Genomic DNA, 58,638 nt, shown 5'->3' with positions numbered 1-58,638 from the left:
GCCCACTCCAATCCAAACCAATCTCTGGTTTGTGGCTGGACTTGAGACACATATTCTTTCTTAAAAGAAAATTGAGATTATTACCCTGTGACAGGGGCTGGTCAGGGAACACCACAGATCTGACTGCTTGTGGGCCCCCAGTTTCACAGCTGCCATTTTGCCGGGGGGCCGGAGTCAGGACTTAGCTTCAACTGACCTTCAGTCCCTCAATGTGCAATGCTGTGGCCCCGCCCCCTGCACCTGTCCATCAGAGCAGAGCCAGATGCCCATTGGTCCCGGCTCCTCCTGGGCTGTTATGGCAGGAAAGGGCGTTGAATCCCTCAATTGATGACTTCTATTTAAGATCAGGGAGAGGCGGCGCCTGGGTGGCTTAGTCGGTTAAGCGCCCGACTTTCGCTTAGGCCATGACCTTGCGGTTCGCGGGTTCGAGCCCCGCGTCGGGCTCTGTGCTGACTGCCAGCTCCGAGCCTGGAGCCTGTTTCAGAGTCTGTATCTCCCTCTCTCTCTGACCCTCCCCTGCTCACGCTGTCTCTCTCTCTCTCTCCTAGAAATAAATAAAAATATAAAAAAAAATTAAGATCAGGGAGAGGAGCGGCCATCTAATCACTCTTAAACCAGGCTTCTCTAAGCAGACAAGGTTGGCAATAGTTTAGAAAACAGGGCATTGGGGCACCTGGGTGGCTCAGCCAGTTAAGTGGCCGACTTCGGCTCAGGTCATGATCTCACGGTTTGTGGGTTCGAGCCCCACTTCAGGCTCTGTGCTGACAGCCAGCTCAGAGCCTGGAGCCTGTTTCAGATCCTGTGTCGTCTCCCTCTCTCTTTGACCCTCCTCTGCTCACACTGTCTCTCTCTCTCTCTCAGAAATAAATAAAACATTAAAAAAAAAAACAATAGAGCATTATCCTCACCAAATCTTGGGGCACCATTCCGAAGTTATCTCAAATTTAATCACACGTTTAAAAGCTAAAAGAGGGGCGCCTGGGTGGCTTAGTCGGTTAAGTGTCCGACTTTCGCTCAGGTCATGATCTCATGGTTCGTGGGTTCGAGCCTCGCGTCGGGCTCTGTGCTGACTGCCAGCTCAGAGCCTGGAGCCTGTTTCAGTCTGTGACTCCCTCTCTCTCTGACCCTCCCCTGCTCATGCTGTCTCTCTCTCTCTCCTAGAAATAAATTAAAAAAAAAAAAAAAATTTTAAAAGCTAAAAGATAGTTCTCACACATAAAAGTCTTTTAAATTATCTTTTATTTCTTTTTGCAAAGGAAGAAAACTATAATGGTTGATGAGAGAGTATGGGGCAGGCTGAGCACAAGCTAGTAACCCCCTCACACACCCCCACCGCCGTCCCAGCCGGCCCATGTGGGATCTATGTGATATTCCTCAAACATTCTCAGCTACCCAAGAACAAAGGAAAGGGGTTTAAGTACTCGCTGTGGTGATGTGGGAAATTAAGGCAAATGAAAAATTAAATTCCCTTACTGCCTACAGTCCACTGAGAACTCCTTGCGACAGGCAGAGTGACCTCCCTCTAGGAGCTCAGCTGTCTTCAAGGATGACATTTTGCTAGAAGCAAAAAAGGACCTTAGTTTAACAGTATCCCAAGCTCGAAGATCCTGTAAGTCAAGTTCCTTTATCTCAACTGCCCCAAGATTTACGTTGGCAATCATACTCCAAGCTTATGGCCCCCTGATATACATCTGAGGGTCTCATGACTGAGGTTTTATTAAATGGTAATAAATGGTGTTTTCCTAGCAACAGCTCGCGCCTTAAGGTTTGAAAACTTGCTTCCAAAATTCCTTAGAGACTTACTCTATCCCTGATCCCCTCTCAAACGAGGGTATATAAATGAGTTACCCGTTAGGACCCCAGTGCAGCTCTTTCTGCCCAGGGGTTCTATCCCGCTGCTTTCATAAAATCACCTTTTTGCACCAAAGACATCTTTAAGAATTCTTTCTTGGGGCGCCTGGGTGGCTCAGTCTGTTGAGCATCCGACTTTGGCTCAGGTCATGATCTCACAGTCGTAGGTTCGAGCCCCACGTCGGGCTCTGTGCTGACAGCTAGCTCAGAGGCTGGAGCCTGTTTTGGATTCTGTGTCTCCCTCTCTCTCTGACCCTCCCCTGCTCACGCTGTCTCTCTCTCTCACAGAAATAAATGAAAAAACATTAAAAATTAAAAAAATAATTTTCTTGGCGGTCAGCTCTGGACTCCATGAATCCCCATCGCCCCAAAACTTCATCAATAGTCTAGACCAGCGCTGTCCAATCGCACAGCCATCAAACACTGGAAATGAGCCTTGAGTGTAAAAGCATCACACGTTTGTTTTCAAGGATTTAGTACAAAAAAGAAAAGGTCTCAAAGCCAAAAACTGAAAGGTCTCAAAATCCCAAACCAAAAACATCTCAGTAATTTTAAAGCATCGCCTACATGCTGAAGTGATACTATTTTAGGTATCTATGTTAAATAAAACACATTATTAAAATTAATTTAGTCTGTCTCTTTTTACCTTTTTAACGCGGCTGCTAGAAACTTTTAAATTGAAGATGTGGTTTACATTACATTTCTACCAGAAGGCGCTCCTCTAAACTTAAAGAGAAAATTCCCTGTACACTTCGTCTCATTCTTATCTCCAGTCTTCCAGGTCACAGACAAAGAGGGCTTTAAGACATCTAGACAGAGAGCCACCACATGAATGCATGAATATGGATATTTCTCTAGGGTGAGCACATGTCGGGCATGGCAATGAGCAAGCCTGGCCAATACGTGAGGAGATGTGTCACAGTATCTGGGGGTGTGTGTGAGTGCGGGTAGGTGAGCAGATGTGTGGATGAGAGTGTTTCCAGTTATTCTCTGTCTGGAGACTCAAGAAGAGGGGACACCACGTCCGGAGTTAGGTCAAGGCGTGGGTCTGGCCTCAGTCCCAGATTTGGGTGGGGCTCCAGTAATGGGTCTTCTTGCCTCACATCTGTTCCTTTCCTCCAGGGAGCCTTGAAGAAGTAGAATTCTTGGTGTGGAGCTGAAGGCTGGGCCTGGGGCAGAGGGGAGGAAGATGTGGGAGCCCCAGAAATCTTGTTTCCAAGCCCGGCTGCCCCAAACCTAAAAGGTGGGAATCCCAGGTGCCCCAGGTTTTCTCCCGAGAAGGGCAGGGGACAAAGTTCATTCAGGTACACACACACACACACACACACACACACACACACACAGCTTCCTGTAAAGTTCCGGATCATCCTTTAAAAGTTTTAAACTTTATTTATAGTGAGTGTAATTGACATATAACATTGTGTAAGTTTGAGGTGTTACAGGTGTGGATTTGATACATTTGTATGTTGCAATATGATGACCTCCATGGATTCCTGACCATTCTATTGTGTCTCTGGGTCTGTGGGCTTCTCTGCTGGGCCCTCCATGAGACCTCTGGACTCCTCAGACCCTCTTGATCTGGGACGGGAGGGGAGGATGCCCCCAGGTCAGAGGATCCCGGATCATTGAAAAGAGGAGGCTGACTGTCTCCTCCCCCCATCCCCAACCCGGAGATTTCCTCATCGGCCTCGACACCTTCCGGTGGGTGGGGTGTATGTGAGCAAATTGGCAGACTGGGAACCATGGGGTCTGAGGAAATCTACATGAACAGGAGGTCAAGATGCAGGCGGCAGCCTTCAAAGAGAAGAAACAGAAGGCCCCAGCCGATAAGGAAGGTTAGGTCCCTCAGGGTGGGGAGGGGAGAGGTCAGGAGGGAGAGATTGGGATGGGAGACGCAAGGGGCTGAAAGGTGGGTCGCAGGGCTCCCTTCCCCAACTCCAAGAGTTATGTGTGCACGCGTATCCCCCAAACGCTCACACATGCCCTCTCCACCTAACCAAGAGGCAGATCTTATTTCCCCATTCCTTCTGTTTTGTCCCCAGAGATTTGTTGTCTGCAGGGGGTTGGTTGAGCCAAGATCTCTGAGCTCCCCTCCAACCCTCACCCCTGCCCCAGAGCTCCTGGCAGGTTTCCATTCTCACCCACCCGCCCACAGGTGCAAACCCTGAGTATGAGAATATCACCTTGGCCTTCAGAAACCAGGACCAACCAAGAGGCAGCCATTCACCACCCAAGAATCGGGCCAAGCAGCCGCCTGCCAGCCCACACCGCACAGCCTCGGGAGGGGCCCAAGGTAGGATGTCACTGGAACATAGGGCGCCGGGTGGGGGTCTGGGGCACTGGTGGGGGGCGTGGCGGCCTCAAGGCTGGCGTGTTACAGTGGTGGGGGTAGCTTTGCAGGCGGCGATGATGATGCGAGTGGTGCTGGTGTTGGTGGAATTGAAGTGTTGGTGCCGGTTTGGGTGCTGTTGATGGCGAGGAGGTGACCACGCAGTGGGTCAGGAAGGAACCGCCTAGACAGGAGCTGATGAGCCGTGTTGGTGGGGACAGTCACTTGTGCTGGTAGCGACAGGCACTGAGCTGGATGGGGGTCAGTGACAGCTACTGCTGACGTTGTGAGTGCTGGTAAAGGGGATGGTAAGGAGGGGACCTGATGATGACAGCATTAGGGACAGTTCCCGGTGGCTGTGGCCAGAGTGCACGCTGGTGGTCGCAGTGGCTACAGTATTGGCAAGAGTGGCAGCAGGTGACAGAGCTCTGACGGTGTGAGAGTCGGTACCGATGGTCTGAGTGGCGGTGCTGGGCCCTGGAAGGTCACCTGTCTTGCCTCTGCCCCAGTCCCTGCCTGGTCTCGGCCGTCCCCGGACTCTGCCCAGGTCCCCCGTTGGCTGCACAGAGCCATTCTGAGCCTGTACGTTCTCTTTGCCCTGTCCTGCATCATTCTCATCGCCTTGGTCCTGGTGAAGAGTGAGTAGGATTTTTGGTTTCCCTTTCTTTTCTTTTTTTTTTTTTTTTTTTTGTTGTGATTTGGAGGATGGGAGGGGGCTGGGGTAAAGGGGGTCCTCAGGGGGTGGAGCAGGCCCAGTGTTTCCACCCTCCCCCGCCCCTCCTTCTCAACAGATTCCGAGGTGTCCCGCGAGCTGCTGGTCTTGAAAGGGGAGCTCCAGAATGGTAAGGGTGGGGCCTTGGGGAGGCCCAGGGGGGCTGGGGAGGGGAAGGAGGGCAGCGCTGCTGCAGACACGTCTGCTTCTTGCCTCAGTCTCCATCTCGGAGCAGGAGTGTCAGGAGCAACAGAAACGGGCGTGGGGCAGCGTCCAGCGGCTCATCAAGGAGGTCAAGCAGGAGATTGAGACGGTCAAGAGAAATGTCAACACTGGGAATGAGATAGTGATGACCTCCTTACCAGGTGCCCTTGCAGACCTTTACTGGGTGGAATTTGTCTCAGTCTGGGTGCTGAGGAGTTGGGGAGGGGTCAGCAGGGGTCTCGCCTTCCCGGCACGCAAGGTTTGGGGGGGGTGATGGACGTCACCCTCTGGGTGGGGATATTTCAATGCGTCTGGGACCGCCAAATACACGAGCTCTGCAGCAGCCCAGGCTGGGGGTGGGGGCGCGCAAGGAAGAGGCTTCCAATAAGGGTGAGGGCCTTGTCTGAGGCCCCATACCAATTTCCTCCTGTCTCCCTGTCCCCAGACATAAGCCAGATTAAGAGTAAATTACAGGAAATCTCCAAGGTACTGGAGAAGTTGTCACTCCCAAGTAAGTTCGGCCGGGGAGGGGGATGAGGAGGGAGTCACCGATCCGGCCCTGGTTCTCTCCCCGGGGGATGGGATCTCCCTGACCTTGGGTCTCCATCCTGCCCAGAGCCCACACCTCAATAAAGGAGAAGACATTGGCACCCTGGCTGCAGCTTGGAGGACGGGGCTGCTCCTCCCAGTAAAGATGGCCGCATGTGTGTATCACGGTGTGACACGAGCGACAACGCATGGCACAGTGGGCGGCTGTGTCAGCAAGTACCGCAGACGTGTGTCAGTGGGAGCTCGGCTGTTGGTGACACGTGCTGCCCTGTGAGCATGTGTGAGTGTCCTGTGGTGCGTCGTGTCTGAATGTGTCATGGAGCTGTGTGTCTGTGTGTGTGTGTGTGGCACCCCTTACCTCACTGTGATTGTGGGGGCTGCAGCGTGTGCCCTGTCACTACCTGTGTTGGTGTGTGAACAGGTGTGTGTCAGTGTGTGATGATCGTGTCACCAAGGGTGTTCGGAGCAGGTACACATGTGTGTCTACTGGTTTCCACACTCAACGTTTTGTCATTTGTGAAGATAAAGGCCAATGGAAAAGAATGTGGCTTTCAGATCTGTTACTGGGAGCATCTTGGGGGGCGTCGGGGACCTGGTGGGGGAGGGTCTGCAAACGTTGAGGGATGAAGAAAGTCACATAGTGAGCACGTGGCCATGATAACCTTGGGGAAATGAGAGTGTATAAGCATGAATGTCCTGAATGGGTCCTTTTGTGTTCATGAACTTGAACCCAGGCAGTAATAGTCTCTGTGCCCCCAATAGGGCTTGTGGCTCGAAATATACAATGTTTCCCTATGTGGGGAGCCTGGGGGGCTCAGTCGGCTAAGTGTTTGACTTCAGCTCAGGTTGTGGTCTCCCGGTTCGTGGGTTCGAGCCCCGCGTCGGGCTCTGTGCTGACAGCTCAGAGCCTGGAGCCTGCTTCAGATTCTGTGTCTCCCTCTCTCTCTGTCCCTCCCCCACTCACGCTCTATCTCTCTCAAAAATAAACATTAAAAAAATTTAACAATGTCTCCCTAAGTGTAGGTGAGCCCGGAAATATATCTGAACCCTTAAGCATGTCCCCACCAGTGTAACTACTCGCGAGTGTATATGCCCGCGTTCATGAGAGCGCATGGCCCCAAGTGCACTGTGCCCTGGCTCACGGACGTATGTCCCCTAAGAGAACATGTGTCCACAGGCAAACGTTTGTCCCTAAGACACGTGGACATGTGCACACGGGCAGACGTGTGTGTCCCTAACATGTGCCCAAGGATATACACGTGTCCCTAAGACCAGAGAATGTGTCCCCAAGGCACAGGCCAATAGACGTATCCCCAAGGGCATACATGTGTCCCTGAGACAGAGACGGGCCCATCGTCAAATGAGCAGCCGGCAGTTTGCCTGAGCGCTGGCCAACGCAAGCCAACCAGGCCCATGGCCTCAGGGCCACACCCCTCAGTCGGGAGCCCGGGACACGCGCGCCCCCTGGCGGCCGCTCTCTGGCATCTCCGTGAGCACGCGCGCTCCGCCCACGAGCCCCTTCGCCGCAGCGCCTGCGCACTTAAGGCCTTTTACGGCGCCGTAAAGCAGCTCGGCCGAAGCGAAGGCCGCAGTACCCTGGTGAGACCCCGCCCGCCCGCGACCCCTACCCGCGTCGGACCCCTTCCCTGGCCGCCCCGCCCCCCGTGGGCCTGGGGATCTTGGGCTAAGGTCTGGGCGCCCGCGATCCCCTGTCCGTCCGCTTCGGCCCACGCAAGGGGGTCCTTGAGGAGGGTGGGCTCCCTCCTCGGCCCTCTGCCCGGTTCACGCCGGCGTGGGGGGCTTGGGGTCCCCGCCTTTTCGCGGCTTAGCCTACTAGCCCCCATCACGCCCGGAGGAGGGGTCTCAACACTCGTCCCGTCTCACGCTCTCGGCCCTCGTGTAGTCAGCTGCGCACCTGGGGGGGGGGCGTCTTGGACCCCCTGGACTCCCTTCCCCCCTAGCCCTCCCATCCCCCACGCAGACTTTGTTGGGGCAGGCCCACCATCCCCAGACCCGGCCGGCCTCTGGCTCCTTCCCTGGTAGTAGGAAGGGGGTTCCCCGCTCCTTCTCTCGACCCCACTCTTGGCAGAGGCTTCACGCTTGAGTGGGCGAGGGTGGAGGGGAAGGGAGGGTGTCTCAGCGCCCTTGGGATCCTCCCCATCCGCTCCTGCTCCCCATACTCCCACCCTAGATCTGCTCCGCGGAGACCTTAGCGCCCCCTCGGTTTTCTCCAGCAGCCTTTTCCGGGGCTCTTCCCCCACTGCCCTTTGGCTAGGTGAGCTAGGATGGGAGGATCACAGCGCCCCCTCCTGGCTCCCCCAAACTTCGGGTCTCACAGTCGGCCTCTACCTTGTTTCCCACTGCCCAGCTGCCTTTCTGGAGGGCACGGAGATGGAGGGGTTCCCAACGCCTTCTGTGCGCCCCCCCTCCCCCGCCTCCGGTCTTTCTTAGAAACGCAGGCCCATCCACGTCTCAAGGAGGCGTGCTTCGTGCAGGACACATGGGCCCTGCCAGAGCCGTTTCCTCCTAGCTGGCCCCTTGCATACCCTCTGTTCGTCCCCCAAGCCGCAAACCCCCCGGGGCCATCGGTCTTGACGCACCCTACTGGCCTCTCCCGTTTCCCTGGCTTTCTGCAGGGAAAGATCCTCTCTAGAGGATCTGCAGAAGTCAGCGCTGTTTATGCTGGGGCGCTTGCGCGGACGGTACCCAAGTTTTCTCACGCCCCCCCCCCCGTCCCCTTCCTGCCCTATTCTGACGACCCCTCCCCCATGCCCTAGTTCTCTAGTTGCTCCCACACGTGGCAGAGGGGGCACAGAGGTCCTTTTCACGTAGGAGGTTTCCAGCGGCCCCTTCTGATTCCCCTCTTGTGCCCTCCCACCCCCCCCTTCCCCCAAGGGTGTAAACCTGCCTCCTTCCCCGCTCTCCTTCCCTGGCCAGGCTTCACGGCAGGGGGGGGGTGCTTTATGTGCAGGTGGATGCCCCCCTTTCCTTCCCCTCTTCTTTTCCTACGTGGGAGATCAGCAGTGGAGCACACAAAAAGGGTAGCGCGTTGTCCGCCACCCCCACCCCACCCACGTTTCCTTGTGTCCCTGCAGGGCGGCGGCAGCATGGAGGCGCGCTTCACGCGCGGGAAGTCGGCGCTGCTGGAGCGCGCCCTGGTGCGGCCGCGCACCGAGGTGAGCCTGAGCGCCTTCGCGCTGCTCTTCTCTGAGCTGGTGCAGCACTGCCAGAGCCGCGTGTTCTCGGTGGCCGAGCTGCAGGCGCGCCTGGCCGCGCTGGGCCGCCAGGTGGGCGCCCGCGTCCTGGATGCCCTGGTGGCTCGCGAAAAGGGTGCCCGGCGCGAGACCAAGGTGCTGGGGGCTCTGCTCTTCGTCAAGGGCGCCGTGTGGAAGGCGCTCTTCGGCAAGGAGGCCGACAAGCTGGAGCAGGCCAACGATGACGCGCGAACCTTCTACATCATAGAGCGGGAGCCGCTCATCAACACCTACATCTCGGTGCCCAAGGAGAACAGCACGCTCAACTGCGCCAGCTTCACGGCGGGCATCGTGGAGGCAGTGCTCACGCACAGCGGTTTTCCGGCCAAGGTCACTGCTCACTGGCACAAGGGCACCACTCTCATGATCAAGTTTGAGGAGGCGGTCATAGCCCGGGACCGGGCGCTGGAGGGCCGCTGACCCCGCGGGAGATAAAGAGTGCAGAGAGCCCCCTTCCCAAATGTGTCCTGTGTCATGTGTGGGGGCCTCAGAGAGCCACTCAGCACCTGGACCCAGGTCCCTGCCTCAGGCCTGCCCCGGAGGCCAGACCCAAGCCTGTTTGGGGTCCAGCAGGGCTGTGGTGGAGGGGGGCTTCCACATGGGGGTCGGGGAAGGCCTGGGGTGGTGTGGAGAGAAGCCTGCAGAAGTTGGTACTGGTGTGGCTGGAGGCGGGAGGGTGCTGATCCTCTCTGGGATCGCAGTTCGAGGCCGGCTGGAGAGTCGGGGGTGGAGGGACAGGGCGAAGACTGTTAGACCAGAGGCCGGCACACTTCCGTAAAGGGCAAGATAGTAGTTTATGCCTACCAGTCTCTGGCCAGCTACCCTGCTCTGCGGTGTAGACAGCCATAGGTCAAGGATTGGCTGTGGCTGTGTGTCTAGAAAACAGAGGGGGACTGTTGGCTGACCCCCGCTTTAGACCCTCGCTTCTCAAAGTGTGGTCTGCGACTGGCAGCTCCAGTACCTCCTGGGAGGTGGTGGGAACGCAGACGCGCAGGCCTACTAAGCGAGCGCGTGCATTTTGGCAAGTCCCCCGGGGGATCCCTGGGTGCCCTATTTTGAGAAGCAGTGCGCTAGAGCACAGAATCTGTACCAACTGGGGTGCCCGGGCCCCACCCCCACAGCTTCCGATTCTGCAGATCTGAGTGGGCTGAGGATTTGCATTTCTACAAGTTCCCAGGAACTGGTGGGTTAGCTCCAGGGGCCGCATTTTAAGAACGATGCCCCGGGGACCTGGGGAAATGGTTGGGCTCGCTTCAGAACCCCCTGGGTGCCAGAACCCCCTGGGTGCCGGTGATATTAGGAAGTTGATATTGATCATACGTGAACACATCCTTGTTTTTTTGTTTTTGTTTTTCATTTAAACGTTTTAAGTAACATCTCCACCTAGCCTGGGGCTTGAACTCACAACCCCGATCAGGATCAAGAGTCACATGCCTTACCTACTCAGCCAGCCAGGTGTCCCGTGTGTTCCTTGTTTAAAAAGAAAATCCGACACTTAAGGCAACCCTACATTTCCCTTTTGCCCACCGGCCTCGCCGGGTTCCTAAGAACTCCCCCTCCCCAAGGAAATCCTGCCAGACTTTTCTTGGGGAGACTTGTTCAGATGTCTCCTCCCCCTCCTCCTCCTGGACTTCAACAAGCATGACATGAACGAGAACTTGGCGGTGCTCTGGGCTGGGTCCCCTCACTGTTTATGGAGGGTTTAAGGGCAGGATGGACACAGATTTTCCATTGCTTTTTTCGGGTGCATTGTGGAGGTCGGCATGAGGTGGGGAGCCCCAAGGCGCCGGGTTTGGTCAGGGGGCAGTTTCGGTTATTCCAGCAAGGGTGATGAGGGGGGTGGGCTTCAGCCCACCTCGAAGAGGGCAGTGACTGCCAACAGCGTAAATGGAACTACCAAGCACCTGCTGTGTGCAGCACAGGGGACGGTCATGGTCAGGAAGTAGCTGTTGCCTGGGGCGGGGGGAGGGGTGGTCAGGGTGGCCGTCTGAATCTGTGGTGAGGGGTCAGTGCCTAGGAGGCCAAGGAGGATTTGAGGTCTGGAGTCCAGGAGGCAGGTCCGAGAGCACGGAGACAGAAGCCGCCGGCCGGGAGAAGTGAGGCAGGGCTTGCGGTGGCTGGGAAGCCCGATTTCAGAGGCAAGTGGAGACTTTGGGGTTAGCAGCCTGAGGTCCCCCGGGGACCCTGGCGAGGGTGGCTTCCAGGGCCTTCTGGGTGAGGGGCAGCTTGCGGAAGCAAGGGGCGGGACGCAGGAATGGCCCAGGCAGCCCCATCCAGAGGCCTGGAGGTGAAAGATACCAGAGTGGGGGGGGGGGGATGGGCTGGTCCCGAAGGGCATGATGCTGGGAGCTTGAAAGCTGGGAGAGGGCCCAGGGTCTCTCCCCGCCGAAGGTGAGGAGGGACTGACTTGTGGACAAGGGAGGGGCGCACCCCTGAGAACAGGCAGCAGTGGTCCGGCAGCCTTGGGCTGCAAATCAAGTCTCTACTGCAGTAGTGAAGCCCCTGGAAAGGTTGGGAGGGCGGGGTCGGAGGAAGAGGAACTGCACACCAGCCCTTGGTGCACCGGACAGACATGATGCTTCCCTCGTTGAACAGACCACGAAGGAGGTCATTTGCCCACGGACACACATTCACTACTCAACAGCTATTTATTGAACACCTACTGGGTGTCAGCTGCTGGGGTCCCAGCGGAGAACAAACCAAAAGCTCCTCCCTTCCTGAAGCTCACATGCTAGCCCCAGGCTGAGATCAGTGAATGACACACACAGATCAGTGAATGACAAGTTTGGCTGGAAGGGGAAGGGTTCTGTGGTGAGAAAGTAGATCAAGGGTTAAAGGGATCCGGAGTCAGGGGTGTCATTTTAAACAGGAAGGATCGGAGCCGGGATAGCCATCACTGAGGAGCTAGCAGGGGGTGGGGCATGTGCAAAGGCCCTGAGGCAAGAGCAAGCCTAAATATGTAAGGGTCAGTGAGGAGGCTGGTATAGGTGCTGGATTGGGGGAGGAGAGAGAGGAGGTAAAGCTGGGGAGACCAGGCAAGTTGCAGGCATTCTGCAATTGCAAAGCACCCTGTAAGACTGTGGGGTTTTTTTTCCCCCCTCTCTGAGCCAGAAGGAACTTCTGGAAGGTTTGGGACAGTGAAGAAGAGATCAAGGCAAGCTAGGGTAGGGGCTATACCAAGGCGGTCGCCGGAGGGGTGAGAAGTGGGCAGATTCTGCACGTGGCTTTCCCTGAGGATTTGGAGGGGGCAGTGAAGGGAACCTGTGGTGAGTGTCATCCCAACATTGGCCTGAGTGACCGGCAGAGGGGCTGGGAGTCCCCTTTGCAGAGCTCAGGTAGGTGGCGGTGCACTGGCCTGGAGGTCCAAGGAGGGGTCTGGGGGGGCAGAAATCGGGAAAGCAATGGCTAGATAACAGGCGCCCTAGAGCTAGCTCTACCTCTGCCCATTCCCGGTCCCAGGTCTCCTGGGTGCCACCGTAGGGGCCCTCCCCGGCCCCCTTGACCCGGGCCCTTGACTCCCAAGTCCAAGGTGGTCCAGGGTGGTCCTCCCCTCACGGGTTCCCCTCCAGGGGCCCAAGAATCACATGAGACGATTCGGTTCTTCCCTTTCTTTTTTTAACATTTATTTATTTTTAGAAAGAGAGAGATCACATGCAGGGGAGGGGCAGAGAGCCAGAGAGAGAGACAGAATCTGAAGCAGGCTCCAGGCTCCAAGCTGTCAGCACAGAGCCCGATCCGGGGCTCGAACCCACGAACTGTGAGATCATGCCCTGAGCCGAAGTCAGACTCTTAACCAACTGAACCGCCCAGGCGCCCCTGGTTCTTCCTTTCCTAGGCCAGGAATTGGGGGTAGGGTGGGTAGGCAAGGGGTTTAACGAGAGATGTCCTGTGATCCTGGCCCACCTCCCACCTCGGCCTCCGGGACTGACAGGGGCTGGTGCCACCTGCGCCTTTCAAAACCTGTGTCAGGGTCATACCAGCACCTTAGGACCTGGGTGACCGGGCCACCCATGGGCCTGCTAGCATTTACTGAGTGCCTTCTGTATACCAGGCCCATTCTGAGCAGCCTCGGCTGGAGGATGAGGCTGCCAGGCCACCGCCCTGCCCTGCAGTAGTTTTAGGGTTCTAGGGTGTTCTCTGCCCCACGGGACCCCAGAGTCTTCATGTCCAGCGCTGTCTAGGAAATGCTCCTTGTAATAAAGTAGAGAGGGAAACTGCTGCCTTGGATACTCAGATGGCCTCAGGCACCATGTTCTGGAACTCCCGGCTCCCATATCCAGAGACCGGATCCAGAGAGGCTCCTGAGTGGGGCCATCTTTGCCCCCATTTTATTGACATGGGCTGGGGGCTGGGAGACTGGCTGCCCGAGCCAGGGGTCCTCTCCCTGGGGTGCTAGGGCAAGGGGACTGCATCTGGGGAGGCCAGGGGTGGGGTGGGGGTATGGTGCTGGCTCCGGCAGACTGTGGGCGGGCTTGACAGAGGAGGCTCACAGGGGTCTGAGGCTCCCCAGAAAGTTCTAGAGGTGGGTGCTCTGAGCTCTTGAAGGCAGGGACGTGGGGACAGCCTGCTGGGCTGAGGAGCAAGGGACAGGCCCTCCAGGCACCGGCAGGAGCTGGGGAGGGGTCAACAGCCCTTCTTCCGCTCGGGCAGGAGAAAATGTTGCTGGAACTTTGGCCATGGAAGAGGCATCCAGACTGTGCTTGAGGGTCCTTGGGGGCCCCTGCTGTGGGCGTGGCTATTCCTGTGTCTGAGCTGGGGGAGGGCATGGGGGGTGCACCTGGCAGGTGGGCAGGGGGTCATCAGCATCTGAGTCTCCAAGGACGTCCCAGTGAACCTCGGGGGGCCAAGGCGGCGGGTGGGCGGTCAGCATGTGGCCAGCCGGTCACACACCCACCCGTCCAGCCGGCTGCCACAGAAGGCATCATTCCACTGCCCAGAGCCCTGCATCATCACGCAGTCCTCGCCCTGGCCCTGGTTGTTGGGTTCCCCCGGCCGCCAGTTGCTGGAGCAGAGACTTGAGGTCAGAGAATGGAGTAGGGGGTGGGAGCCCTACTGCCTCCTGCCTGGACGCATCCCGCCCCCCATCCTGCCCCCCTTGGATTCCCACCCGAATGGATTCTTGGATTCCCACCCGCAACTCCCTGCAGCCCAGGAATACCTGCTTCCCACATCCCCCCCACACCCGCCCATTGCAGAGAGGCACCCCCTCTCTGAGTCTGAGCCTCACCTGTAGTTCAGGGGGTTCTTGTCCATCCAGATAAACTCCCCCTCTATGTCCAGGTCCCGGAGGCCAATCCAGGTGCCCTTCCGGTTGGCGTGTTTGGCCAGGAAGTCCTGGGGAGCAGGACAGGACTGGAGGGGCTGGGGGGCTGTGCCTTGGGCCCCCCTCACCCCACCATTCAAGAGGTCGTGGGGATACACACGCCCCTGCCCCCTGCCCGCCATGCTGGCCACGCCCTCTGCAGAGCCCCGCCCACCTGCTCCTCTTGGCTGTGGATGCTGACCAGCCGCCCCTGCAGTTTGCTGCAGGCGAACCGGGCCTGGATCCACTTCTTGGCGCCCTCGCCGAAGTAGTAACACTTCCTCTGGAAGTTGACCCACTTCTCGGGACACGTGTTACACGTGGAGCCTGGGGTGGAGGAGAGGCTCAGGGGTGCGGTGGTGGTGGGCGCCGTGCTGGGCGCCGTGACGGGCACCGTGGTGGATGCCGTGGCGGGCACCGTGGCCGACGCCGTGGCGGACGCTGTGGCCGGTGCCGTGGCTGGCACCTTGGCGGATGCCGTGGCCGGCACCGTAGCCGGCGCTGTGGCAGATGCTGTGGCTGGTGCCGTGGCTGGCACAGTGGCGGATGCCATGGCCAGCACCGTAGCCGGTGCCGTGGCTGGCCCCATGGCGGGCCCCGTGGGTACAATAGGCAGAGTGGGTGGCAGCGTCTGTCCTGGAGTCACTCTTGGGATCCGGGCTGAAAGCAGACCAGGAACTTGCGGGTGCCTTCTTCCCGGCCAGACCAGCCGCAGTGAGGGAGCACCTCAGCTGCCTGCACCAAATACCACCCCCAGCCCCCCAACGCGGATGCGCGTCATCGACACTGTCATTGTAAATACCTCTCGGCCTGTAGCTCTTCAGCCTCTGCCAGCACCAGCCCCGCAAAGAAACCCCCGGCCCACAGCATCACCACGTCGCCAGCTCGGTGGCCCGTGGCACCTCAGCCACCAACGACATCACCACAAACGCTTTCACAATCAGAAGCACATCAACCGCCAACACCATGGCCACGAACCCCACCGCTGTCCGCGGCACCTTCATTCCCACCGTCATCACCGCAGGGACCCAGGATTGCCGGCAACCTCATCCACTGCCACCAGCACTGCTGACACCATCTTCTTGGTCCACACCCCTCGCCAGCCATGGCTTGATCACCAGGGCCCACCAGGCGAGGCTGCGGTTGCCGGCATTGTGTGTCCTGGGCACTGTCTCCACTACCGGCTCCAGGAAGGGCCCTGCTCGCCATTGCTGCCAGCCCCCCCCGCCCCCAAACTAGCAGTGGTGACCAGGTTTGGGGAAATTGAGATGATTTTCGTCTAGTTGGAGGGATTGGTCAGCTTATGAAGGAGGGTGCTGGAGGGCTGGGTCCGCATGGGCTTGACCTTGGCAGCCCTGGCCTCTCTCCTCCTGCCCGCATCCCGAGGAAACTCTTAGGCGCTGATACCACCACCACCCAGCACTCCCAGATGGGAGGTTAAACCCACTCTTACTGGGTGGATTTACTCTTGATTTAAAATAGCTTTTCTTGGAATGGCGTGCAGAGAGGGCTCCAGAACTTTGGTGGACTTTTTCTTGAAGGGACCTGGGGCCCCCAACCTCTATGGGGAGCACGGCTGGATGTATTGCTCACACACGGGCCAGTGACCAGTATGTAGCCACTGGTGCGGGGGAGGGGTGGGGTGGGGAACATTAAAACCGGAAGCGGGTATCTCTGGGCAGGCGAGGAAAATCTGTCCGCGTGTGGCGCTGTCATCCAGAGACAGCCCTGGAGCTGAGCTCAGACCCCAGGTCACCCTGGCGACCGGGTAGGAAGTGGGAGGCCATCCACCCACGTGAATGTGGTCCAGAGCCCTCCCCAGAGCACCACAGCCGGGTTTCTGGCTGGGATCCCCACAGCCACAACGGGCCCCAGGGGGCTGTGCTCCACACCAAGCACAGAGCCTTCCTCTTCTCTTGGCCAGCTAGGGCAGCCGGGGCTTCCCAGAGGTGGAAAGTAAAAAATCAGGGGTGGGGGTGCAGGCGGGGAGGGCTTCAGGGCAGGAGCGCCCGGGTCCTGTCCCAGGGTAAAGGCACACCCCTGCAGCTTGCCGGGGCCACCCCTCAGCCCAGCCCTCGTCACCACCAGCATTGCCCCCGTCGCTGCAGAGGGGACCCCTCTGTGCCCCCTGGCTGGCTCAGTCTTTCAGGAGGGGTGATGATGACCCTCGTTTGAGCCACAATGGGCAGAGGAGGGAGAGGCAAAGTGAACCCAGAGACGGTAAAACACAGGAAAGCTTTTACCTGGAGGAGGAACAGAATGTGGGGGCCCCCACCCCCTCCGCTCCAGGTCCGCGAAGAGAGGCGGCTGGACTCAGAAAGATACTGCCGTGTGTCCCCCATGGACCCTGACGCGTGTCATGTGCGCCCCTTGGCCACATGTTCCCACACACCTGTTGCGTCACACGCACACACCAGCACACCTCAGGCACAGACTCATAAGCACACTCACCGTTGGACACTTGCAGCTCTATCCACAGCTTCTCCACCTCCTCCTGAAGCCTTTCCAACGAATGCAAGGCTGTGCGTCTCTCGTTCAAGCCTCGATGATTGGGTGGGGGACAGTGGTCAGAGACGAACTTGTAGCGCGCACCCCCCCCCCCACCGCCATCCTCCACCCTCCACCCCGTCCCCTCCCAAGGCTCACTCTGGGACTTGAGGTTGCTCAGGTCCGAACGAAGGCCATCCAGGTTCCGGGAGAGCTCAGAGTCTGACGGGGATGGGGTGGGGTCAGGGCTGGGGGTCCCCGAGCCCGGCCCCCAGTCTCAGGGTCCCCCCCCAACTCTAGGACCCCCGACCCCACCAATCTCTCACCCTGAGCTTTCATTCTTTTTTGCTCAGCTTGGATTTTCTCCATGTTCTGTGACACCTGGGCGGCTGGGTGCAGAGAGGGGGCTCAGTGGGAAGCAGGTCTTGAGGGCCGCCCCTCCCCCCAGCTCTCCCGTGGGTCCCTTTGTCCTCTTAGCCTCGGTGTTCAGGGTCACCTGCTCATTTTGCCATTCACAGGTGGCCTAGAGCACCGTGTCCACGTTAGTCCAGCCCCCCCAGCCCCCCGACTCCTCCTACTCCTGAGCCGACACCACTCACCCTGGGATTTCTGGGCCATCTGGTCCCCTCTTTGTCTCTCCACGTCCTTGGAAACCTGAGAGACTGGGGCCGCAGGAAAGTTGTGTCCTCAAGAACCAGGAAGGCACGTCCCCAGTGCCTCCCTTCCCTGGCCCCTGGGTGCAGGGCCCCCTCACATTTTCACCTTGGGGGCAAAGGCACCCAGGAAGACACAGGCAGAACGGAAGGAACACGTGCACCCTTCCCCCCACCCAGAATGCGTTGTAAAAGCCGCCGGCATTTCGGGAAAGCTCACTGGAGGCAGGTGTAAAGGCTTCACAAGTCTTAGCCCCGAGAGGATGCCCACTTTACAGGTGAGGGAACTGAGGCCCGGAGCCATTACGTAACAGCCCATCGGGCCCTTCGTGGAGCCCCGCCTCTCCCAGAGGCTCCGGGTCTTCACCCCAAGGGGAGGGGAGATTCAGGCTGACCCCCGCTTCCCAGTGGGGGGTACTGCAGCTCAGTCTTTCTCTCACGTCCCACAGGGGCCAGCTGGCAGAAGCAGGACAGGACCCCCCTCCCTGCCCTCCCCCTCCCCCTCCCCCTGTACCGTTCTGGGCAGTGGTTTGTTCTAGCTGTTTCAGCTTCTGTACAGCGTCCCAGTCTGGGGGGGGGAGACAAGAAGAGGGGAGAAGACGGGTTTTCAGGTGCCCCCGCCCACGCGCGCCCCACCTGCCAGCTGGGGAGGGAGGCCTTGGGTATACACCACTCGGGAGGGGCAGAAAGGGTGGGAGACAGAGACGCTGGCCGGGAGGGGGGCAGAAGGGGCGGGCAGAAGAGGCTCAGAGGGCTGGGGACAAGGCAGGAGGCACCCTGATGGGGACACTGGACTCGGAGGGTCGTGAGGTCCCAGCGTCTGGAAGTGGGGTTCTGGGAGGGAAGACAAGAGAGGGGCTGCATGGGGCTGGGGGTGTCCTCACGCCAAAAGAGAAGCAGCAGCAGCAGCCCGGCCCACAGCATGACCGTCACCAGCCCCAACAGTGCCATCCACGTCCCATGCCCACAGCACCGCCGCTGCCTTTTGGGAAGGTTTGGGAACTCTGTGGGGAGTTGGGGGGGGAGCCAAGGAGGGCAGGATGAGCCTGGGCTTGGCTCCCCGTCACCCACAACCCCTGAGTCCTGAAGGCCTGTCCAGAGCCCACACTAGAGCCGCAGATCTCAGTGGACCCCCAGCCTCCTCTGCACACCTTCCCTTCCATGTCCCACTGGTGCCCCCGCCCCGACTTCGTCCATCTCTGCATCTCTGAATCCACCCCTCCACCCGTCCAGCCCTTCTTCCCACACCCCCGAGGGCAGCAAGCCCGACTTGGGGCCAGGCCAAGAAAGGCAGCCAGGGCCAGGAGCTGAGGCCCTTCCTCCACGGGCCCCTCATCAGATGGCCGACTGCCACCCAGCTCTCACTGTGACCCTGTTCCCTTGCCCCCTCACACACCAATGCTAGATCTCCAGCCTCCGGCCCAGAAAGCTGGGTCCTCCCGCCCCTCGGACCTTCAGCTCTCACCCCGTGGCTGTCCCCGACCCTGCGCCCCGTCCCTGCACACAGGACCCTGGGTCTCAGGTCTTCTTCCGTATCCAAGCTCTTCCCCAGCCCTTTCTCTGGATGTCAGACCCCCCGGAGCCTCACCACAATCCCTGGGGCCCCCAAGACTCTACCTTGATGGCCCACTGTGGGTCCAGGCCCCCTCCCCTCACCCTGGCTGTGAGGATTCATCATGCTGAATTCCACTTGCTCTGAATCCCCGTTCTACTTGGCCTCCAGATCGATCAGGCTCCCAGCACCCGAGCTGGAGCCGTACTCTTTTTGTTGGAGGGCGTTGAGTCAGGGCGGGGAGGGGCCTGCGGCTTCCCTCTCCTGCTTGGCTCTGTGCCCAGAAGGCCAGTCAGGGCTCACCTCCCCTGCACCCCTTGCTGGGCCTTCTTCCCAGAGAGACCCAGGAGCCCCTCTCCTCTCCTGGCTGAAAGGTAGGAGGCCAGGTGCTCAGTTTTGCCAGGGTCAGCTCCAGAGTCCTCTCACCTGAGTAGACGTGCTCCTCCATGGCAGCCTTGCTTGGATTCTCCCAGTGACAGGCTGCTCACCACCTGACAAGGCAGTCCACTTAATGGGTAACGTCGCAGCTCTGGTGGGGGTCTGGGTTCTAAGGAACATTAAGGTGAGATGTCAGGCCTGGTTACCACACAGGACAGCATCTGGGACTTGAGGAGCGCAGTGACCATTGGCTCATTTGTTTCGTCCGTGACCCGGAGTCAAGGTGGCCTTTCACTGGGAGATGCAGCTGGTGTGTGGAGGGTCACGGGCCTGAGACCAGAGGGGGGCGCCCCAGAGCCAGCACAGGCAAGGTACACAGCAGGTGCCTCATAAATGTAGCAAAGGACTGAACCTCAAAACCAATTTTCTCATCCATAAAATGCCAATATTACCTACACCATAGGCTGGTGGTGTGCTCTCCATGAATGTGTCAAGTGCTGTGATCAAGGTCTGGTTCGTGGCAGTAAAAAATATCATCATCAGCCTGTTGCTATTGCTGCCAGGCCAACTTGGCTTGGGACTCAACCTTTCTGAGCCTCAGTTTCCCTGCTATAAAACGGGAGTGATGATCGTACCCAACTCACGAGGTCATGGTTGGATCACATGAGATGATAACATATGGGAGTGTTTCAGCAAGGTGCCGCACACACACAATGGGTCTTCAGATCCTAAACATTTATCAGGCATCTACTGTATGCTGGGTCTTGCTGGGCGGTGTAGAAACTCCGTCACCAGACCTCAGCTTCCTCCTCCGCAATGCGCCCAAGGCATCTTCAAAGTCTCTTGACTTTTAAAAAAAATGTTTTAAGTTTGTTTATTTATTTTGAGAGAGAGAGGGAGTGAGCAGGGAGGGACAGAGAGAAAGGGAGAGGGAATCCCAAGCAGGCCCCATGCTGTCAGCACAGAGCCCGACTTGGGGCTCTAGCCCATGAACCGTGAGATCATGACCTGAGCCGAAATCGAGAGTCAGAGGCTTAACCAACTGAGCCACCCAGGCGCCCCAAAGTCCCTGGACTTTAAAGCACCTGTTATGTGCCAAAAAGCGTGGGTTTGGTTACAGTCTGCCTCTCTTGCTGTGTGACCACAGGCAATTTGCTTTCCCTCTCTGAGCCTTGAGGAGGTGGAGATGTGGGGCGACCAGGCTCTGATTTGTGGCGGCTCAAACTGGACCTGGCGCCATCATGGAAGATGCGTCACCATCCTGGAGCCAAGCCTGCCTGAGCCCGAGCTGGACACATCGGGGGGCTGAGTCCTGGCTTCTCCCAGGATGAGCGACTTTAGTTTGCTCATCTGTCAACTAGGGGCAACAGTACCAACCCCACCGGATGAAGAACGATGGGTGTGCGAGGCCCTGGCACACAGCAGGTGCTCAGTTAACCTACTGGCGGGGAGCTGGGGAAACTGAGGCCCTGAGAAGGTAAGTAATTTGTCCACGCCACACAATGGTAGGATGGGGACTTGAACCCAGGACATGTGCAATCGGAGCCCCTATGATCAGCCCCCGGGGCACCCACGAAGCTCATCTGTTGTCAGTCATCGCCAGGCGCTGGCTTCAACTTCCCCGACCCAGGACCCCGCACATCTGCTGACTCTGTCCACGCTGCCCCCTGCCCATCCCCCTTCCCTCCCTTGAGACTCAGCCCCAAGGCCACTTCTTTCAGGGAAGCTTTAATGTCCGCTTCCCACCTCTGGCCCCGACACACGCAGACACACAGAGGGTCACGTATGTGCTCACATGTTCACACACAGTCACGCAGTCGCGCACCCACACGCTCACAAGTATCACGCACTCACATTGTTGTGGCCGCGGCGCTGTCCCGGGCCGCTGGGGCGGATTGGAGAGGCCGGCGGGGCCACGGGCGCTGGTGAGGTGCTGAGGCTGGAGAGACAGTTTTCTTCTGAAAGCGGGCCCACCCACGGCTTCTATTTTCACAGATCTAATTATGGGCTTGCCACCTGGTTAACCATACTACTCGCATGGCCTCCCCACAACTGGGTAAAGTCCGTGCTATTATTAGCGCCATTACTCAGGTGAGCAAAACTGAGGTTTTAGCAGAGATGCTAACCCACATTCCCAGAGTGCTGGGGGAAGTAAGTAGTGGAGTCAGGATTGAACTGACGTGGCTAAGTCATTGTGCCACAGTGTCAAGGAAGAGGGGAGAAAAAGAGAGAGAGAGAGAGAGAGAGAAATGGAGAGAGGGATGAACAAAGAGGGCCGGAGGGAAGAAACGGATCCATGAGATAACATTCTGGTCAAATAGTAACGATTTTGTTACATGGTTGCATTTAATAGCAGTGTGTGGTGGGGGACAGTTCCCGGTGTCCGGGGTGCATCAACACATTGAATGTTGGCACTTTATGAGGTAGATGCTTCTGTTCTTAATGCCGCCTTCTTGGTGAAGAATGTGGAGCACAGAGAGGTTAAGTAACTTGCCCAAAGTTATGCAGCTCATCAACGGCAGAGCCGGGACTTGAGCCCAGGCAGCGTGGGTCCCAAGTCTGCAGCCCTAACCACCATGCACCTCGCCTTGTATTTATGGGGACTCCTGACACCTCACACCCTGCCCTTCTTCCCTAAAATGTGTCCTCTGGTCCTTACCCCTCTTTCCACTCTGAACCCCCATGCCTGGAAGGGCTACCTCCGTCCTCCGGGCTTGATGCCTTGCCTCTTGCTCTGGAAGATGCACACCAGATGGGGGAGGGGGCTGGCCCTGCATGTCCCCTGGACTTTGCACTCCAGGACAGCAGGGACGGTGCTGCCTCATGTGTCACACTGTGTCTCCAGCATGGAGGGGTGGCCCTCAGTACATGTCTACTGACTGAATGACTGTTGGGTTGAGGCTGTTCATTCAGGGCTTCTACTGTCCCTCTCGACCTTGATCTGGACTAATTGTGAGGACTTGAGCCCGCGGCATGGTTTGCCAAGTGACAGGAGATGGTCACTGTGAGTGGGGAAGAGAGTTGTCAGGTGGGCACCAGAGAGAGGTCACTGGGGCTGCTGTGTAGACAGAGGCAGCAGGAGCCCTTGGGGGGTGTGTGGATCCTGAGTGTCATCATGGGGCCAGGTGGCGGTGGGGACATTGGGGAGCTGTCACCTGGCTCAGGAGCCAGAGGAGGTGTCTGGGGCGGTGGCTGCGGGGACGAAGAGACGGGTGTGAGAAGAGATGGGCCTCGGTGATGGGTGAGGTTGGGTGAGGTTGGGGGGCGGGTACTCGGACTGCCGGGGTCTCAGTCGGAGTGTCTGGTGGACAGTCAGGCTGTCCTAGCGCCGAGGACACAGCAAGGAAGAGGAGAAAGTTTGGGAAGAAGGCTTGCTGGGTCGCAGTGAAGACACAGGACGGGGTAGGGGGTGTCGAATCGAGGATGGGGAGGGGATGCAGGTCGGTGTTCTGAGCTCCTGAGAGCTCTGCAGCCCAGGTGCCTAGCCCCAGTCCAGACTGGTGCCCATTGTGTCCACCGTGTCCTTCCAGAGGGTTCCACGGCTCGTGCAGAGTGGAACTTAGACAGGAGGATGCTTTGGGGGTGAAATCTCAACCCCCCTACTCGGGGCTGCAGTAACCCTGTCACGCGATCGACCCCTCCCTCTTCCCTTCTGCGGTATCGACCCACGGCTCTGCTCACTTCAAGGGAAAAACAGGAAACCGTGCGGATGTGGGCCCCCATCCGAGGGTGTCGGTTCTTCTTTCGCGTTTGGGATCCTTGAGGCTGGGGCAGCCCCCTTCGCTCAGCACAGACCTGGCTCTGGACTCAGTGGGAACGACTCAGGGCTCCTGTGACAACCATAAAGGATCCCCAAGCGGGTTCCCACCCTTGCCACGGCCCTGACCCTATTCAACCCCGGCTCACCGCCAAGGAGGTTCGGATCCCCAGCCCTCCTCACCTGTGCCCTGCGCGGAAAGGAGCCAAATTTAGAACCTCAGCACCTAGGACAGGGCCCCAAGTTCAATGCAAAGATGATGAAGGAACAGCCACCCTGACCCCAAGCCCATCCTGGTGGCCCAGCCCCAGGCTCTCCCCACCTGATCAGTCTCTCCTGTTGCTGCAGAATGGAGTAAGGAAGGAGGGAGTGTGTGGAGCGGGAGGGAAGTGGGTGTGTCGAATCCTGGAGGGCTTGCAAGAGGAGGTGGCTTTAAAACCGGGTTTCTCATGCTCTGTTGACACTGGGGCCGGATGATTCCTTGTTGGGGCGGGGACTGTCCTGTGGTTGCAGGGTCTTTAGCAACATCTCTGGCCTCTACCCTCTGGCTGCCAGTAATAGACCCCCTCCCACCTAGTCACGACCGCCAGAAACATCACCAGACATCGCCGAATGCCGTCGGATGGGCAGAATCACCCCCCAGTTGAGAAGGAGAAGGTGCTGGCTTGAGGCTTGAACACACTTTCTCTCTGTCTGTCTCTCCATCTGCTGTGGACGGATGACCTCTCCTTTTTCATTTATTCAACAACCATTATTTGAGCACCTACTGTGTGCCAGGTTCTGAGAACAAAGTCCCAGTTCTTGTGAGGGAAGTTTCATTTTTCATTGTGATAAAATATATAGAACATGCAATTCACCATTTTCATCATTTGCAGTGGCATTAAGCACACTCCCACTGGGCCACCATCCCCACCATCCATCTCCAGAACTTTCCATCTTGCCAAACTGAGACTCTGTCCCCCTGAAACACCAACTCTGCCTCGCCCAGCCCCTGGCTCCCACCATCTACTTCCCGTCTCTGTGGAGGGGACTCCACTTAGCGTGAAGTCCTCAAGGTTCATCCACGATGCAGCATGAAAACAAAGTTTAAAATTCACAAATCCACAGGTCAGTTTTAGGTGCCGGAAAAGCTGGGTTAGGGTCCCCGGGGGAAGAGCTAGTTTAGACTGGAGGGGACGTAGGTGAGGTTGGATTTTCCTCCCGGTTTCAAGCTGGCTGCCAGAGGCCCCCACTGGGGCTTTGCAACCACAAAGCCCTGAGCTGGTGCCCCTTCCCCTCCCCCCCAGCCCGGGAAAATCCACTCAGTCTTCTCCCAGAGGCCCCGGGTCCCAGCGAGGGGCTTGCCCTGCCACTTCCCCCGACCTTGGCCGTGTGGCTTCCGCAGTCTCTGCCCTCTTTGGGTCTCAGTGTCCCCAACGGAGGAGAGCACTGGGCTTTCGGCCCTGGAAACCCCATGGTCCTGGCCTCCCTGACAGGCTCGGAAGCCGTATCACCGCCTGCAGGACCCGGGTGTTCTGGAAAATTCTGCAGGACTGGGGTTGGGCTCAAGTGACAGCTGAGTGAGGGATACTGGTGTGGCCCCCAACACGCAGGCACACAGAGACACACACACGGAGTGATGTGATACCATCACCGCAGAGACACGTGGTGACCAATAATCACTACATGACTTAACCACAGACACACACACACCCACCCACCCACCCCCCACATACACACGCAGGTCCACATAAAACACACACAAAATACAGATACACACACAACCCACAGATACAAGATAGACACACCCAATGTGCACAGAAGCACAAGTAACATAATCACATGTACCAAAACACCCCCCCCCAGAAATGCACAGAAACAGGGGCGCCTGGGTGGCTTATTCGGTTAAGCGTCCGACTTTCACTTAGGTCATGATCTCGCGGTTTGTGGGTTCAAGCCCCGCGTCGGGCTCTGTGCTGACTGCCAGCTCAGAGCCTGGAGCCTCTTTCAGAGTCTGTGTCTCCCTCTCTCTCTGACCCTCCCCTGCTCACGCTGTCTCTCTCTCTCTCCCCTAGAAATAAATAAAGCATTAAAAAAAATTAAAAAAAAAATAAAAGAAATGCACAGAAACATATACGGAAACGAAACACACAGACATACAGAGAACATTCCAGGCCCACGCAGCACATGCAGACAGCCACAGGCATACACAGTCACACAGACACACACACACAAGGGTGCCTTTTGCAGGCTGTTCCAAAGGAGAGGCTGATGGGAAAAAGTAGTGCTCTTCCACTAGCCGCCCTCCCGTTTGCCTCTGCTCTCCTCCCCGCCCCCATGCGTGCCTCAGTTTCCCCTCAGGGACTTCTCACTGCCACCCCAATCCCTCCTGACTTCCCACATACTGATCTTCCGCCCAGCCCCCTCCCCTGAGCTTCATTTGTTCCTGCACTCACTCACTCACTCACTCGTTCAGTTTGCTCAGAGGCCTCCCTGCCCCCCCCCCCCCCCCCCGAAGTCCCCACAGCCCTCTGCATTCGTCTTTCCCCAGCCCCGAGCTCCTACATTAACCGGGCATCTGCCCCAGGACTGGGAGCCGCCCAAGGGCAGGACCTGGGCCCCCTTCCTGGAGGAGCCGGGGGGGGGCTAGCCCCCCCCTCACTCACACCCCTCATGCTCCCCTCCCCGACCCCCACCCCTGCAGTGATCTTGTCAACAGGAAGAGGGAAGGCTCCTGTGGAGTGGGGGGAGGCTGGCTCTGCATTTTCATCTTCCTGGAGCCTTGTGGTCTGGAGCCGGGCTGGTTTCGTTCCTGTGCGTTGTTGGGACGAAGAGAGAGGTTGGAGGGGGCTCGGGGGGTGGGGTCCAGAAATTGGCTTGTCCATGTCCTTTCTTCAGAAGGCCTTCCTGGGCCCACTGCCCACACCTCCCTGCCCCCCTGATCCCAGCACATCCCCAGGGACCCAGGGCTGGGCCAGCTCATCCCAGGAATTGCACGAACATTCCAGGCCCACACGGGGAGATTTGGGGATTTCTTTCTGACCATGCCCACCGCTCTCTGATGGAAGAGGGTATTGTGTGGGGACCAGGCTGAAGGATGGCTCCCAGCTCCTCAGGAATCAGGCCCCAGGTCCCCAGCCCCTCAGAGACCCAGGCTCAGCCCCTTAGGGACCTAGGAATTCAGGTCCCCAGGCGTCTCCCTCAAAGACCCAGGCCCCCAGCCCTGTAGGACTTTGGTCTAGATCCTGTGTTTTTTCTACTCCATTGAGCCCTTCTGCACGCAGGTTCCCTAGCTGGGCCGGCCCAGAAGGTGTGCTGCCCCCTGCTGGGCACATCTGGTCACTGCCCCCCACTGCGTGCCCCCCCCCCCCCCGGGTGGGAAGAGAAGGCGGGTGGGGTTCCAGCTCCACTCCCTTTCCCTGCAGGGTGACTGTATCCTCTCGGGCCTCAGTTTCCCCATCTGTAAAGCGGGAATAAGCACAAGCCTCCCTCCCACACAGGTCCTCGTGCGCGGAAAGCCTTCCGCAGGTGCCGAATAGAGAGAAGCCCACAACATAAGGCTCCTCCCTGCCTGAAGCCGCTGGCACGTCTCTCCCGTGAGCACCCCCCCCACCCCGCCCGGTGAAGGCCCCTCGAAGGAAACCCCAACTCCCCGCAGCCAGCCAGGCCCTGGGTGGCTGGCACCTACTTCTCCTGCGTGGTTCCCCCTTTCCTCCAGCCACACCCTCAGGCTTCTTTGGGGTTCGAGGCCTCTCTCGGTGGCCCTTCTCCGTCTTCCAGGTATCTGCTCTCCGAGGGAGGTGACCTTGGCCAAGGTGGCCCCTAACTCCTCAGTCACCCCCGTAACCGTCTCTATGACCTGCCTCCTGTGTGTGGACGTGTGTGGTTTGCTTGTTCGTCACTGGTACCCGCTGGGAGGTGAGCTCCAGGGGTGGGAGGGGCAGGACTGTCACCGCGTCCTCAGCCCATGTCACAGCCCTGTGAGTTTCCTAGGACTGCTCTAAAGAATTGCATGCACTTCCTTGGCGGCATTAAACCGCATAAATGTGTTATCTCACAGATCTGGAGGTCAGAAGTCCCAGCTCGGGCCTCACTGGGCTAAAATCAGGGCATCCACAGGGCTGCCCTCCTGGAGGTTCGAGGGGAGAATCTAATTTCCTTGCTGGTTTTTCCGCTTCTACAGGCGCCCACACCTCCTGGCTTGTGGCCTCTTCCCTCCAGCTTTCAGGTCGTAGCAGAGAACTTCCAATCCCTCGCCGACTCTGCTTCTGCCTTCTCAGACTCTGATTTTCCTGCCTCCCTCTTGTGTGTGTGGTTTTTAAAATTAATTTATTTTGAGAGAGAGCAGGGAAGAGGCAGAAAGTGAGAGAGAGGATCCCAAGCAGGCTCAGCACTGTCAGCGCAGAGCTCCATGCGAGGCTCAAACTCACGAACTGTGAGATCATGACCGGAGTGAAATCAAGAGTCAGGAGAGGCGCCTGGGTGGCTTAGTCGGTTAAGCGTCCGACTTTCGCTTGGGTCATGACCTCGCGGTTCGTGGGTTCGAGCCCCGCGTCGGGCTCTGTGCTGACTGCCAGCTCAGAGCCTGGAGCCTGTTTCAGTCTGTGACTCCCTCTCTCTCTGACCCTCCCCTGCTCACACTGTCTCTCTCTCTCTCTCCTAAAAAGAAAGAAAGAAAGAAAGAAAGGAAGGAAGGAAGGAAGGAAGGAAGGAAGGAAGGAAGGAAGGAAGGAAGGAAGAAAGAAAGAAAGAAAGAAAGAAAGAAAGAAAGAAAGAAAGAAAGAAAGAAAGAAAGAAAGAAAGAGTCAGGTGCTTGACTGAGCCCCCCAGACACCCCTTATTGCCTCCCTCCTATAAGGACTCATGATGCTGACTCCCCCCACCCCGAGGGGAATCCAAAATGGCCTCTGTCTCCAGATCCTTGACTTAATGAATCCCATGTGTAAAGTCTCTTTCACCGTGTAAGGCCACGTAATCCCAGGTTCCAGGGATTGGGGCAGGGACACCTTTCGGGGAGCCATTATTCAGCCGATCACAGCACTCTAAAATGCCGTTGTTATTATCATCCCATTTGATGGATGCAAAAACAAAGGCACAGAGAAGGAAAGTCATGTGCCCTGGCTCACCCAGTGAGTAAGTGGCAAGCACAGTCCAAGTGGTTTTGGACTCTGGGCTTCCTGTCGACTTCTCTGAGACTAACCCACTTGTGCCTTCTGTGTCTGGAGCTGGGGGTGGGATGGGGGTGAGGGGCTGGGGCCAATGGGGAAAGGGCTAGCAAGAGCTTGAGGCAAGTGTGTCCTTCTCTACCTTAGGGGCCTCCCCAGACACCTCGGCCAACCTGGTAAGAGGCCTTGGGATCTCAGGGGGTTTCCTAGGATGGCGGGGGGGAGGCTGGAGTTTGGAAAGAACAATCTATTCTGTCACAAGGCCATTTCCTGGGAAAGTGGGGTGATGGGTGGGGCCGGTCCTTCCAGGAAACCTGGCTGGGCTTCAAGGTCACCACTAACTTGCTGACTCAGCCCCAGACAGTGTGGTCATGTGTCACTCAGGGGGTTATTGGTGGGGACACCCACTGGGAAAGAATCAGAGGGCACGGGGGGGCTCCCCTCCATGCCCCTACTCCCTGCTTCCCAGCACAAGACCCCTTGGCCTCTCCAAGACAGACCCTCATTCCCCTCCCCTCCCTTCCCCCTCAGACTAGAAGTGCAGGGTCTGGGGCATTGTTTTTCCAGAATGTTCCACCTGCAACCTTATCATGGGAGCACACCATCTTCTATCCCTCCTCATCACCTGCCCCTCTGCTCACCAAGCTGTGAGCCCCAGAAAGGCACCAGGCACAACCTGAACCCCAACATTTCGTTATGACAATTTGCAAGCACACAGAAAAAGTTGAGTTGAAGAATGAAAAACCCATCCCTAGAGCGCACGGTCAATATATTACAAATCAATTCATCTCCCCACCCCTTAATCCATCTTGTATCTTTCTGCGTTTTTCAAAGGAAGTTGCAGACGTTAGCTTATTTCCCCCTAAAACTCTAGCCCACAAAACATGAACTAGAGTCCGATATTTGTTTGCCATCCTTCTTCCTTTTTTCCTTGGGAGTAAAATAGAACAAAATGTGCAAATCCCAGGTGTGTTTTCTTTGACCTTTGACCAATGCACTCGCCTGTGGAATCCAAATCCCTAGGAAGACACCAGAACGTTCCCATCCCTTCAGAAAGTTCTTTTGTGGCTCTTCCTAGGCAATCCCTGCCTCTGCTCCCACATAACTATTGTTCTCACATTTCCTCTATCCCGGAGTAGTTTTGCCTGTTTCTATAATCTCATATAAATGGACTCATTAAGTCTATAGTATTTTATAAATGGCTGCTTCCGCTCTGCCTGTTTGTTTCAGATTCCTCTGTGTCCAGAGACCCTGACCTCTTGTTCTCCACTGGAATTCCTGTGCCTGACATATTATAAATGCTGAAAAATGTTTATGGGTAGGGAAATAATTGTACTGAGTGAATGAATGAATGAGTGGATGGATGAATGAATGAATGAAATTGCTCCTGACTCACAAGACAGTTGATCTGACTCCTTCTCTCCAGCTTTTCTCACCAACCTCCTCCTTGGTCTTGGTTCAGGGGCTGTAATACCAAATACCCCCCATCCTGCTTCCCAGTCTTATCTTCCATGAGAACACGTATTATCAGGCACATGTTAACATCAGCTTCCTGCTTTCCCCCTTTATCTGCCTCAACTTCCAGCATCATTTCCTCCCTTCCTGTTCTTCTCTAGATAAACTCCCCCACCTGGCTCTGGAACTGCTGAAGTCTTTCCTGGGTCAGAAATACCCTCCCCAAGGGCCGGAGCTCCAAGACGTTGCTGAGCATTGGGGCACAAAATGGCGCAGCCCTTTTGGGAAACTGGATGTGTCTTATAAAGTTAAACATTCACCTACTACCTGATCCACTCCTAGGGACTCACCCGGGAGACGTGACCATTTAAATTCGTCAAAAGATCTGTCCAAGAGTATCCGCGGCAGCTTAGTTCATAGTAGTCAACATCGGCGGCAGCGCCGACACCTGTCAACAGGTGAATGGATGCACCTGCTGTGGTCCGGCGACTCGATGGAAGACGAGACAGGGATGAAAAGGAACAGACTGGATGGACACAACGGCATGGGTGAATGTCAAAAGCATCATGCGTGGACAAAGAAGCCAGACACAGAAGACTATATACCGTGTGCTGCAATTCAGATGACATCCAGAAAAAACAAGTCTAGTGGATCGTGATGGCCAGCAGAACGGCGGCAGCCTGGGGCAGGGGGTCGGGAGAATGTTAGGGGATGATGGAAATGTTCCGTGTCTGCCGTGCAGTGGGGAGCACGTGGCTGTGTGCCTTTCTGGAACCTCATTTTTTAAAAATGTTTATTTACTTATTTCTGAGAGATAGAGACAGCATGAGCAGGGGAGGGTCAGAGAGAGAGGGAGACACAGAATCTGAAGACAGGCTCCAGGCTCTGAGCTGGCTGTCAGCACAGAGCCCAACGCAGGGTTCGAACCCACAAACCGTGAGATCATGACCTGAGCCGAAGTCAGACGCCTAACCGACTGAGCCACTCAGGCGCCCCTCTGGAACCTCATTGAGTTGTAAGCTTGAAATGGATGCACCACATTTTTAAAATTGTTGACAGGCGCCCCGTGTCTTATCTGTTTTTAAGGGTGCAGTGTGGTGCTTATACTTAACAGGGGCGTTAAGTATTTTCACATTGTTGTGCAACCAATCTCTAGAAGTTTTTTGTTTTGCAAAATGGAAACTCGCACTCATGACACAACAGCTGTCCGTGTCTCCTTCCGTCCCAGGGACTGGCCATCAGCATTCGGCTTTCTGTTTCTATGAGTTGGACTATTCTATGGATGCCTCGCGGGAATGAAATAATATACCATGTGCTATTTTGTGACCAGTTGTATTTCACTGACCATAGTGTCCTCAAGGTTCAGAATGTCAGAATGTCCTTCCTTTTTTTAAAGTTTATATTTATTTTGGGGGCACCTGGGTGGCTCAGGTGTTAAACATCTGACTTTGGCCCAGGTCACAATCTCATGAGTTTGAGTCCCACATTGGGTAAGCCTCACTTCTCTCTCTCTACCTTTCTCTGTCTGCCCCTTGCTCACTTTCGCTCTCTCTCACACACACACAAATAAAGCTTATATTTATTTTTGAGAGAGTGACAGGAGAGAGAGAGACCAAACGGGAGGGGCAGAAAAAAGAGAGAGAGAATCCCACGCGCTATGCTGATGGCAAGAGTCAGATGGTTAATCAACTGAGCCACCCCGGCGCCCCAGAATGTCCTTCCTTTTCAAGGCTGAATCATATTCCATTTTACAGATGGACCCCATTTTGTTTATCTCTTCATCTGGCACTGGACACTTGGGTTGGGATGGAGTTGCTGGGTCAATGGTACTCTGTTCCTGATTTGGGGGGCGGGGGGACTGCCATACTGTTTTCCACAGCGGCGGCACCATTTTACTTTCTCACCAGCCATACATGAGGGTTCGCTTCTCCACACCCTTGCTGACACTTGTTATTTGTTGTTGCTGTGTTTTGATAGACATTGTCCTAATGCGTGTGATAAGTCGGTGCCTTTTATTGTATATCAATTATACCTCAACAAAGTTGATTTTTAAAATGACTTACAAATTTGTTTTTGAGAGAGAGAGAGAGAGAGAGAGACGAGTTGGGGAGAGGAGCAGAGGGAGAGAGAGGCTGTTAAGCAGCTTCCACAGTCAGCGGGAGCCCACCTCAGGGCTCCATCCCACCTCAGGGCTCGATCCTACGACTGTGAGATCATGACCTGAGCCAAAATCAAGAGTCGGTTGCTCAACTGACTGAGCCACCCAGCTGCCCCTAAAATTATTATTTAAAAAAAAATATTTTTGTAATGTTTATTTATTTTTGGGAGAGAGAAACAGAGCATGGGGGGGAGGAGCAGAGAAAGAAGGAAACAGAATCCAAAGCAGGCTCCAGGCTCTGAGCTGTCAGCACAGAGCCCAATGTGGGGCTCGAACCCACGAACCGTGAGATCATGACCTGAGCCTAAGCCAGACTCTTAACTGACTGAGCCCCTAAAATTATTTTTTAAAAGAATTATACGGGGAGCAAGTGCAAACCAGGACCACTCAAGATGTGGCCACCGTAGTCAAGGTAGGAGGCGAATGAGTATTGTCAGCTGATGGGAAGTTACAGTTAGATCTCGAGTGGTGAATGCCATGTTATGGGTGTTTAAAGTCTATTACTGGTGTTTCTAGTGGCTTCTGAAGTCAAGGTGTCAGCAGAGTGCCATTGGCCTTGAGGCTCTAGGGGAGAATTGGGTTTTTATCCTTTTTGGAGTGGATGGGAGGTTAAGACATTTTTTAAATTAAAGAAATTTTAAGTTTATTTACTTATTTTGAGAAAGAGCTGGAGAGAGGGAAGGAGGAGGGGCAGAGAGAGAGTGGGTAAGAGAGACCCAACCAGGCTCTGTGCTATCAGCATGAAGCCCAATGCGGGGTTCAATCTCATGAACCGTGAGATCCTGATCTGAAACCCGAAACCAAGAGTCAGACGCTTAACTGACTGAGCCACCGGGGCGCTCCAAGACCTTATTTTCTAAGAACAACTTTAACTTCACAGCAAAATCGAGCAGAAGATACAGACACTTCCCATATAATCCCATCTACTCTGCGCACAAGTGTAGCCTGCCCTGTCATCAACACCCCCACCAGGGAGATACTTTGTTACAGCTGATGAACCTACATTCACAGGTCCTTACCACCCAGAGCCCATAGTTTACATTAGGGTTTGATTTTGTACATTCTTTTTTTTTTATGGCAAGTTTTCTTTTTTCTTTTTCTTTTTTTTAGTGCTTATTTATTTCTAGGAGAGAGAGAGAGAGAGAGACAGCGTGAGCAGGGGAGGGTCAGAGAGAGATGGAGTCACAGACTCTGAAACAGGCTCTAGGCTCTGAGCTGGCAGTCAGCACAGAGCCCGATGCAGGGTTCGAACCCACGAACCGCAAGATCATGACCTAAGCGAAAGTCGGACGCTTAACCGACTAAGCCACCCAGGCGCCCCAAGTTTTCTTTTTTTAAAAAAAATGTTTTACTTATTTCTGAGAGAGAGAGAGAAAGAGAGAGAGAGAGAGAGAGAGAGAGAGAGAGAGAGAGAGAGACACAGTGAGCAGGGGAGGGTCCGAGAGAGGGAAACACAATCTGAAACAGTCTCCAGGCTCTGAGCTAGAGGTCAGCACAGAGCCTGATGCCGGGCTCGAACCCACGAACCGTGAGATCGTGACTTGAGCTGAAGTTGGACGCTTAACCGACTGAACCACCCAGGCGCCCCAGCGTTGTACGTTCTATAGGTTTGGACAAACATATAGTAACATGTGTCTACCATGACAATATCATACAGGGTAGTTCCACTAAAAATCCTCTGTGCTCCACTGATTTCTCCTCCCGACCCCGCCCCCCAGCCCCCAGCAGCCTCTGATCCTTCTACTGTCTTCATAGTCGTGACTTTTCCGGAGTACCATACAGTTGGAATCATACAGTATGTAACCTTTTCAGATTGGCCTCTTTCACTTACTAATGTGCATCGAAAATTCCTCCGTGCCTCTTCATGGCTGATAACACGTTTTTTTTTAGCACTGACTGAATGACATTCTATTATCTGGATGTACCATCTGTTTGTCCACTCGCCTTTGGAAGGACGTCTGAATTGCTTCCAAGCTTTGCCAGTGTGAATAAGGCTGCCATAAACATTCGCGTGTGGGTTTTCATGTGGACATAAGTTTTCAACGCCTTTGGGTAGACACCAAGGAGCACAATTACTGGCTTTTATGGTAAGAGTAGGTTTAGTTTTGGGGCGCCTGGGTGGCTCAGTCGGTTGTACGTCCGACTTCGGCTCAGGTCATGATCTCACGGTTTGTGGGTTCGAGCCCCGGTTCGGGCTCTGTGCTGACAGCTCAGAGCCTGGAGCCTGTCTTTGGATTCTGTGTCTCCATCTCTCACTGACCCTCCCCTGCTCACTCTACCTCTCTCAAAAATAAATAAAACATTAAAAAAAAAAGAGTAGGTTTAGTTTTGTAAGAAGCTTCCAGTCTGTCTTCCAAAGCGGCTGCCCCATTCTGCACACCCACCGGCAGCGAATGACATTCCTATTGTCCGCATACTGGCCATGTCCACATCTTCGCCAGTATTGGTGGGGTTCGTGTTTGGATTTTGGTCGTTCCCATAGGTGTGTTGTGGTCTCCCTTGCCTTCTCGGACTTCTGAGGTCCTCCCACATCCTGGCTCACGGTGCCTCCTTGCATCTTTAAAGCCGGCAATGGTGGGCCAGGCCCTTCTCAGGTCATATCACACTGACCATTTTTTGTAGCCACGTCTCTCTCCTGGATACTCTCCTGCCTTCTTTCACTTTCGAGGACGCTTGTGATTACATTGGGCCCACCTGGATCATCCGGTGATGTCTTCACCGCAGGGTCCTTAATTTAATCACACATGCCTAGTCCCTATGGCCATATAAGGCGACACATTCATAGGTTCAGGGCACTGGGACACAGACAGCTTGGGGAGATATTGTTCCATCCACTACAGACCTGTCACGGTGTTCTCATCAATTACTGTTGTGTCCCAGGCACATTACAGGTATATTTCAGATCCTACGGGGCGCTGTCGAGCCTTGGGGTCTCCAGGAATGGAGGTCCGTCTTTAAGACCGCTGACCTGGCCAGCCAGCCTCTCAGCGGGGAAACATCACAGGGCTTCTTGGTATTCAGGTCTCTGCCTGTATCAGCTTGAGAATTTAGTCTTTCTGGCGAGACTGATTCTCTAGGAAAACAAAAGCCAACCAAAGGCTGAGGTCTGTTCTGGGATTAGCGCTAGGCTCCAGGGATGCCTTTCTTCCCAGGGAGGTTGAATCTTGGAGGAGGGAGGACCTGGGACCAGGAAACCAAAGTTGCGTAACTTAACCCTGACCCTTTCCTGCAGGGTCTTCGTGAACCAACTCAAGGCTGACACGTGGGAGCCAGGCAGCGGGGATGCAGTGCCTGTGAGCTGACCAGGACAGGGCATGGCAGATGGCACAGGGCACAATAGACGTCTCGAGGGCAGTTACGTTGCTCTCTGGGCTCCTACCCAGGGCTCCCTCAGGCCCCAGACCCCAGTGTCTGAGCTGAGGGGCTTGCTCCAGCCAGAACCAGGTCTTTAAAAGATTCCTGGGCAGGGGCACCCGGGGTGCTCAGTCGGTTCAGCGTCCAACTTCAGCTCAGGTCATGATCTCGGGGTTTGTGTGTTCAAGCTCCGCATCGGGCTCTGTGCTGACCGCTCAGAGCCTGGAGCCTGCTTCGGATTCTGTGTCTCCCTCTCTCTCCGCCCCTCCCCTCCCCTGTCTCAAAAATAAATAAATAAACATTAAAGAAATAAAATTAAAGATCCCAGGGCAGCTCCTGCTTAGCTCTGGGGTCTCCCCTTTCTGCCTCAACCACAGTGCCCATTCGGCTCCATTCCCAGGAGAAACATCTGGGCCTCTTTGCCCATCTGTGCTGTGGGGTGTCTGTCCCCCAGGGCATCGGGGACTCTGCCGGTCAGGTTGTCGGCCAGACTTGAAGTCCAGCTGTAGGCTGTCAGTCGGTCTCTGTTGGTCTTCAGTTGGCCAGGGGTCTCCACCTGCTTGTGAGTTATGTTAGCCTAGGATCTGTGAGTCCCCCAGACCATCATTAACCCACTCACCAAGCACTTAGACACCAGGCAGATTTTCTGGCTCCTGGCCTCCCTGTGAGCCTGTTTGTCAGCTGGTCACGTCTTGTGTGAGGCTGCACAGTGGCCCTGAGCCTATCCAGGTCCTAATCCCTGGAACCTTGACTGTCATCTTACATGGCAACAGCGGTTTTGCAGATGTGGCTAAGAATTTAGAGGTGGGAAGATGTAGATCTTTAAGAATGTGGCTGGTCTTTGTCTCTTGCTCCTGGAAGGGATCATCTGCACCCTTGGGATTTCTCGAGTGCCAGGAGTGTCTTTGTCATCCGTGGGGTCCCCTTGGACCACACCTGAATTATACGGAGGGGATGGCTCAGGGTGGGAGCTGGTCATGCCAGAAAGACCAACCGTGAGGGTGAGACCTTCAACCACCTGACCTTGAAGAAAGGAAGGGGCTGGAGATGGAGGGCAGTCGTGTGGCCACTGATTCAATCAACAGCGCCTTCGAGATGAAATCCCAGTAAAAACTCGACACCAACGCTCATAGGAGGTTCCCGGTTGGTGAAAACATCACTGTGCCGAGAAGGTGACATGTCCTGGGTCCATGGGGACCGAACACAAAAGCTCTGTGTTTGGGACCCTCCTGGCCGTTGCCATATCATCTCTTCATTGGGCTTGTCTCGGTGTGTCCTTTATAATAAAGCTGTAAGTATGTAGTGAACTTTCCTGAGTTCTCTGAGTCATTCTAGTGAATTATGGAACCGGGATGGGGCGGTTCAGAGGATTGAGATCCTCTGAATTTGTATCAGTTGGTCAGAATCAGTTAGTTCGAAGAGTGGGTGTCCTAGGCAACCCCAAACCTGCATCTGGTGTCTGCAGTGAGGGCAGTCTTGTTAGGACCTATACCTTTAGGAGCACCTTGCTGGCTCAGTCGGAAGACCATGTGACTCTTGATCTCAGGGTCATGAGTTCGAGCCCCATGTTGGGTGTAGAGATTACTTAAATAAATAAAATTTTATTTTTAAATGTTTATTTATTTACTTTGAGAGAGCGAGAGAGAGCAAGGCCATGAGTGGGGGAGGATAGAGAGAGGGAGAGAGAGAATCCTAAGCAAGCTCCATGCTGCCAGCGCAGAGCCAGACGCGGGCTCAAACTCATGAACTATGAGATCATGGCCTGAGTCGAAGTCAGATGCCCAACCAACGGAGCCACCCAGGCGCTCCTGAATAAATAAACATTTAAAAAGACAGGTGAGGGGGGCACCTGGGTGGCTCAGGTGGTTAAGTGTCTGACTCTTGATTTCAGCTCAGGTCACGATCTCACAGTTTGTGAGTTCAAGCCCCGCGTCAGGCTCTTCACTGACGATGCGGAGCCTGCTTGGGATTTTCTCTCTCTCTCAAAAATAAGTGGACATTTAGAAAGAAAAAGAAACTATACTGTTCATCTGTGGGTGGCATCTATGCTAAGTCAGGGTGATTAGTGCCAAAGTTGCTTTGCAAGATCAAGATCACAGGGATTCATCCTGGATTATCTGGGTGGGCCCTACGCTGCAAATTGCAAGTGTCCTTGTACGAAGGGAAGCAGAGGGAGATGTGACATGGAAGGCAACGTGATCGGTGAAGCAAGTTCCTACCCTACCGATTCTGAAAATGGAAGAAGGTGCCAGGGGCCAGGGAATGTGAGGAATGCAGCTCAAGAAGCTCGAAAAGTCAAGGAACCCGATTCTTCCCTGGAGCTTCCAGAGGGAGCCTGGCCCTGGTGACCTCTTGATTTTTGGCCCAGGAAAACTAACTTTGGACTTCTGACTTCCAGAACTGTAAGAGGATGTGTGTGGTCTGTAAGCTGGCGCCCCACGAAACTCATACACCCCTCCAAGCCGACTGTCTGGAAACCCATCAGTCTACTGGCCAGCAGTCCACTAGGTAGTTTGTCTGTCCGGGACTCAGGTGGCTTCTCCGCCTGGTGAGTGCCTAGCTCTGGGCTGCAGTAGTAGAGCATCCAGAGAAGGGTCGGTGTTCGCAGAAAGGTCTCCCCTGGCTGGGCGGGGTGGGGGGGTGTGTGCAGGTGGTTTTCCCTCCTCTGCCTGCTCAGTCGCTGCTCTCAGGGCTGGGCGGCCTGGGGGTTCCCGAGCTGCCCCGGAGTAAAGGCTACTAGCCTGTCCTTCCCCTCAGTTGGACCCGTCTCCGCTGGAAATTCTGGGAGAGCCCCTGTGTCTCCAGGACGGGAGCAGGACACTTTGGGAGTGCAGGGTGAATTCACATCAAAAGTCCCCGGCTGCTAAAGCCAGGCTCAGTGCACCCTGCACCCCCCAAAAATGGGCTCCGCCATCCTCCCCAACCCCTGCTTGCAAAGACCTTCTTTCCCAGCTCCTCGTGCTGAAATCCCATTGGTGCTCGAAGGACCATCTTCTCTGCAATGTATTTCCTGATCACTCCGCCCAGTGGTCACGAGCCTACCAACACAAGACAGAAAGGACTTGCTCCTCAGGTCCCGGCATGCCGTCTCCCACCTGCCTCAGGGCCTTGTCTCAGACTGCCTCATCTCCACAATGGGGTGACAGTGTTCCAGAGGCGTGCCTCCCTCCAGATGCCTCGCGCGTCACTCCTTGCCATCACTGATCACAGCATCATCCCAATGCCCAGCGAGATCGGAGAGCTGGGTCTGAGTCATTCCATGTCCTAGTGCCTTACAGCCATCCTGGCTCCGTACGCGTTACTCCTTGACTCCCTGAGTGTTGGGGCATCTTAGGACCAGAAGGTCACTGACAGAGGTCAGGGTCACTCACGGGGATAAATATCAGGGCCTCTGGGATTATACGTAGAACAGCTCACCAAAGCCATGAACCAAGATTCATTTCTCAAGATTTATTGATGCTTCCTAAGTGCTGCGAAGACAGCTCACAAAACCCCCTGTCTGTAAGGCTTCCCAGTCTGGGGGGAAAGATGCAAGAACACCAAACAGCTCGGTCCCTGAATTGCCCGGCTTTGGCTAGGGAGGGAGGTGGGGTCAGTGGACCCGGTGGTTTGGGTGCGGTGGAGGCTAGGTTAGGACCACCCGAGGGCTTGCGGTGAGGCTGGAGCGGAGGTCCCAGTGCCTGTACCAGACAAGGCTGGGAGGGATGGTTCTCCGTAGTCAGGGATGGAGAAAAATAAAGAAATCGATGGAGGTGGGCGGCGCGGGGAAGGGGAACCGCTCAGGGATCGGCCACGGGCGGTGGGCGGGGCTCTCGGGGCGCGGGGCGGGGTCAGCAGCTGCGCCTCTTTTCACAAATCCAGTTGTCCCTCTCGTTGTCGCACGGTGCGTCGTTCCACATCCCGGTGCGTAGCATCATCACGCAGTCCTCGCGCCCCATAGAGTCATTGGGCTCCCCCAGGTTCCAGTGGCTGCGGAGGTTTGTCGGGGGGTGTTTCTGGGAGTCTGAGGATGGGCCTGGCGTCCGGCCCTGGGATCTATCCTGGTACTGCTTGGGTCCAATTTAGACACCCCGCGGGTCTACTCTGAGCAAGCACCTGGGAGATAACTTTCTAACTCCCAGAATTTAAACGCTCCGCCAGGGCCTGGTGTCCAGCCTGCCCATCCCACAGAGTCCCTGAGATCTGGCCAAAGCACTGCCGCTAGGGTCTGACCTGTCCCTCTCCCCAAGTCCCTTCCCTCACCTGAAGCTGAGCGGGACTCCGTCTACCCACTGGTAGCCCTGGATCTGGCGCCCGCGGCGCACGGCCCTCAGGCCCAGCCAGTAGCCGCGGCCATGCGTGTTCCGACTCAGGAAGCCCTGCGCGGGGAAGGAGACAGCCATCCGAGTCTGCCTCGCCCCCCGCCCCGCACCCCTCCCGGCCACGCCTCCTCAGGGGGGAAGGGGACTGAGCCATCCGAGTCGGCCTCGCTCCCCGCCCCGCATCCCCCGGCCAGGCCCCCTCAGGTGAATTCCGCCTCCCGCCTGGGACCTCGGGGGCTGCACACCTGCTCCTCCAGGTCCCCGACTATCACCAGGTGCCCGCCTTTGCCCGCGCAGTAGCGCTGCGACTCCTCCCACGTGGCGCGCAGGATGGAGAAAAGGTAGCAGGCGCCCTGGAAGGGCAGCCACGATGCGGGGCACTCCTCACAGGAGCCTGCGGGAAGGTCAAAAGAAGGTCAGAGAAGTGAATTGCTCCCGGGTAGAACGGACGGAAAAAACTGGGGGGAGGTAGGTCTAGGGGCGCAGCCGCAGAGGATAGGCCACGGTCAAAGGGCAGGACAGCTCTGGTCAAGGAATCCCAAGGCCCACAGGTAGGGTCCACTTGTCCCCTCCTCTCTCCCCTCTGTCTTGCTCACTGTTCCCCAGCCGGGCGGCCTCCAGAGCCCTGAGCAGCTCGCTGCGGATGTTCTCGCGGTCCCGGCCCGCTTCAGCCAAGCTCTGGGTCACTGTAAAGTCAAGGGAGTCCAGATTATGGCTCAGGTCAGCGTCAGGAGGAGGGTCATAATTAGGTAAAGGTCAGCATCCATGTCCGTGGTCATGGTCATGGTCAAGAACGACATCACAGGCAAGGACTGTTACAGCTGGTTGGGGCCAAGTTGCGGTTGGGGTTATGAGTTGTAGTTGAGATCAGAGGAGGTCGGAGGTCAGGATCACAGGATAGGGTCGCGGTCACCCAGGACCTATCTCCAGGATAGGTGTCAGTATGTGAATCAAGGGTCGAGTGACAGCCAGGGTGAGGGATCAGGGGTCGAGGCAATGTCCAGCTCTCACCGCGATCGCTCAGTTCTTTGAGGGCATTTCCCTGCTCGATCAGCTTCGCCTGCGCCTCCCCCAGCTCCGCGCGTGCCCTCTGCAGCAGCGTCTGTGTCCCTGAGCCTGGGAAGGAGGGGGGAAGGGAGGGAGGATGCGCGCGGGACGTCCATGACCAACCCGCCCCGCCCCCACCTGCTGCAGATCCCACCGCAACTCTCGGGCTCCAAGCCAGGCCCAAGCCCCGCCCCCAGCACATACGTCTTACGGCAGCCCCGCCCCCAGCACACACTTCTTACAGAAGCCCCGCCCCCAGCACCCACGTCTTACGGCAGCCCCGCCCCCTGCACACACGTCTTACAGCAGCTGTTGCAGGCTCGGAACTCCTCGTTCAAAACACCCAGCGCCGCCTTCTGATTCGAGGCTGGAATGACCCCCGCACGCCCCCCACACACTCCAGGTCATCTGCGGGGACTCACAGGACACCCTTCCCCACTCTCGGGCCAGCCCCCGGACTGAGGGGTCGTCACCCACCCTGTCTCCAGGGTCCTAGACACTCCGGCCCCGCACATCTGGGGGGTTAAGAGTCACCGAGTGCACGCACCGTTTGTCCTCAGCAGGTCCTGGTGGCCGAAGAGCGCCCCCCGCTCCGTGGAGGCTGTGGAGAGAGGCTCCTGCAGGCGGGGCCGGGGGACCCCGGAGCTCTCCCCTGGCCCAGGGGGTGAAGGAGCCCCCGTGTCGGGACGCGCAGAAGGGGCGGCAAGGCGCACAGTGCACGTGATGTGCACACACACACACACACACACACGGAGGAGAGACAGACACACGGGGACATGCACACACATTCATGCATGCACACGCATACACAGGTGGGTCACACAGGCCAAAGGCATGCACAAGCTCTGTTCACTCATGTTCACACTCCGACCCAGGCAGGGGTCCGGGACCCTGCTGGAGCGACCTGAGACAGAGGCAAGGTCTTTGCTCCCCCCGGGGGGACCTCATTATGCGTCACTCACCCTGAGAAAATAGGATGCTCAGAATGAGGGCCCACAGGACTAAGGCTGCCACCAGCACCAGGACCAGGAAGAAGAGTCTCCGTCCCCAGTGTCCCCAGCGCCCTGGGATAACACAGATGGACTCTGTGGGTCTCCCCTGCACCAGGACTGCCCTGGACCTCTGGGCCCCTGAGGACAGAGCCCTCGGAGCTTGGCTTCCTCCCAGGGAACGGAGATTCAGAGAGGTGAAATAACTTGCTCGTGGTCACACAGCTTCTGAAGTGGCAGAGTCATAATTCGAATTCAGGTCCAGCTGGTTCTGGCGCCTGCGATGTCTCTCCTGCACCCACTGCATGGACCCCCTCTTGGCTGTTCCCCTTCCTTCTCCCATCAGACCCCAAACCTCTGGCCTGAGAGACCCCAGGGGGCCCAGTGAGGGAGTCTCATCGCTCATACCTTCAGGGGCATCCTCGAGCCCGCCGCGCCACTTGCTGTACCGGGCAGTGTCCATGGTGAGTGGGCACCCAGCCCTGGGCATAGATATAAATGTAGCCCCTGCTGGTCCCGCCTCCTCTTTTCCTTCCTTTCCATCTTCCTCTCAGTTCCTGGTGCCAGGGATTCATTGACCAATCACAGTGCAGGGCCCTGTCTGTGGAAGGGAATAGAACTCTAAGAGAGTTAAGGAGTCTGGGGCACAAAATTCAGCCAGAGGTGCTGGGCTCTTGATACATGCAGCAGGCAAGTCGGGTCAGGCATCTGGAAATGTGCAGCAAATTCTCCGAGCGGAATCCCTCCAACAGACGTGTAGACCACGTCTCCACTGAACTTGCCATAAATATGGCAGCAATTTTCTACCCCTGGGTCAACGTGGACACGTCATGACCTGGTGGGGCTTTAGTGAAAGCAGACTTCCCTTAACTCCAAGCGAATGGCTGTCCTCACTGTTTGGGGGTGCTGTCAGCATGTTTCTGGAAGTGGTGAGTTTGAGACCATGGGGAGAATCTGGCTGAATGAGGGGCGAGATGAGGGCTTCGGTGGGTACCTGGGAGGGGTCTGTCACCGGCTCTTGCTTTCTCTAAATGAGAATCCAGAGCCAAGAGGAAATCCTTTAAGTACAGTGGGAGAAAATGGGCCTCATCCAGAATAAGGAGATGTAAAATCTCACCTACGAGCCAGATGATAACCTCAGGCAAATCATTTACCCTTTTCTTCATCTTTAGCATCAACAGGTGATAAAGCTTTCATTCACCCAATTCATTATGTTTCTGTGGCCATGTAGAAGACAGATGGGGAAGGGACCGGGAGACGGGGAAAGAGAGAGAATCCAAAGCAGGCTCTGCACTCGAGGAGGGGCTCAAACTCACAAACTGCGAGATGATGACCGAGCAGAAGTCGGACGCCCAACCGACTGAGCCACCCAGGCGCCCCTACCATGGATCTGCTTTTTGTCTTTAGATTTGTTTGCATTTTTCTAGCATTTGTAGAAATGGCACCATACAGCCCTTCGAGATTGGTTTCGTTTGCTCAGCATAATTATTTTGATTCATCCATGCGGCTGCAGTAATACCTCATTCGTTTTTTACTGCTGAGTGGAATTTCGTTGCGTGGATATGCCAGCCTCATGACCCACTTGCCTGCTGGTGGGCATTTGGGCTGTTCTCGGTTGCAGCCATCGTGAATACAAGTGCTGTGAACTTTTGGGAGCAAGGATTTTTGTGCACGTATGCTCTCATTTCTCTTGGGTGTATACCCAGGAGTGGATGGTGGCGTTACATGGGAGGCATGTGTCTCATTTTTTTCGAAACTGCCAAGACTATTTTCCAAAATGGTTGTGCCATTTTTCATCCCAATGAATGAGAGTTCCGTTTCCTCTGAGTTCTTGCTAGCACATGGCATGGTTAGTCTTTTTAATTTGAGCCATTCTATTATTTGCATGGTGTGATTTTAAGTTGCATCCCCTTGATGATTAATGATGTGGAACATCTTTTCACGTGTTTCTTTGCCATCTTAATATTTTATCTGGTGACCTGTCTCTTCTGATCTTTTGCCCATTTAAAGAAATAGATTGATCTGAGAGAGCAAGATGGTCACTCGCAGCTTTATGGGAGCCATCCGAGGAAACTGGGCCAGGGTTCTCGTTCTTGCTGTGTCTGCTCAAACTGGTACAGTGTGATCTGGAAACACGGCTCAATATGTGCGACCAGTGTCTCCATCAGTATGTGAAGGATACAGGCTTCACCAAGTTGGATTAAGTGAACTTCCTTGCAAGGATTATCCAAGAAATCTACCCTAACTGCAGGTATCCAAGATACCTACCTTGATGTTCACTCATACACACACACACACACACACACACACACACTTCAATTAGGAGTGTTTGTTTAAAAACAATGAGCTGAGTGGCTCATTCGGTTAAGCGTCTGACTTTGGCTCATGTCATGATCTCACTGTCTGTGAGTTCGAGTCCTGCGTCAGGCTCTGTGCTGACAGCTCAGAGCCTGGAGCCTGTTTCGGATCCTGTGTCTCCTTCTCTCTTGCTGCTCCCTCCCCGCTCATGCTCTCTGTCTTTCAAAAATAAAAAAACACCAAAAAATGTTTTAAAAATGGGTTGCTTATTTTCTTATTGTTTTGAGAGTTCTTTAGAATATTCTGGTAACAAACCTTTCATCACATATGTGGTTTTCCAATCTTTTCTCCGAGTCTGTGGCTTTTCTTTTCATTCCTTTAACAATGGCTTTCAAAGAACAGAGTTTTAAATGTTGCCAGAATCCAATGTACCTGTTTTTCTTCTATGGATTTTGCTTTTGGTGTTCTAACGAAGAACTCTGCCTAATGCAAACATTTCTCCTATGGTTTTTCCTAACAGGGTTTACATTTGGAGTTCATTTTGAATAAAGTGCAAGGTCTTATAATTGAAATTCTTTTTTTTTTTTTTGGTACATTAGCTTGAAATGTTGTTAAACTAGAAGCAACTCGAGGTCTAAAACAGTATAGCTGAGTGGGAAAGAGCAGGGCTCTGGAGAGAGAGGAGCCTGGGCTTGATTCTTGGTAGTGTCACTATAAGCCTCAAATTCCTCCTCTGTAAAATGGAAGCAGTAAAGGGCTATCAGCACCCTATCCACATTCCCTTGGCATTTACTTATCTCCTTGTAAACTCCTGGAATTCTTCGCCTGAGGATTTTTTTCCTCTCACCCAAGTGGAGGGCAGGTTGGGAGTGCAAGACAGCTAACACTCTGGTTTAAGAGAACTCTGAGTCATGTGTTCTAAACTACCTTCCGAAGATGCCCAGTGGGATTCAGGTCCAGTACACACAACATACCCCTTATTGACTCTTTCTTGTCTCTCTGTCCCATTTCCCTTTCCTCTTGGGACCTCTAGGATCACCTCCCAGGGAAATGTCAAATTTTCAAATTCTTTTTTTTTTAATATTTATTCATTTTTGAGATAGAGACAGAGCATGAGCAGGGGAGGGGCGGAGAGCAATAGAGAGAGGGACACAGAATCCAAAGCCGACTCCAGGCTTTGAGCTGTCAGCAAAGAGCCCGATGCAGAGCTCAAACTCATAGACTGCAGATCATGACCTGAACTGAAGTCCAACGCTTAACCAACTGAGCCACCCAGGCGCCCCGCGAATTTTCAAATTCTTAAGCTCTGCTTCTGGGGTTACCCAAAGACTCCGCGCAGTGACACGCTCAGCCTGGTGGGGATCCGTAGGAGGTAGCTGTTCTTGTCGCTGACATTATCATCTTCTCTCCGTCGTTGCCATCCAAGTTCAGTGGGACCCCTAGTAAATGGAATTATCCATGTTCAGGGAGAGAGTTGGCCAGAAAAGATTTAAGAATTGCTGATTTGTGGCTCATTTCCCTGGGGGGCAAGTGAAAAGAATGACCAGCAAGATGATGATAACACGAGATGGCCTCTACTTGAAAAATCCTGGCCACAAATTCCTCCCCTCTGGGTACACCTGCCTCTCGGGATGTGACTGTGAGTCCTCCTAACCAGAGGTGGAGTCTATTCTCCTGGCCTCGGGAATGGGCATTACCCCCGTGACTTGCTTTAACCAATTCGTGTGCGGAGGTGGCAGCCCGTGACTTGCCAGCTATTAGGGCCCCAGGATGCTTGCGGCCTCTGCCTTCCCACCACCTGCCGCCGCGTTCGGGAGCCTGGCTTGGCTTCGGGAGGTGGAGGGGCGGCGAGGACCCGCCATTGGGCCACCCGACCGCAAACTTCCCTTGACCCTTCCAACCGTTCTGTCTTCCGAATCCAACAACCCAGCTGATTCTAGGCAAGGCCAGGAAAGGAGCCACATCAGTCAGGCCACGGAATTGTGAACAATTGCAGATGGCTGTTGTTGTAAGCCACCGGGTTGGAGGCTGGGGGTTGTACGGCCGCGGCTAACTGGAGTGGCCGTGGCCTTGACAAGTGAACCTTTGTGCCCCAAGCGGACGCTGCAGCTCTGATGGAGTCTGGGATGAGCCGGGGAGGGGCGTCCTGGGAAGGCAGCGGGGGCGTCCGGGGACATCTCCAGACAGAGGACAGGCAGCTCTTTTTTACTTCCGGCATCAGCATTCTTGGAAGCATGAGTCCCCAGAATCTCGGCCCCCACTCAGGCCCCCACGCAGCCGGCGAGCTTCTGACCCGCAGCTTCCCCAGTGCCCGGGCTTCCCTGCTCCAGATGCTTCCTCTTGGAAGCCGGGATTTTGTGGATTTCTCTGGGGTGTGTTTACATAAGTGGCCACTTGCAACTTCCTGTGGCTTCTGGGATGCCTGCTCATGTGCCTCGTGAGCTGCTCTCTGTCGGAAATCTTTCTAGGCACTGGAGATTCAGCAAGGTCCAAAATTGGCAAAACTACTGGTGTTTATGGAGATTACAATCTTGGGAAAGGAAAGACGATAAATAAACAAACCAGTATGTGCTGGGGACTATAATGTCACCAATGGATACGTATATACTTGTACTAAACTGTCCCCTCCCTCTCCCTGGGGATAAAACGTAAGGAGATGGTGATGGGGGGCAGCTGTTTTAGGTAGGTTTGGTCACGAAAGGTCTTTCCGAAAAAGCAGCCTTTCTTTGGAAAACAGTTCCTCAATTAAACATAGAAGTACCGTAGGACCCAGCAACTTCACTCCCAGGTATCTACCCAAGAGAATTGAAAACATGTCCACACAAAAACTTGAGGATGGATGCTGAGGGCACCATGATTTGTAATAGCCAAAAAGCGGAACTGAGCCAAATGTCCATCAACTGATGAAAGGATAAATACAATGTGTTATATCCATTCAATGGGGACCATTATTCAGCCCTAAAAAGGAACAAAGCACCGATGTGTGCTATAATGTGGACAAACCTTGAAAACATGCAAAACAAAAGAAGCCATACACAAAAGGTCATATATTGTAGGACTCCATTTATATGAAATGACCAGAAGAAGGAAATCTATAGACGTAGATACCTGATTAGCAGTTGCCTAGGGCTGGAAGTGATGAGAGAAACTAGAAGGTGATGGTTAAAGGGGTACATGATTTCTTTACAGATTTATTAATTTATTTTTCTATTTTAGAGAGCGTGAATGGGGGAGAGGGGGAGAGGGAAAGAGAGAGAGAATCGTAAGCAGGCTCCATGCTCAGCAAAGAAGCTGATGTAGGCAGGGCTCGATCCCATGACCTGAGCCAGAATCAAGAGCGAGCCAACCAGGCACCTGGGGGTACTTGGTTTCTTTTTGGGATTATGAATGTTCTTACACTAATTGTGGTGATGGATTCAGAAGTGTGTGGATATCATAAAAACCTTTGAACGCTAAGGGGGAATTGTATTGCGCATGAATCGTATTTCAAGAAAGCCAGAAAAAGAAGGGAAAACGTTGAAGCAGAGATCCAAATGAAGCAAAGGAATAGCCTGGAACTTACTGAAAGAAACACACGCCAGGGGCGCCTGGGTGGCTCAGTCGGTTGAGCATCCGACTTCGGCTCATGTCATGATCTCGCGGTTCGTGGGTTCGAGCCCTGTGTCAGGCTCTGTGCTGACCGCTAGCTCAGAGCCTGGATCCTGCTTCGAATTCTGTATCTCCCTGTCTCTCTGACCCTCTCCTGCTCACACTGTCTCTCTCTCTCTCAGAAATAAATAAGAAATATTAAAAACAATTTAAAAAAAGAAAGAAAGAAAGAAACACACGCCAACCAGAGGGAGCCGTGGAGACGGGCTGTGCCCACCTATAAGGGGAACGCGGCCAGTGGGTGGTGAGCAAGGAGAAACTCATGGAGTTAACTCTCGTTTATGTAACAAATACTCCTTTAATGACTCCTAAGTCCTGAGAGTGAAGAGCACGAAGCCAAAATCTTAGGTCTCACAGAAGTCAGACCTTAAACCAAGAATTTCATTTAGTCTGTTACTAGAATAAAATGTCCCATAAATTCATTTCTTTTTCTAATTAGTGGCTTCCTCCCTTACTTTTCTTATGTCCAGGTAGCTCGGATTTTCTCTCTTTTCTCTTGAGTTGTCCCAGAATCTGTAAGGGCCCTTAAAACCAAATATCTGAGGAGGGGGAACAGAAAAGCCTTTCCCCTCAAATGGAAATTGGATCTTACCTGTCCCTACCCCAGTTCTGCTCCAAAACATTCAGTGGTGCTCCCGCAGCCTGGCACCCAGGGTCTGAGCCGCGAATGGAATGGTATAGACAGCCTTCTGGGCCCAGATCCCCACAGACCAATGCTGTATTTCTTTGCAGGAAGAAGATTCCATTCCCTCCATGAGCACGTGGCCTGATACCCCGTCATCCCTGGGACTCAGCCCCTCAGGTCACACACAGCAGCCCCTCTTTAATTCATTCAACAGATTGGAGTGCCTCGTGTGTACCATGCTCTGTTGAAGGTCCTGACTAAGACAGCTGAGCCCAGCCCAGATGGATCTAAACCAGAATATTTGAAAAGCAAAACTTTGGTGAAAAAAATCCAGGTAGGAAGGGTTTCTTTTTTTTTTTTTTTAATAATTTTTAATTTTTATTTATTTATTTATTTTATAGTTTATTTTTGAGACAGAGGGAAACAGAGCATGAGTAGGGGAGGGGCAGAGAGAGAGGGAGACACAGAATCAGAAACAGGCTCTAGGCTCTGAGCTGTTGGCACAGAGCCCAACGCCGGGCTCAAAATCATGAACTGCGAGATCGTGACCTGAGCCCAGGTCAGACGCTTAACTGACTGAGCCACCCAAGTGTCCCAATTTAAGATTCTATGTTTTATTTCTTTCTGAGAGAGAGAGAGAGACAGCATGAGCAGGGGAGGGGCAGAGAGAGAGGGAGATACAGAATCCGAAGCAGGCTCCAGGTTCTGAGCTGTTGGCACAGAGCCTGACGCAGGGCTCAAACCCACGAACCCTGAGATCATGACCTGAGCTGAAGTCGGACGCTTAACCGACTGAGCCACCTAGGTGCCCCTGAAGTCAGATTCTTAACCAACTGAGCCATCCAGATGCCCCATTGTGTGTTTTTTAAAAAATATTTTTATTTATTTCTAGGAGAGAGGGAGAGACAGCGTGGGCAGGGGAGGGTCAGAGAGAGAGGGAGAGACAGACTCTGAAAGAGGCTCCAGGCTCTGAGCTGGCAGTCAGCACAGAGCCCGATGCGGGGCTCGAACTCACGAACCGCGACATCATGACCTAAGCGAAAGTCGGACGCTTAACCGACTAAGCCCCCCAGGCGCCCCCCATTGTGTTTGTTTTTAAAAACTAATTTATTGGGGCGCCTGGCTGGCTCAGTTGGTTAAGTGTCCAGCTCTTGATGTTAACTCAGGTCATGATTTCATGTTTTGTGAGTGCAAGCTTCACATTGGCCTCCGTGCTGAGAGCACAGAGACTGCTTGGGATTCTCTCTCTCTCCCTCTCTCTCTCAAAAAAATAAACAAAAAAATAATTTATCAAGTGAAATCCTTAATTCCTTCATGTTCACTCTCTTGTTTTCTATTTCCCTCTTCCTTCTCCCCCTTCCCCCGACCTCCTTAGTTAAAAAATGTCTTTAAACTTTGAACTACTTTTACTGCTTCTCATTGAACTTCACTGTGGCTTCAGATTGTGTTTCCCATCTCCTGAGATTATGAGTATCCACTGGATGTTGATACATTCTTCTGGTTTGCTTTCCTGTAAATTGTTTGTATCCTTCATCTGTTGTTTTCAGGAAGTGGTTTGTTTTCTTCTTACTAATTAATAGTAGTTCTGGGGGCGCCTGAGTGGCTCAGTGGGTTAAGCGTCCAACTTCGGCTCAGGTCATGCATGATCTTGGGGTTTGTGAGTTTGAGCCCTGCATCGGGCTCTGTGCTGACAGCTGAGAGTCTGGGGCCTGCTTTGGATTCTGTGTCTCCCTCTCTCTCTGCCCTTCCCCCCCTCCCAAAAGTAAATAAACATAAAAAAATTTAATTTATAGAAGTTCTGTATGCATCACAAATAAGATGCAAATATCATCTCACCGGTGATGGCTAGTCTTTCTATTTTCCTTAGGGTGTTTCAGAGTGCTCGTCACTGAGTAAAACTTGGTGGCCACCTACTCTGAAGCAAACGAACGATAAGCTCTAGTGTCTAGGTATCAGTAACCTGGGGTCTCGCAAGGCAGCACATGGACTCATAGTACTGTGACATTTATGTTAGTCACGCACAGCCATACCACGTCCATATATCTGAGGATGCGTATCACACTATCACTGAGGTCAGAGTAGATGCCTATGGCCCAGAGTGCGGAAGAAGTCCGACGTTAAAAGTCAGCAGTGCTCAGAAGACAATTCAGAGCTGATGTCGATTCTTTTTCCCCCAAAATGGGAGGGTCCTGCACCTCTTCCCAGAAGTCCCCTTCTTCCGAGACTCAAGGCTCATCTTGCCTTTCTCATCAGAAATGGAGCCCGCGTCAACAGGCACCGACAGCTGACTTAGCAGCAGAATTTCACTGTGGGGCAGAACTTTCGGGGAGGGCACACCCTTCTCTGGGACTCTCCAGGACAGCAGTACTCAGGAGGGGCGTGGGCTCAGTGGGAGGAAACGGTGAAAAAAAAAAAGCCGCAAGGATTGCACCATCTCATCCAAATAATGTTCTTGGGAAAGGGTGTAGATAGGATTGATTCTTCAGCCTTTACGGAGGGAGAATCAGTGAAAGCTGTTTGGAGGAGCCAAGGTGGTCTTCTGGAAGTGGGCATCAAGGACATGTCGAGAGAAAAGGGTCTGTCCTGCAGAGGGCACAGGGGCACAGCCAAGGGCAAGAGACAGGATGCTGGGTCTGTCTTGTCTGTGCCTGTGGCAGAAGCTGCCTCGGGGAGGGATGGGGTGGGGGCGGAAGCTATTCAGCCTCGGGAGGCAACCAGAAGGCAACCCACCCCCGTGCCGTGCCCAGAATTCACCGAAAGGGGAATTAAAAGGGAAGGGAGGTTCCTGGCATGAGGCTGGCCACAGACCTTTAACCACCAGTCCTGGACCCAGAAGAGGGAAGGGAGACCCATTGGGTTGGGGTGGGGAGGCAGAATGTGACCGGGGATTTGAAAACAATGTGATGAGTCTAGGAAGCACAGAGAATGTGAGGACCGCTGGAGGCATCTGACTCAGCCTAGAGGATCTGGGAGGGCTCCCTGGAGGAGGTGAGGTCTGGAGGAGTCAGAATTATTTTGGAGGAGATGTGTGGACGAAGGAGCGTTCTCACTATGATATTAGCACATGCAAAGTTCAGGATTGGGACCCTTGGAAAGGCTGAGACTAACTCGGGGGCCGTAGTCTGGGGCTGCAGTGTCAGCTGGGGCTGGGTCACACAAGGACTTAAATAGCAGGGACCAGGGGTTTGGAGTAAAGTGGGAACAAGGCAGCGGCACCTGGGGGGCTCAGTCGGTTGAGCTGACCCTTGATTTCTGCTCAGGTCATGATCTCACAGTTCCTGGGATCAAGCTCCATACCATCGTCTATGCTGACAGTGTGGAGCCTGCTTGGGATTCTTTCCCTCTCTCTGCTCCTCCCCTACTCACGTGGGTGTGTGTGCGCTCAGTCGGTTGGGTGTCCGACTTCGGCTCAGGTCATGATCTCGTGGTTCGTGGGTTTGAGCCCCGCGTCGGGCTCTGTGCTGACAGCTCAAGCCTGCATCCTGCTTCGGATTCTGTGTCTCCCTCTCTCTCTGCTCCTCCCCAGCTCATGCTCTGTCTCTGTCTCAAAAAAAAAAAAAAAAAAACAACTATAAAAAAAAGTGAGAAGAAGGTAGAAATCCCAGGGTTCAGCATCAGCATCAAGGCTAAGCACTCGTGGCTTCAATTTTCTCTAGAGACGGGAGGCTCACTACTCCCCAGGGAAACTGGCTCAATGCAAAGGCTATGTTATGCATTGCTTGCGGCTGTTAGTCTCGGCTTTGCTTTTTTTATTATGAAAAAAAGTAAGCACACACAAAGGCATGCAGAAAAAAAAGCTAGAAACATGAAAACCTGCTCGACTTCCACTCGGCTTTACCAGGTTTTGACTGCGTCACATACTTAGATCCTCTTAAAAGGAAATAAATTGTACTCTCTCCTCCTGATCTCCACCCTAACAATCAAGGTGGGAAGGAGAATCCCACGTGGGAACTTCTCATCGTAAGCTCTTGCCTCAACGTCTGTGTAGAGGGAGGGGGAGAGGGGAGACAGGCTGAGTGGGGGAGGCCAGGGGCTGGAGCAGTGCACAGGCCCGACCCCCGTGCTCTCCAGAGCTGGATACGCCATCAGATCCTTTGGCAGCAGGAGAAAGGAAAAGATGGCCATGCAGGGCACAGTCTGTGCGGCCAAGGCTGGAGAAATCCCTGAGAGACGTCTACACGTAGGGGAGTAGGAATTGGGAAATACTACCTTCCCCCATACTGGAAACTTTGCTTTGGGGACCCAGGAGCACGTCGATCTGGGGACCCCAAGCACTGGTATGTGCAGCCTGGCCATCTGTGTGGTGCTGAAGAGGTCGGGCTTGGGCATCAGATAAGAAACTCAGGACGTGCTGCGTTAGGGAGAGACACCAACGGTCAAAGCGAAGGTCAGGGTGCCCGTCCCCGCAGAAGGACGATGGGACCGCCCTCCCGGACACGTCAGTTCCGGCTTTGATCCAAAAGGCCCCTAAAAACTTTTCAGTGGGTGGGGGGAGGGGAAATAGTAAATAAATTGTAACCGACAGTCCTGTGTCCTTCTCCGGTCTTAGTTCTCTCTTTTCTCCCCCGAGGTGACCGCCCTCGCAAGCTTCGTGTTTACTATGTTAAAAAACACTTTATGCGTTTAGACAATAGATCCGGTGGCTTTACCCATGCGGAAGCCTTCTGTAAGTGGCACCGCATGTTCTGTGTCCTTCCACAATTTATCTTTTGTCTCCTCCACACTACAAGATCTAGCTCTCAACACTCAGTCTTCATTTAAAAAAAAAAAAAGCTAAGCATTTGTGCTTAGTAAACAAAGGACAGGATAAAACTTGCATAATTTGATAAGCGCCAAATTTCCAGGAACCCGCAGTACTGTCTTCCTTTTTATTTTTTTTTAACTTTTTAATGTTTATTAATTTTTTGAGATAGAGAGAGAGAGAGAGAGGGAGGGGCAGAGAGAGAGGGAGACACAGAATCTGAAGCAGCTCCAGGCTCTGAGCTTTTAGGACAGAGCACAACGCCGGGTTCGAACTCACGAACCTGTGAGATCATGACCTGAGCTGAAGTCGGACGCTTAAGCGACTGAGCCACCCAGGCGCCCACAGAAGTGTCTTCCTTAATGATAAATTCTGAGGAGCATTTTTGATAACAATCAAGAACAAAAGAAAGGTGTCCATCTTGCTATTTTGTCAACGCAAGAAGAAAATAAAAATAAGTAAGATCCGTACATATTGAAAAGGTTGACAGTATTTTGCAGCCCTGATTAATTTTCTCGAAAGTCCTGGCGATGTAACTTCTGGATTCATTAAAGGGTGAAGCAAGACTGATCTATAAAGGGAGCAGCCTTCTGATGACCAAGCAATGAGCAGTTGTAAGAAAAACTCTTGGCTATTAATCCTTCCCAAATTAATTTATAAATTCAGTATCATCCCAATAAAAATCCTAAGTAGATTAAAACTTTTTTTAATGTTTACCTCTTCTTGAGAGAGAGAAGAGACAAAGCGCAAGTGAGGGAGGGACACACACACACACACACACACACACACACACAGAATCAGAAGCAGGCTCCAGGCTCCAAGTTGTGAGCACAGAGCCCGGCGCAGGGCTCGAACCCATGAACGGTGAGATCATGACCTGAGCCGAAGTCAGACGCTCAACCGACTGAGCCCCCCAGGCGCCCCTAAAAATCCCAAGTAGATTTTTGAATGAGTTGCTTTATTGTGGTGAAATACACACATCGGAGATAGAATTTTTCATCTTAATCGTTTTTAAGCGCACAGCTCAGCGGCATCAGCCACACCCAGACTGTTGTGCAACCATTTGGATTTACAGATTAATTGCAGTGATAGCACAGGAAGCCCTATATACACTTAACTCAGCTTCCTCTCGTGTTAACATCATTTTTCCCCCTTAGGGTTTATTTATTTTTGAGAGAGACAGACAGTGAGTGGGGGAGGGGCAGAGAGATTGTGAAACACAGAATCTGAATCAGGCTCCAGGCCCTGAGCTGTCAGCACAGAGCTCAACTCGGGGCTTGAACTCATGAACAGTGGAGGAGTTCGGATGCTTAACCGACAGAGCCACCCAGGCGCCCCAATAAGCTATATTTTAAAGCACTCAGGGGCTCCTGGTGGCTCAGTCAGTTAAGCGCCTGACTCCTGAATTTAGGCTCAGACCATGACCTCATGGTTCATGGGTTTGAGCCCCACATCGGGCTCTGCACTGGCAATGCAGTGCCTTCTTAGGATTCTCTCTCTCTCTCTGCCCTTACCCAGCATGTTCTCTCTCTCAAAAAAATTTTAAAATGTTTTATTTTTTTTTTTTTTGAGAGAGAGAGAGAGACAGCATGAGCAGGGGAGGGGCAGAGAGAGAGGGAGACACAGAATCCGAAGCAGGCTCCAGGCTCTGAGCCGTCAACACAGAGCCCAATGCGGGGCTTGAACCCATGAACCGTGAGATCATGACCTGAGTCAAAGTTGGATGCTTAACCGACTGAGCCACCCAAGCGCCCCTATCTCTCTCTCAAATTAAATAAATAAACTTAAAAAAATTTTAAAGCATTCACCTGGACTGCAAGCTTGTCCTGAAGCTCTGGTGGTAGAATTTGGGGCACCTGGCACCCCTACCTGAATAGGAATATGTGAACACCGCCTGCCTCAGCTCAGTAGAAATCCCAGACTCTTAGGCCTACGGGGTTAGGGGGCTGCGGGGGTTGGGGGGAGGATCCCCGAGTAAAGCTCACGTCAGGGCTTCAGAACCTCCCCCCCCCCCCCGCTAGAGTGCTTCCTTCTCCAGAGACTCACCCCGGCGGCAGGGGGTGACTGCATCCACCTCTGAGAGCCCCAGGCAGGTGAAGCGGTTACTCTGGAAAGACTGCCGCTGCAGAAAGTTCTGGTGTTTGTAGAAGATCCGGGCCCTGGGCTCAGCGTCTCCCCATGCTCTTGGCAGGAAGTTCTTCTTTCGGTCTGACCTTATACCCTCTGCTCTCCTATCTGTATCCCAAGAGCACATGTGTTCTGGCTTACGGATGGGTGCACAACTGGCCTCTCGTCACCCACACTTGTCATTCGGCACCCTCATGTGTTTTCCATGCGCTAAGCACGTACTCGTGAACTTACTCGTGACTCAGTTTCCCGTGCTGGAACCAAAGCGAGCCGGCTCCCGAGAGCTGGCCTTTTTTCAGCTCCGCCTTGAGGGGCATCATGTTAATAGCGTGGAACCGGCCACGGTGGCAGAGGGTACACCAGGGAAACTGGCAAACACTTGGAATCAGGACTCACTTCCCCCCTTTCCACCCCACCCCCGCCCCCTGCAGAGAGCTCTTCAACCTTTGCCAGCACAACCCTGGGGCCTATTTCCGTTTCATGAGCTCCCCAAACACGAGTGTTCAGATCTCGGGTGCCTGATTCATATCTTTCTGACCCCCACCTTTCCATGCGGGGTGAGCAGCCTGTCTTCCAGAAAATTCCCTCCGGCTGTCTTGTGCTCAGTTGGCCTGTGGCCAGGTGCACGCCCCGGTCATGGTGGCTCCCTGAACAGGTGGACCTGCTCCCTGGCACTTTTTTTTTTTTAATGTTTATTTATTTTGAGAGAGAGAGAGAGCGCGCGCACAGGCGGGAGGAGGGGCAGAGAGAGAGAGAAAGGGAAGAGAGAGAATCCCAAGGCGGCTCCGCTCTGTCAGCACAGAGCCCAACACAGGGCTCAGACCCACAAAGTGTGAGATCATGACCTGAGCCTAAATCAAGATGCTTAACCGACTGAGCCACCCAGGCACCTCCCGCCTTGTCCCCAACCCCCCAATGTGGGGCAGTTTCCATTACGGTGAGTGAAGTCCCCACTTCCTGGCAGGCAGTGATGGAATCGGTCTGTTCTGATGGGAACTGGAGAAGAAGCAGTCATTTCTCGGGAAGAATGTCCACCTCCAGGGACAGAGCGGCACGAGTGGGCTTCTGGGGCAGGTGGGACAGGGCTGGGACTCAGGATCCCCATCCCTGTGTCTGCCTGCTCTTCAGTCCCTGGAGGGTTGGGGGTCTGTCCTTGATTCTATGCTCAGACGGCCCATTTCCCTCCCTACTTCCTGCCCCGGCCCCAGCCCAGGAGAACTCAGGAGGCCCAGCCCCCATCACTTCCAGACTGGGAGAAGTAGGGAGCTCAGAACTAGAGGCTGGCTTAAATTAGTGCTTACTGTGTGCCTGGCCCCCTGGGAACACCAAGTACAATCATCCTTGTTACTCTGAGTTCCTATTTCTCAGATGAGGAAACCGAGGTTCAGAGAGGAGCAGTGACTCCAGCAGAATCACACCTCCCCAGAGACCCTTCCCGGCCCCTAGGACCCTGGCCCCTGGCCACCCACCAAGTCCAGCCTGCAGCTGGGCCAGTTCTTGGTGGGTCTCCCGCTTCAAAGTCTCCAGCCCTAGAGACTGCAGTTATTAAGCGCCTGCTGTGTGCATACCCTGCAAGGGGCCCTCAGGGATCTTGTTTCTCCATCAGGATCTTGGTTAATCCCGTCTGAAGGTGCATCTGGAGGGCAGGTGGAGCCTGCTCCTCCTGCTCCTCCCCTTCCCGCCCCTCTCTGGCCCTCCCTGCCCAGGCAATGTCTGCAGCCAAAGACCAGGCCTGGAAGCCCCTGACCCTGGGGGCCTATAGCTGACCTTGGCCGAGGACGGCCCAGCAACGCCGTGAAGATCAGAAGGAAGAGAAGCAGCCCCAGGAGAACGTGGCCCAGACCCCCTGAGGGATGGAGGATGGGCGCTTCCGGCACACCTGTGTTCCTGCCCCCCCCCCCACAAGCCTGTCCACCAGCCCCCACCTCCCGGGACCCGAGAGCCTAGCAGTAGTTGTGCCCTAACCCTTTTGTACCTGTGAAGTTCTGGAAACCATGAACTGTCAGAATCCAAATTCTTTGGGGACCAGTGGTCCCCGCTGGTTATCAGTCCTTCCTCCTCTGAATGGCCGGAGAAGCAATCAGAGTCCAGAGCAGGCCACCTCCTGACTGACGCCGTCCCCAAGATCTCAGAGTCCCAACCCAGCCACGCCCAGGGTGTCTAGCTGCTCAGCCGTCCCTGGAGTCACGCGTGTCCACCGTCCCCAAAAGCCTTGTCTGGGACTCCTGGGGACCCACAGCTTTCCTCTCTCACCCCGTGATGCTCACTCCCCAAACCTACTTGGGCAGTGACACATCAGTGGAAGAGGTGGAAGGGAGAGGGCACGGCTATTGACACGGAATGAGATGGGAACTCTAGGAGGTGGTGCGGGTTGGTCTGGGGTCAACGGCAACGAGGACTGGCCCACGTGTGCCACGGCCAGGCCGTGGGATGCTTTGGATGAGATCCAACAATGTGGAAAGTAGGGCTAACTTGTTATGCCTCCTTCACTTAGGGCGGGGCGGGCAGTGCCCCCTCCCTCCCCCCCCCCATCACCTCCCATGACTTCCCCTCTGCGGTCCTTGCCTCCTGATGGCCTTATTTATGGTGATTTCTGGACTGACTTTGGGAGTGGGGGCTGAGTCACATTGCTTGTTTATTTAATAGCTGCTGTAGTTGCGCATTCTTCTAGCTACTTCGTATACGAACTGATGTCATCTTCCCACATTGGGGTAGATGATGTGACCTGCATGTTACAGATAGAGCAAACCGCCATAGCCTGAGGGGTCCAGGTCCGGTCCCGGAGGGAGATGGGGCTGCAAGCCAGGACTCCGCTCCCTCCTCTAGGTTTCCCTGGTGGGCTGTCTGGTGGCCTCCCACAATCCCTCCCACCTCTGGTGCAGGGGAGGAGGGGGGAGAGAGGCAGGGTGAGATGGAGGCTGGCCTTCTAGGAGCAGCTCTCTCTGGGGGTCAGTGTCCTCATTCTCAAAGGCTGGACAGTCAGGAGCCCCACTGTGGCCCCCAGGTATGGCTGGCATCGGCTCGGCATTTGATAGGCGATCGTATTGCAAAATAGGTGAGCCACCCACCACAGGTAGCTCTTTATTTTATTATTGTTGTTAAACAATGTTTTCAGGTTTCACTGAGCTGTGATTGACGCATAATATTGTGTTAGTTTCAGGTACGCAACATAATGATTCGATACATGTATATACTGCAAAGTGATCTCCACCGTAAATCTAGTTCCGCAGAGCTACACATTTTGTTTCTCATGATGGGAATTTCGAAGATCGACTCTGTCATGAATGTCTTCTAGTTTTCCAATTTCTGCACATCCTTGACAACATTTGCAATGATCTTTTCTTTCTAGCTGTTCCAGTGGATGTAGAGGGAGAGCTCATTGTGGGTTTCATGTGCATTTTCCGGGGGGAGGGCGCTTATTAAAACCCAAGTTCTTGGTGCGCCTAGGTGGTTCAGCCTGTTCAGTGTCTGACTCTTGATTTCAACTCCAGTCATGATCTCGTGGTTCATGGGATCAAGCCCCGCATCTGGCTCTGCGTTCAATGCGTGGAGTCTGCTTGGGATTCTCTCTCCCCCTCTCTCTCTGCCTCTCCCCCACCTCTCAAAATAAATAAATGTTTTTAAAAATGAAGATTCTTTTTAAAAATTTTTTTTTTACTTTTTTTTTTAAATGTTTTATTTATTTCTAGGAGAGAGAGAGAGAGAGAGACAGTGTGAGCAGGG

At 54.5% G+C, this 58,638-nt stretch overlaps 4 protein-coding genes and 1 pseudogene across 10 annotated transcripts; 3 read left to right on the top strand and 2 right to left on the bottom strand.

The window, feature by feature from the left end:
* The first annotated feature begins 3,593 nt into the window (after nt 1-3,593).
* On the top strand, nt 3,594-6,474 carry MCEMP1 (mast cell expressed membrane protein 1). The gene is given in 8 exon segments (XM_039251619.1): nt 3,594-3,612; nt 3,615-3,686; nt 4,007-4,144; nt 4,690-4,818; nt 4,972-5,022; nt 5,111-5,257; nt 5,542-5,607; nt 5,713-6,474. Coding segments are annotated over 8 exon segments (639 nt in total). The 3' UTR covers nt 5,730-6,474.
* Nucleotides 6,475-7,177: 703 nt separating this feature from the next.
* Nucleotides 7,178-9,356, top strand: TRAPPC5 (trafficking protein particle complex 5). 2 transcript variants are annotated; one of them, XM_039251562.1, is made up of 2 exons: nt 7,178-7,244; nt 8,741-9,356. In XM_039251562.1, the coding sequence occupies exon 2, from the start codon at nt 8,753-8,755 to the stop codon at nt 9,317-9,319; it is 567 nt and encodes a 188-aa protein (XP_039107493.1). In that variant the 5' UTR covers nt 7,178-7,244; nt 8,741-8,752; the 3' UTR covers nt 9,320-9,356. The 2 variants fall into 2 exon arrangements, with proteins under 2 accessions (XP_039107493.1, XP_039107494.1); XM_039251563.1 differs by lacking the exon at nt 7,178-7,244 and adding an exon at nt 7,251-7,334.
* A 3,314-nt stretch (nt 9,357-12,670) lies between these two features.
* Nucleotides 12,671-21,201, bottom strand: FCER2 (Fc fragment of IgE receptor II). Of its 6 annotated transcripts, XR_005531656.1 has the most exons (13): nt 21,126-21,201; nt 19,907-20,118; nt 19,320-19,440; nt 18,226-18,345; nt 17,856-17,909; nt 17,288-17,350; nt 17,015-17,077; nt 16,848-16,910; nt 16,653-16,742; nt 14,377-14,861; nt 14,127-14,233; nt 13,677-13,901; nt 12,671-13,089 (listed from the first exon to the last, which is right to left on the bottom strand). XR_005531656.1 is itself a non-coding variant. In XM_039251609.1 (12 exons), the coding sequence occupies exons 3-12, from the start codon at nt 19,339-19,341 to the stop codon at nt 13,763-13,765; spliced, it is 1,206 nt and encodes a 401-aa protein (XP_039107540.1). In that variant the 5' UTR covers nt 19,342-19,440; nt 19,907-20,118; nt 21,126-21,201; the 3' UTR covers nt 12,671-13,762. The 6 variants fall into 6 exon arrangements, 5 of the variants coding, with proteins under 5 accessions (XP_039107540.1, XP_039107545.1, XP_039107542.1 ...); XM_039251609.1 differs by having other exon boundaries at nt 12,671-13,901; XM_039251614.1 differs by having other exon boundaries at nt 12,671-13,901; nt 14,377-14,528.
* Nucleotides 21,202-38,569: 17,368 nt separating this feature from the next.
* Nucleotides 38,570-41,966, bottom strand: CLEC4G (C-type lectin domain family 4 member G). Its single transcript, XM_039251618.1, has 9 exons — nt 41,885-41,966; nt 41,450-41,551; nt 41,035-41,088; nt 40,792-40,854; nt 40,452-40,556; nt 40,037-40,126; nt 39,686-39,834; nt 39,382-39,497; nt 38,570-39,108 (listed from the first exon to the last, which is right to left on the bottom strand). The coding sequence occupies exons 1-9, from the start codon at nt 41,964-41,966 to the stop codon at nt 38,970-38,972; spliced, it is 900 nt and encodes a 299-aa protein (XP_039107549.1). The 3' UTR covers nt 38,570-38,969.
* A 484-nt stretch (nt 41,967-42,450) lies between these two features.
* Nucleotides 42,451-43,680, top strand: LOC120244839 (annotated as a pseudogene).
* Nucleotides 43,681-58,638: the final 14,958 nt, after the last annotated feature.

This window comes from Hyaena hyaena, unplaced genomic scaffold (genome assembly GCF_003009895.1).
Source record: "Hyaena hyaena isolate Hyena2069 unplaced genomic scaffold, ASM300989v1 scaffold_396, whole genome shotgun sequence".
Lineage (NCBI taxonomy): Eukaryota > Metazoa > Chordata > Mammalia > Carnivora > Hyaenidae > Hyaena > Hyaena hyaena.
This window is presented reverse-complemented; position numbering and strand designations above follow the sequence as displayed.

What these genes read in the sequence shown, in the direction of transcription:
- TRAPPC5 (XM_039251562.1), top strand. Translation starts at nt 8,753, where the DNA reads ATGGAGGCGCGCTTCACGCGCGGGAAGTCGGCGCTGCTGGAGCGCGCC.
- FCER2 (XM_039251609.1), bottom strand. Translation starts at nt 19,341, where the DNA reads ATGGAGGAGCACGTCTACTCAG. An exon ending in GGAGGAGCACGTCTACTCAG is followed by an intron (nt 18,346 to 19,319) that starts GTGAGAGGACTC and finishes AACTCCCCACAG; the next exon opens with AGTTCCCAAACCTTCCCAAA. An exon ending in GCTGCTGCTTCTCTTTTGGC is followed by an intron (nt 17,910 to 18,225) that starts GTGAGGACACCC and finishes TCCCCCCCCCAG; the next exon opens with ACTGGGACGCTGTACAGAAG.
- CLEC4G (XM_039251618.1), bottom strand. Translation starts at nt 41,966, where the DNA reads ATGCCCAGGGCTGGGTGCCCACTCACCATGGACACTGCCCGGTACAGC. An exon ending in GGACCTGCTGAGGACAAACG is followed by an intron (nt 40,855 to 41,034) that starts GTGCGTGCACTC and finishes GGGTCATTCCAG; the next exon opens with CCTCGAATCAGAAGGCGGCG. An exon ending in TCGGGGACCTGGAGGAGCAG is followed by an intron (nt 39,498 to 39,685) that starts GTGTGCAGCCCC and finishes TTCCCCGCGCAG; the next exon opens with GGCTTCCTGAGTCGGAACAC.